This window comes from Beta vulgaris, chromosome 5 (genome assembly GCF_026745355.1).
Source record: "Beta vulgaris subsp. vulgaris cultivar EL10 chromosome 5, EL10.2, whole genome shotgun sequence".
NCBI classification, from domain to species: Eukaryota; Viridiplantae; Streptophyta; class Magnoliopsida; order Caryophyllales; family Amaranthaceae; genus Beta; species Beta vulgaris.
The window spans coordinates 5,866,303-5,938,391 of NC_079206.1; the positions used below are offsets into that span (position 1 = coordinate 5,866,303).

General features: G+C 35.3%; 5 protein-coding genes across 12 annotated transcripts; 2 read left to right on the forward strand and 3 right to left on the reverse strand.

Moving 5' to 3' along the window:
• Positions 1 to 1,122: 1,122 nt before the first annotated feature.
• Positions 1,123 to 6,845, reverse strand: LOC104892401 (hypothetical protein). Its single transcript, XM_010678325.3, has 4 exons — positions 6,359 to 6,845; positions 4,666 to 4,902; positions 4,353 to 4,570; positions 1,123 to 1,754 (listed from the first exon to the last, which is right to left on the reverse strand). The coding sequence occupies exons 1-4, from the start codon at positions 6,617 to 6,619 to the stop codon at positions 1,574 to 1,576; spliced, it is 897 nt and encodes a 298-aa protein (XP_010676627.1). The 5' UTR covers positions 6,620 to 6,845; the 3' UTR covers positions 1,123 to 1,573.
• Positions 6,846 to 16,762: 9,917 nt separating this feature from the next.
• LOC104892405 (probable sodium/metabolite cotransporter BASS6, chloroplastic) lies at positions 16,763 to 22,866 on the forward strand. Of its 2 annotated transcripts, XM_010678330.4 has the most exons (9): positions 16,763 to 17,047; positions 17,160 to 17,198; positions 17,300 to 17,376; positions 18,442 to 18,569; positions 20,141 to 20,334; positions 20,408 to 20,660; positions 20,776 to 21,029; positions 21,122 to 21,204; positions 22,422 to 22,866. In XM_010678330.4, exons 1-9 carry the CDS (start codon positions 16,897 to 16,899, stop codon positions 22,482 to 22,484), a joined length of 1,242 nt encoding a protein of 413 aa, XP_010676632.1. In that variant the 5' UTR covers positions 16,763 to 16,896; the 3' UTR covers positions 22,485 to 22,866. The 2 variants fall into 2 exon arrangements, with proteins under 2 accessions (XP_010676632.1, XP_048501053.1); XM_048645096.2 differs by lacking the exon at positions 18,442 to 18,569 and having other exon boundaries at positions 17,024 to 17,047.
• A 281-nt stretch (positions 22,867 to 23,147) lies between these two features.
• Positions 23,148 to 25,534, reverse strand: LOC104892404 (hypothetical protein). The gene is made up of 5 exons (XM_010678328.4): positions 25,370 to 25,534; positions 24,732 to 24,870; positions 24,513 to 24,641; positions 24,351 to 24,441; positions 23,148 to 23,791 (listed from the first exon to the last, which is right to left on the reverse strand). Exons 1-5 carry the CDS (start codon positions 25,435 to 25,437, stop codon positions 23,619 to 23,621), a joined length of 600 nt encoding a protein of 199 aa, XP_010676630.1. The 5' UTR covers positions 25,438 to 25,534; the 3' UTR covers positions 23,148 to 23,618.
• A 2,354-nt stretch (positions 25,535 to 27,888) lies between these two features.
• On the forward strand, positions 27,889 to 43,706 carry LOC104892403 (hypothetical protein). Of its 7 annotated transcripts, none has more exons than XR_002039876.3 (5): positions 27,892 to 28,371; positions 28,557 to 28,635; positions 36,663 to 36,731; positions 36,861 to 37,015; positions 40,719 to 43,706. XR_002039876.3 is itself a non-coding variant. In XM_010678326.4 (4 exons), exons 1-4 carry the CDS (start codon positions 28,043 to 28,045, stop codon positions 36,963 to 36,965), a joined length of 582 nt encoding a protein of 193 aa, XP_010676628.1. In that variant the 5' UTR covers positions 27,892 to 28,042; the 3' UTR covers positions 36,966 to 37,218. The 7 variants fall into 7 exon arrangements, 2 of the variants coding, with proteins under 2 accessions (XP_057250898.1, XP_010676628.1); XR_007274622.2 differs by lacking the exon at positions 40,719 to 43,706 and adding an exon at positions 40,202 to 40,658; XR_789924.4 differs by lacking the exon at positions 40,719 to 43,706 and adding an exon at positions 39,150 to 39,384.
• Positions 43,707 to 60,401: 16,695 nt separating this feature from the next.
• LOC125497950 (zinc finger A20 and AN1 domain-containing stress-associated protein 6-like) lies at positions 60,402 to 61,524 on the reverse strand. Its single transcript, XM_048645676.2, has one exon. The coding sequence runs from the start codon at positions 61,425 to 61,427 to the stop codon at positions 60,951 to 60,953; it is 477 nt and encodes a 158-aa protein (XP_048501633.1). The 5' UTR covers positions 61,428 to 61,524; the 3' UTR covers positions 60,402 to 60,950.
• Positions 61,525 to 72,089: the final 10,565 nt, after the last annotated feature.

Consider the following 72,089-nt stretch of genomic DNA (forward strand, 5'->3'; position numbering starts at 1 on the left):
AAAAAAAATACTCTCAACATATCAAATAATTATAAATAAACAAATATTTAGATATGAAGAGTAAATTTTATTGGAAAATCGCAAAAAAAAAAAAATTAGGAGTATGGGTAGAAATTAATGAGAGAGAGTTAGGAGGAGAGAGAAAAGAGTAGTCATTAATGGAGAATTGGGAATTTGAAGCAGCCAAAGAAAAACGCACGCCAATCTCATTTAAGTACTAGCTAATTATGCAAAATGAGTCAACGTTATCTGACACTGCTTTTGTCAACATAGTTTTATGAATATGATGATAAAGTTATAACTGCTTACTTTAAATAAATAATTCGAGCTTTAGAAACCTTAGTTTCATTATCTGATGAGCTCGTTTCACTTTGTTTGATACTTGTAGGCTGTAGCCGAATCTCTTCAAAAGCTTTTCTCCACAAACGGACACATAATGGAGCTTACCAGCACATGAACTGCCTTAAATACTTTTTATTAAAACATCTTAACAATAAATTTTGATTATTCAAGAAACATTCCAAAATAAGATTACCATCTTAAACCAATTTCAAGTTTTGATTATCCAAGAACAATCATATAATTTAGAGAGTCAACTTTCTTTGTAAATGTCTTATGATTCTTTATTGATTAATTGAGTTCACTATTGAAAAAAAAGAGCATTCTTAAAATAGTTTGGAGTATTATTCATCTATAACATTTCTTTGGACTTAGTTTCAGTTCAGTTGTGTTAATTTCATTTCAGTTTCTCTCAGCTCAATTTATTTCAGTTCAGTTTCTCTCAGTCCAAAAGAACGAGACCTTAGGCTGCACTGATACTTTAAATCTCTCCATCCACTGGACACTTCAAGATATTCTTGCTATAGGTAAGGCGCTCAACGGCTCAAGTGGTGTTGTTGAATCACTAAGATAGCTCGATCTGGGGCTCAAAAGGCTAATGGCATCACCAAATACATCAGGACTATTCGTACCTTTAATTAGCTTTTAATATTGTTTTGTTTCTGTAAATTTTCTCGATGTTCAAAAAACATCTTTGTGATTTATGATAAAGACTCACCATCCTTCTATATATCAACTTCCACACAATAGTAAGATCTAGACTTAATACCATAAAATGAGCAATTGCAACAAAGATAGACCCCAGATCTTGCACACGTGGGGGTAATTTTATAAATGCAAATTAAGCACTGATAAAGAGTAATTTGATACAGAAGACAAACACATGATCAACCTACTGCAACTGGAGAGGAGACAGATGCTGTTATGTACAAAAGTTTCTTGAGGCGCTGCACAGGAAAGAATGAAACATAATATAATAGACAACTGGTAGTAGCAAGAGCCCTGAAGAATTCCATCTCCTGACTCCTGTAAAAGAATCTTTAACAGACAAGAACAGTTGGTTGACTATGTTGTTAAGAGTTATTTCTCTTGAGAGTCTTCCCCTTGTGAATCTCTTCTTCTCCAAAATCAAATCTCCATTTTTGACTGTACAATACCCATTAACAGTATGGCAATCTAGATCAGTTAGAGTCTGGCGACGGCACCTGTCAAACCAAACCCCTTGGTTGTTAGATCACTGCAGAAGTGGCTCGTCTTCAATTGGCATTGTCTTGAGCCGTTTTTTTGCAAGAATCGTGCAGATTATTGTAGTAGCGACAGTGGCAGCAAAGCCAATGACATTGAAGATGATTTCCTTTGCTGAGAGTGAATGTTTTTCATCTGACGCATCAGCCAATGTTTTAATCAATATACCCCTGCGAAGGATGAAAAAAAGGTGTCTCATTCTGCTGCTTGGTTCAAGATCTGATCATAAATTATCAATTATATACAAGAGGTCATATAATAAATTGATCAAAGGTCCTTGTAATATGTAAACATTGAAGCAGATAAATTCTATGATTACCACCTTGTCAACCTCCTGGTCCTCACTCACTCAAAACTTTTCATCAAAATGCTAATTACCAGACCTATCCTGCTCTTGAGATAGTGGCTCTTTTTGGTAAACAAATATATGCAGCACATTATAATTCTCCCTCACACACATTGGATGCCTAAGTAAGGCCAAGATCTTCAGAAATCGAGATCTATTATTAGATGCGCTGCGGAAAGTTGAGCTATTCTCGAGCATTTATCACATTAAACCACACCTTTCTTTTTTTTATTTTAATTTTTTGGTATATGCATATTGAACCCCTCGCTTCTTCAAGACCTGCTAGATAACCAATCCCCAGTTCCAGCATTGCACAATCTTGCATACTTGTGATATCCATATAATTGCTACACCGACGTACACATTCGACTAAGCCCACACTGAATATATGGTGAATCCATGACAATCCTGTTGTGCCTTCTTGCTGAGAAGAGACCACCAAGCTGGTTCATAAACTCAAATGGGCCAGACAGCTAGCTAACTTGATGATAAATATCATTATCACCTAAGTACTATTTTTCAATCAGTTGATAGAACAGACTGGCATTTGGAATAGACATTACCCTCAGGGATGGTTCCATTCTGAAAAATATGAGAACTAGGATCCAATAATGACTGGTGGTCTGTACCAGTTTTCTGTTTTGCCAACAACACATAGTTGAGCATTTGGACACATCTGACTGTATTCCCTACAATCATTACACAAAAGAGAGTCGGCATGACATATTGTTTATGCACCTAAACACATGATCTCCTGCACCTAGATATTCCAATGTCCTCCAACATACACAACTAATTTATCTCCCTCATATGAAGCTCAAAACTGAAGCCACTCACCTCACACCCTCTTCAAGAAGCCTAACAACCTGATCCCACTAGGTCAATAATTTAATCTCTGGCTCTGAAATAGTTCTCTATCGGGGAAATATTCCACCTTCCCCGAAAAAGGAACCTAATCCCAAAAGTGGCATACATTATAGACAAGTATCGGAAATTTCCCCAGCCACAGTCTTATGATATAAAAATCCATTGCTGTTTATTCATAGCAAAAACAATATTTCATCTTTAAATTTCTATATACTTGAGGCTGTAAAAGATGACAACCATAAGGGTATATATCGGACATAAAACTTACAGACAACACGAATCATTTAACACTGGTAGATAATGTAATTTCCAAGTTTATGTTTCAAATGCTTTGTAAGTCCAAGTATCTAGCACACGAGCTAATATATAATAATGAATCATTTTTCTTGGCATACATCAGCCAAAAACTAGATGTTACTAAGATTATCCATGACTTTAGTTTAAATGAATACTTTGGAAACACATTAGACATTGATCCGCAGAAAACTAACTTTTTCCAATCAAATACATAGAAATTAGAAAAATGGAACAGTAAGTTTTTATTTGAATCAAAGGGACTAAGATTGCTTGTAAATGGCATTATAAAGGCAGACCTTTTACTGAATAGATGTGACCTCAAATCTATATACAGGTGGAAACATCAAGCAGCATATAGCCATATACTGCCTGGTTTTGGCACCGAAAGGACAAATTTCATTGATCAACGATTAGTTTTCCCTTCCATATATATGGGAACAAATTCACTTTAGTCTGTTCTGGTTACGAATAAGGTTACCAATATATCACCTAACCACTGACAGGCGACATCAGAGGAATTACTATCAGATTGTTATTCATTCTATTTATCAATCTTCTTAATTTGCTCCCATGGAACCCCGATTAATATCCAAAGAATGCAGGAAGCTCCGGCCTTCTAACAATAGGCAGATTCTAGCTTTCTCGGGTAAATTTGCAGGATGAGTAATTATGCAATTGGAAGCTCTCATGATTTCAGGATTGTATTCCTGAAATTTAGCACTTTAACCAGTTCTATTATGTCACTCGTCATGATGTGTACATCCCTGTATCTTGAATTAATAACAACCTTGAATATCTTATTATCTGGAAGACGCTGAACAGAAGAAATGTTTCTCACTTATTTATATATATGAGGAGAGGTTAGCAATTTAGCATTCATTGGCTATATTTCAAGTGGTTATCTCCCATGATTACTATATTCACAGGTTATCAAGGTGTTGGGTCTTTTAGCAAGTAAGTCTAAGTGTCATGGACAATCATGACGATCAATTCTTTGATAGAGAAGACGTCAATCAACTGTTGACCTCATATATACCCCTACAGTCCTTTATGTAGCCACACGAAGATGATTTAGGACGAGAACCATGAAGGCCTGCAAACTCTAAAGTTAAGAGTCATGGGGATGGAGCCACAACTAGGCAATGTGATACATAGATATACAGAGAGAACAAAGTACAAAAAAAAGATTTCCAATGAGGAGACATTATCTAAAATGAAAAGGAAGCAGTAATTCTAGGCAAACAAAGAAAGAACTTACGTGTAAATCGCAACCAAAACATCAGGCACCATTCCCAACACAGACCCCAAAATATAAGGCCCATATCTAACATTTGTTGCAACAGCACAGTAATTGTATATGATGTAGGGAAAAGGAGAAACTCTTATCAATGCCACAGCTTGAAACTGATCTAACCATTCTCCCTCCCCGGCTAATCTTATGAGAGAAGCTTTCTTTGGATATCTTTCCAACCAACCCTGTTCAAACAAGAAAGGGCATTCAGTACACTTAATAAGATACAAGTATAAACTCCATAAAATAGAAAGAAAAGCAAGAGTTTAGCCGAACTGACTTGAATTTTGTGGTAAAAGACGGAACCAATAAGGTATGGCAGAGATACACCAATGATCACAGCTGGCATAATCAATAGGAAGCCGAATCCATATCCAAAAGTCATCCCAGCCACCCACATCGAAGGAGATGAGGGTATAAGAATAGTAGGAAACAATGCCACAGTTACAAAGACTAGAAGTGCCAGAACAGGGATACTAAACGAAGATCTCTCCCAATTTATAATAGGAATTATTCCCTGCAAAGAAGATACACACACCTTTGTAAGAGCAAGAGCAACACATACAAGGACTCAAAATATAAAGAAAAAAACTGTACTTTCCACATCAATGCTCAATAATATACTGCTAAGCTAATCGATGTTCTGCCTACCAGGCATGTGCACTTGTGAAATGTCAATACATATTCACAGGATATCTCATCCAAAAAAAAGAGGAGCAGGTAACATAACACAAACCTGCAACGTTCCTTTGCCAGCCGGTATGTATTATGTGTTTTTCCCTCCACCTTAAGCACTAACTATTATGATGCATATGCAGATTCCATCTCAAACACTATAGAGAGTGTATCCTGTATCTTATCAACTACTTACTTAAAGGGCAACCCTCCCCAAATGCAAGCCCGGTCACTTCACTCGCTTCTTCACTCAGCACCCATATTGTTGTTTATGAGCACATTACTTTCAGAATTCCTATTTAAGTATCAAGCCTCATTAGTAATTCATATCCTTCCGACCAAATCCAAGTCTCCTTTCCACTTCTATGTATTATTTCTATCATACCAACCCCCTCTACCCAAAATCCAAGTCATCCACTAGCTTCCTTGTCATTGCGTACCAAAAAGAACAAAAAATGATACACCATGTTTGTAAATAACAACATAGCCTAAGCAATTTCCCTTTCATTCATCCATTTATTTCCCCCCACCACCTCTCCCATACTTTCCGATTAGCAAGTTTCTGTTCATCTAGATCTCCTAAACTCTACATACTGGAATTTCTTCCTTCAAAAACTAAACAAGGAACAAAATTCCAAATAATAAAGTATACCAATATATGCATGTACCATGTAAGAATTTAACCTTCTTAAATACGTTCTAATCTTTCGTTCATGTCCACACTTTCTTGTTCTTTAGTTTACATACCCAAAAAGAAGGAAAATCAATACATCAAGTGTGAAAATAAAAGCATTTTCCACACAATCTCCCTTTCATTCTATCCAATTCTTCTCCACACAGCCTTCTCCATTAGTGTTAAACTCTTAAGGCTAAGTTTGTGCACAACAGTACATTATCTCCTAAACTCCAATGCTATCAGACAGCAGGATACATACTGGGAATGTTCTTCCTTCAACAATAAAACAAAGAACAAAATTCTAAATAATAACAATAATCAACATATGCATGCAACAAAACAAAAACACCAGATAAACATGTTCATGAATAATCCAACAATATAAAAACAAATCCCAAAAATCTTATCTCTAACAAACAGTGACAAATAAAAACTAAATCAGCTAAAGCTACAATTGAGCTTACATACGAAACTCACAAAATTGGCAACAAATAATATCAAATATCAACAACCATAGATTATAAATTCATAATCAACCCCCCTAACTGTAAACAAATTATTAAACATAAAATGCAACCAAAAATATAATAATAACACAAAAAAAAAGGGGAAATAAAACTACCTTATCCATAAAAAAGGGTCCAAGCCATTTGAAGAAAACAAGGGCAAGACCAGCCAAAAAGACGAACAATAAGAACAATTTAATCCATTTACAGATAAAACAACATCGAATTCTGGGAGTAGAAGGTTCCAATTCCATTAATTGTTCATCTTCTTGCCCTAAATTGACATAAAATTCATCTTTATTATCGGAGAATCTCAAAGTGAGCTCCGGCACTGAAACGACGTCGTTATTGTTCTCATCATTGCCGACAAAAGTCATCACCTCTGCCGGCGATCGTCCGGTTAATTCAGTTTCCACCGGAAAAGTTGAGAATTCCGGCGATGAAATTCGGAAACCCTAAAAAAAGAGGAGAGAGAAATTAATTTGGGGAAAAAACAACCGTTGGATGATTGAAGGGAAGGAATAGAGAGAGAGAGTGAACAAAAATGATGAGAGGAGATAATCAAACGGGAAATTTGGAATTTTTAGGAAATTATAATAACATTTTTTTATGTAAAGAGGAGGAAATTATATTTATAATAATAATTTGGGTGATTCGTTAAAGTAACAACTTACTGGCCCTACATCCACCTTTCCCTCTTTTTTTGTTGTTGTTGTTGCAATTCTTGCAAATTGTGTTTAGCTGATTATTGGGAAAAAGTTGCTATTTTTGTTTTATATTTTTGGAGGGAGGGAAAAGGTTATTTCTAATAAGAGTAGTAATTTATATGGTATTTATGAGTCCAGATTTTCTAAAGTTTTATGAGAATACGAATTGGATTAGAAGGAGATTTTTTTTATTATTAGGAAATTAAGTCAACCCAAGGGATAACCCCTACAAGGTTACTAGCATGTAGAAAACACCAATATATTGGCTGGTAAAGCATGCATAACATGCTAAGGAAATACCCCCAACATAATGTTGGTCGTAAGGATCGAATCCCTGTCCTCAGGGGTCAAGGGGGAGCGCTCTACGCACTTGAGCTAACTCATATCCTTAGAAAAAAAGATTATTTGGATGTCAACTCTGTTTAGTTAGAAAAAATAATTATACAAGTTTGACTAAGGTATTTAATTGGATATTTAAATAGGACATTGATTAAAATGGTTATTATAAAAGGTGTTTTGTGAAGTAGTCTTTTTAAAAAAAAAATTAGAATTAGGATAATGAAAGATTTTTCCACCGTGCAAGTTCTACTTGACGATTGTAGTTTTAAGGAAGTTATGAAGGAAATGTTTATTTATATCAATTTATTATGTATTTGTTAGATTAAAAAATCTTGTATACATGTTGTATGACTTTTTATGAATGAATTTAATATACTTATAAAAAAATAGATGATGAATTTAATAACTTGAGATAATGGAGCATATAATAAGCCATATAATTTAAGTATAGTTTGGGCTTCACACAAAAAGAATTACTCTTTTTTTTATATAGTTTGGGCTTCACACAAAAAGAATTACTCTTTTTTTAATAAAGGTCTAATATCAAATCAGCGCATAATTGTTTTTCATTTTTTATAGATAAAAAACTCTTACTGGGCAGCTTGACCTAAAAGCAATTGGCATAATTGTTATACACACAAGTAGAATATTATGTAGTTTGAAATCATTAATATTTGAAAAATGAAAAGTAAGCAAAATTAATTATACACTCTCAGTTTCATAACTTCTTATATTAGCACAAATTTCAAGACAAAGAAGTGAAAGACTGTGAAAGTGGGTACTTATTTTTTAAAACATGAAAGAGAATGTGATTATGAGAAAGTATAGATTTATTTGGATAACATCAATACTATCTCATCATTATAATTAGCGTATATTTCTCACATACTTAGCACAGGGACTATGTAACATATGGATAGGTTTATGTCAGGTTTAAGGTAAAACAAGTTGAATCATCTATCCCCTTAATTTGACGAACCCATTTATTAAACGGGTCAACAACCCTATAACCTAAGTCAAATAAATGACTCGTTTATCAAGCACACACATAGATAAAAGTGATAAACAATATAGATCATCTTGATAACTTTCTCAACCCACATTATATTCAAATATATCATGTTTGGATGCATCAAATTAACAACCAAAAGACATATGTTAAATAAACAAAAAAGATACGCTAAACTTTTACAACACTCACTAATAACATTGATAATGACAATGCAATTAAACGAGTTATTATTTCGGATTCAGGTAATCTCTAACCCTACTTGTTTATTTTTACCCTTAATGAAAAGGAAGAAAGGAAAATAAAAAGTTACTTATTAATAAAAGTATTTTGATTAATTTGTCACTAACTTATATCTTGATTTTTCTCACGTATCAATTCTCTATCTTTATCCTACTGTCTTATTCTCATACCGTAATCTCTATTCCTTTATGCCAAAGTATCCTTGGAACAAGGGTTCCAACTTACACTGAAGGGAGATATTTATATAAACAAACTCAATGTATAAACTAGTATCAACAGAAAATATCAAAATCCCACTCCCTAAAAAAAAATCTACTAGTACTTGTATTATTCAGAAATCAGAATATGCTTCTAGGATGAAAGGGAATTCCAAAAACCGGCACAAAAAACAGGGAAGAGAACGACGTCGCATGCGTGTTGCTGAGTCATACTTAAAATAGCTGTGGAAACAGAACACGTGTAAAGTGGGACCCTGCAGAGTAAGAGACCGTCACTTCATCTGTACGTTTGGAATGGAGTGTACGCGCTCCAAATGAACTGTAATTGAGTTGGGTTAATAGCAACTTCAATGGTTAGCTAAAACAATACTTGGCTAAAGATGCCACATCATTTTCCTTAGCTAATTCTATCTTTAGCCAACTTCCCCTTTAGTGGTTTAGCTAAACTATTTTGTTGCTTAGGTAGGTCCCACAATCACTTTTTCCTTTTTTTTAATATATAAAATATCACTTATTGAGAAGCTATTTGTGGGTGGAACCCAACAATTTGGCTAAGCCAATTAGCTCTATAGAGCTAATTTGCTTAGTAAAGCAAAACTCCAATTTGTACTCCAATGGTTAAGCAACTAGCTAAGTGTTTTTGCAAAATTGCTAGCAAGTCCCTTTTTTGCACCATTGGAGTTGCTCTTACTTACTACTCCCTCCGTCTCATAATATAGTGCTTGTTTCTTTTTTCACGGTCTCCAAAACGTAATTTTGACCTTTAATATCTTTAATTTTTTATTAATAAAAAATATAAAAAGTTGATATTATGAAACTACACATAGAGACGAATCTAACAAGATCCTACATGAATATGTTTTTTTATACTACCTCCGTTCTTTTTTAGTTGCAACGTTTGACAAATTGCACTATTCATGTTCTCTTGTTTGACCACATTTATTGATTTATATGTTAAACAAAATATAGTCATGTGGGGTCTTGTTTGATTCGTTTCGATGTAAGCTTTCATAATATCAAATTTTTATAATTTTTACTTACATACAATTAGAGATAAAACGATTTGAAATTGTACATTGGCAAGCGTGAAAGTCAAAACGTTGCAACTAAATAAAAACAGAGGTAGTATATACAAATGAGAATATTCGATCAAAGATTTTAAAGTTTGACCACCAAAAATGAAATAGGCACTATATTATGGGACGGAGGGAGTACTTGTGTTGACTAATTTCCTCAGCTACTCGCATTATTATCAGTTGTTCATATCATCATTGTTCAATGTATCTTTTGATCTATTTTTTCGGTACATAAGAAAAAGTTAGGGCACCCTTCTCTCAAGGGAGTGATCTAACAAATTAAGAATTACAAAATGATCAAATGTAGGATCAATTTAAATGTCAACGTCCACCACAACAGCTGAAATAAAGTGACTTTTTTAGATAGATAGTCTGTTGTATAGTTGGCTTCCCGGAAGATGTGATATATGGAGCAAATAATCAGTTGACTGAGTATCAATCAAATGTCATTGATGCGAGTGTGAATGTTCCATGGACATGACATGGATATTGACCTTGAAGAATTCGAATCACCACCTGATTGTCTCTTTCAACATAAATGTTATGAATATTGAGATATTGTGCCAAAATAAGACCATTGCGCAAACTTCAGGCCTCAGCATCAAAAGCTGAAGTGTGACCAAAATGATATGCTTAGGCTGCTACTGCTAATACATGTCTGACATAGTAACTTTTGATTATTTAATATCCAATTAAAATAAACGATTTATATCCACATAGTAATAGTAATATCTAGGTTCTATTCTTTGGATTAAACTGAATGTAACTAAAAATTGAGTTTGTCTAAACTGAATTGAAATAAATCGGAACTAAATTGATCTAAAATGTATGAAAAATGTGAGAAAACTAACTGAACTGAATTAAAATATATTGAACTTTCTTAAATGAATGTGCTTGAACTGAATTGAATACTTTGCTAATTCAATCCAAAACAATAGTGCCTTATTACAGTCAAAATAAACAAGTCCATTATATTACTAATAGATTTTTGGCCCACCACCGCCAGGCCCCACATCTATAAAACTATATTGCAATAGTTTGTGATTAAGCTTCTATCAGCTTTGTCATTAGTGATCACAGTGAAGGGATTTTTTTTTTATTAGAGGAGGAATAGAAAATCTAATGTTACAGACGGAGAGGGAAAAAAAAAGGAAAAATTGATAAATACAGTCCCAACTATTAAACATCTTCTCTAATCAGTCCTAACTTTTGATTATTTTAAGTTGGGTCCAACTATTGCATGAATTTGCTAAAAACAGTCCCGATGAACTGATAAATTGTAGTAACAGGTTAAAACCCTTACATGTGACTTGCACATGACTTTTATAACTTTTATTTTTGTTTTCCATTTATTTATTTATTTGTTTTCTTTCCCACCCTCACCTCTCCCCTGCCCTAAACACCCACCACCATGAAAACCCACCCCTACATGTCGTCTGAACACCCATCCCCCCCCCAAAATCCCAAACCCCCACCACCACCGCCAAACCCGTTAACCTATCCCCATCCCCCAAAACGACCACCCTAAAAAACCCATCTCTACCATGGAACACTAACCACCAATCCATGAGAACCATCGCCGCCCCTAAAATATCAAACAACAACCTCTGAAACCCACTTTTTTTTCTTCTTCATATACCAATAGTTAGGCCCATTTATGTCAAATTGATTGAAAAGTTAGGCCCAACTTAAAATAATCAAAAGTTAGGATTGATTAGAGAAGATGTCTAATAGTTGAGACGGTTTTTATCAATTTTTCCAAAAAAAAGAGAAACTAAATTAAACAAACACAAATCAAGGAATAATAAGCATGGAAAAGCCACACCTTGAATATTTTCCACTAAAATTCTATGAAGCTTTAAAGGAATACGGTAGAAAATATGCACATAGTATCATTTGATTTTGAGTTATCATACTATTCTACATATGATACATGATTCATAACATGAGCGTCCAACTTTCTCTATCTTCGCCTGCGGGGTATATTGATGCAAAATATTATATTTACAAATCTTGCTATTAATTAGTTTTCTAATGTGATTAAAATTATTATTGTAATCCTATAAATATTGATTAATATAATACAATAGAATTTGGGAGTTTACATAATCTAACGGAATATATACTACCTTGAATACTAATTATGTCGAATTGGAAATTAAAGCGCCTTGAATTGATTAGCTAATCAATTAGTGGCCTGGTTACCTTCGCGATGTACGAGAAAATATTTGAGTAATCCTTAGGGTTGCCAACCCTTCTAGACACATTAGAATAAAATATTGATATGTATGTAATACATAAGGAGGAAAGTTATATAAAAATAATATTTTAATTTATTTTTAACCAATGAAAATTCAATAATAAGAGGATTGACAACCCTTAATGTCACTCAATCAATCTCCCGATATACGTTAATTAGCTTTAATTTCCAGACTTGTTTATTAAGTTCCCGATGGAGTGAAATTCAATTTTTTTTTTTGTTTTTTTTTGTTTTCCGTTTGTGTACTTTAATTATTAGTGTCCTTTTCAATTTTACTTATAATCCAATTTGATAGCAAAAGATCATTTTCAGTAGACTTTCGGCCGGCAAGATGGGTGATGTTTGACAACAGCCAAGTGCCCAACTATGCAAGTAGCCAAATGCTAACATGCTCAACAATTTTTTTGATTGATATCATGTCTAACGTCTTGGATGTTAGGGTATGTTCGACATCTGTAGTTGTATTGTAACTTTTAATTGTTATAGTAATTGTTAGTTATGTTACTAGCTACTCCCTCCGTTTCATATTAATCTACACACTTTGACATTTTACACTATTCACAAATTACACTTTGACTTTCATTTGCGATTTATACGTGAATAAAAACATAGTCATGTGGGATCTTATTAGATTCGTCTTAGTATGTATTTTATTAATATGTACTTTTTATAATTTTTACAAATACAAAACTAAAGATATATGTCTTCAAAGTTTTACATTGGCATGCGTGAAAAGTGTAAGTGTGTAGATTAAAATGAAACGGAGGGAGTATTAGTGAGCAGTAGGTGATAACTTAGTGAGCAGTAGGTGATAACTTAGTGATATTGGCATCATCTCTGATTTTAGAGGTCAAGGGATCGAGTCTCACCCCTTACAAGGAGGGATCCCAATTTTCCCTTTTCTTTGCAAGAGACTTCATCTTACCTAAAAAAAAATGTTAAAAGCTATTAGTAACCTAGTAGTTGATAATTGGTATCTAGTTTTTAGATGTTAAATAGCGGTATAAAATGTGGATGTTCGGTAAAAAAAAAAAAAACTGTAAATTGTTGTTTACAAATAACTAGTCAAATACTAAAAAAAAAAACTTTAATGTAAATTATACTTCATATACCATTATCCCAAGAGCTACAAATATTAGCTTCTGACAAGCACTACTAAGGGCTTGTTCGGCAAAAGTAGCTACTGGGCGGCAGATGTTAACTATAGAAGTAGCTGTCAGTAGTTGTACTAGTTTTTAGCTGTCAAATATTAGTTGTTAGATTTTAACTGTGAAAATAACTTTTGTTATAAGTAATGTTCGATAAAACTAGTTGTTAGTTTAATTGTCTTGAAAAGGTCAAATATATGGAGAAAATGAGACAAGTAATAGACAAATATAGATTTTGAAATTTAGGTAATAAAATTTCCCATAATAAATTTTTATATATGTATAAGAAAATTATTCTCATATGTGATTTTGTTAGCAAATTTGTCTTGGTGGGTATTGTCAAAATATCAATTTAGGGCCTTACTCCCTTCGTTTTTTCACAAAAATTATTAAAAGAGACGGTCTAGTTTTAATATAAAAAATGGCGAAAATCTGATGGTCAACGCCGGAAAATCAAGGTCAACGCCGGATTCCGACAAGTGGTGGCTTCCAACAAAAAAAAGAACCAAAAAGGTGGCTAATTAACAAAAAAAATTTAAAAGGTGGTTTCTCACAAAAAAGTGATTATAAAATGTGGTTTCTGACAAATTTTCCTAAATTATATTCAATCTTAATAAGGTACTCGAAAAGCTATCTCTACCCAAAATCTAATATTTATAAGTTCTCCAAAACACTAATTCAAATACCAAAAGTTACTCTAAGTACGACTTCACCAAACATAATTTTTCACCATTATTAGTGTTTTGACTTGGTCTAAAAACTAAAACTACAACAAAGGATATTGCAGAACACGCCCTAAAACACTACTTCTACCACTAAAAATAAGCTAATACCTATACAACTATACCACTACCTAACTAAATACTCCTATTTTCCTTAATTATTATTTTGAGCTACCTCAAAAGCTTCCACCGAACAGACCCTTGGTCGTGTCTTATACCTCAATCTTAATAGACAAAAACTCACGTACGACCCAATTTTGCATTGAGGTCACCCGGGCAAGGCCCGCTCTTGACATCAAAACAATTGGCTTAAATGGTATATATACTTTTTAACCCTTTTGAAAGACATAAGAAGAAATTTTGAACACTTGGTAATTATTTGGTAGAGTTTTATTTATATTCCCTTTGGTATGTAATAATTGTAATGTTTTGACTTTTTCGCTATTTATAAGCTAACTTTTATCGTAGTCTTTTTGCTAGTATATATAAAGCAAATGTCATTGTATGATGGATTTTTTTTACAATAAGCACCTTGTAAGATCAATGTTTTTCTAAGTAACCACCTTATATCAATTTTCGTTTAAATAACCAGTTTATATCAGCACAAAAAATTTAAATCGCTACCAGTTAACAGTTTTCGTCTATCAAAATGTTAGTTGGAAAGATATAGGGGAAGAAGGCTTTTCACTTATATTTGGTTTTCGGTACTTTATTCCTTGTATCTGTCAACATTATTGTTGTATGTACTTGTAATTTGGCTTTAGGTTAAGTTGAAGGTTAGGTTGAATGTTAGGAAAACAACGGTAAAAATTTTAAAAATGGTTGTTGTAAATTCTACTAGACCTCTCCAATAAGAATCCTAATCAATTTTATGTGAACTACCGTATTTTGGGGTGAATTTGATAATTATGTTTTCTTTGTTATTCTTTTATAATGCGCACGGTAGAACTTAGAAGAATGACATTTGGAGGGAATTTGATTAGCGAACAGTTTTGTGGGCCCCACTAATATTTTGTTGGATGGAAATTGTTAAGTGGTGGTGATTTTTTTTTGCTTATGTAAGGTGGCTATTTAAATAAAAATTGATATAAAGTGGTTATTTAGATAAACTTGATTTCATAAGGTGATTATTGTCAAAAATATCCTTATATATGTGTACATAACGTTGCTGGATAAAGTTTAGTACACATTTTCAAATTATTTTTTTATATAACATTTACTAATTGAATTCTAAAGATACGATGTGCAAAGTTATGCGTTGGCAATTAAGCGTCTTAGCTTTTGAAGGCGCGCTTAAGATGGGAGCCAAAACAAACCCAACAAGTCATGAGCAACACACTGGGATAGACACATCAATGCGCGAGCCTTACGTCGCCTTTGACAAGGCTCAACAGTAACCACTTTCATCGCGTGTGGTTAAGAAGCGAGAGAAAGAGGACATTTGAGTTCAAAACATACAAAAAAGCTAAGATGTAAAATCGAACAAAAACCCTCAATTAATTACATAAAATTACTTCATTTTAACTCCAAATTAAAATCCCTAATTTTTGAAAAATCCTAATTCCTAGGTTGGCGAAGCATTTGCGAAATTGACGATAGTTGCTAGCCTTACTAATAGAATAATTGTATATTGTTGTGGTTTTTGAGGGGCATATTATTGTGGTTTTTTTACCGTCGCATTTCAAGGTGCAACAATGGGTTTCTCAATTGCTGCGGTTATACACCAAAAACCGAAGTAATAAGTGCTTGTTTTTAGAAAAAATTGAGATTTAAATCTTCAGATTATATTCAACGTTAAAATGCATCAGAACCCATAAACAACTACAAAAAATATCGTACTACACATTGAATTCATTCATTCAGTAGAAAATAAAAAGTTACAAAATAATAAAGATAAATTAAAAAATTAAATAACCTACTAAGGAATGAAAGTGGAACTAGAGAACGAATTGAAACTAATTCACAAGCGATAGGCGACGGGCGACAATGACCCACGAGCGACAGTGTCCTAAGAGCCTCGAGCGAAGTCGGAAGACGAGATGCGGTGCTGTGTTGGGGCCGTTGTGTTTGGCAACCAACGAGGATGAGAGTGTTGGTGCTGATGTTTGGCCACCAAAGATGAGGGAAGGGGAGAGAAGCTATGAGGGGAGAGAGGAGACGAGAGAGGGGAGAGAGAGGCGACAGGGGGGTTTGTTGAGTGAGAAGCGTGAGAGGATTATAAGTGTGGCGTGAAATAATCATAGTTTTTAAATTTTATTTTTGTTCTTCCTTAAGAAACCGCAGCAATAGATAACATTTTTATATGTATTGCTGTGGTTTTCCTAGGAACTTCCAAATTTAATATTAGAGAACATACTAACTTTCGGAATAGAGTGACTAGTTTAATTCATTTAGTGTCCAATTTATTATTTTCAGTGATCAGATCCTTTAATTTATTCTGTGACCAATTCAAATAATATAGTAAGATTGCCTGGTTATTTTTTGAAATTTATTTAAAGGAAACCAAAGGAAGGAGAAAAGAAGGATAACTAGGTTGATCTGTGATGTTTTAGAAATAGCGTTGGGTTAGACGGAGACGAAAGAGACTTATTAGAAGAATTTACAACTGGGTCATAAAATTAGACCGCATATTGTAAGTTGTTTTTTACAGCAGCCAAATTTGCAAGATGCATCAAGGACCTCAAGTCTAATGATAGGGCATTTTATATTTAAGACGAGACCAATATTCAAATCTTTGTAGAAGTAAAAAATTTAATATTATGAGAGTGGGAAGATTGAACTTTGTGTACGACAACGGTTTAGAAAATTCTCCTTACCACATAATCTCCGAAATGGGGTTAAAAGTCAAAATGCAAGATTCAGGCCGAACAAAAAGGAGAGGATCTGTAAAAAGAAACTTCTATTCTACTTTTCGATCGAAAGAAAGAAAAAAATGGGTTCACCTGGTAATCTACAGCTCCTTCATCCTCGACAACTCTCAATTCAACAACGTTGCTCAATCTCATTCTCATTTCGAGCAACACGGACAACACCTTCCAATTTTTTCTCTCTCCTCCCTACAAAATGCAGTGCCTCTGTTTCAGGTTTTGTTCAACTCCATTTCTACATTCTCTCTTCAAATACAAACTTTTCAGCTTCAATTTCTTTATAAAATAAGTATACTATTATAATGTTTCATTACCTTTTATTTCGCAGGTTCATGTTCTCTTACTTTAGGGTTCGATACTACGAAATGTAATCGCATTTTCTCTCTTACTTATTGCTGAAATCATAATCTAATTTTAATTTGATGATTTGGGTATTAATAATGAATTGTATGATGAATTGTTTGTTAGTTGGGAGCTCCCGTAACGTGGTGGTTAAATGTGTACCAGAACAGTCTTCTGAATTAGAATCCATTGTTGTTCCTCAGGTTAGTTTTTTTATTTTAATGTTTTTTTTAGTTTAATGCTACTTTTTTGGGTTTTATTTTTAGTGGGTTGCTTAATTAATTAGTCAACTCATTATTGGTTGAATAGTATAAATTTTACTTCATGATTGTATATACCTTTATTCCTAGAATATTTTACTTGAATTCTGGTATATTTTATGTTTGTGAAAACAATCATATTAAGATTGAAAGGTATTGTCCATCATCGGAGGAATAATGAAATCTGGGTTTGTGTTTTATACGATGAATGGTTAATTATTACTCGTATCGACATATCCTTTTTGTATGTAAGCTAGTGGTTATGTTTGGCAACATTAGTTGAAAAATGAGGTGATACCGATAAGTTAGCTGAAACTGATAAGGTAGCTGATGATATTGATAGGTGTTGAAACTGATAAGGTTGCTGATTGCATTAACTATTTGGTGGAACTAGTTGCTTAAGTTGCTAAAATATTCTAATTAAGCTGTATTTATTTTGATTATTAAAGGTTTTTGATGGAAATTAGCTGTTTTTGCTTTTCATTAATATGATGGCTTGAGTTGTTGAGTATCCTGCTGTACACTTTTTTGCAAGGGGGTATAATAGGGTAATCCGAGAGAATTATTTGGTGGGGCAAATGAGTAGGGTGAAGGGAAAGAATGGGACTTTTTGTTGAATGATTAAAGCAGAAGAAATATGAAAAGAATATGAACTTTGATCAACTTAGAGTGCTCAACGTCGGATAATACCAAGGAGACCTTTACAATATCTTTTCTAGTGAGCATTGAATCTGTTATTTCATACAAATTTCATAAGTACAAAGAGTAAGGCAATTTGGAGCCTAATGTCATATTGGATAATGGATTGCAATAATTTCTCCTATTGCGAATAAGCCTGATAGTCATTATGGCTTCCATGTAATGAATGACTTAGCTAGCGTATACTTAATATAACGATGAGACTCATGGCAAGTTCATTGTCTTTCTCCGGATTTAGGTTGAACATTGTAATTCACTTCGAGAGGGTGATTATATAGCTGATTGCTGTTATTTCTCCTTTGTTTTTAGGAGGCCGAGACCAAAGTGGGAATATCTGAAATCTTGAGTAAAGCAAATTCTTTTTTGCCACATATTGTCCTTGCGAGTACGCTGCTGGCTCTTGCTTATCCTCCTTCTTTCACATGGTTTACCAGCAGGTGGTTATCTGCCCTGTTTCATATTCGTTTGGAGGAGAAATGCACATGCATTGTTTTTAGATCATATATCTAGATTTGTGTTTGAGTAATTTTGTTCTTTTTTGATGGCAATTTTTGCTGTACATCAGACTGATAGGGTGTCTGTCAAGTGACTACTCATGAAGCTAGGTTTGTGCATCTTGTGAGGTTAACAGACTAACTTTCCAGTTTTCCTCTCGAAAACATTTGTTTGATACCCCAGAATGTTCAAGTAGTAGAGAGTTTAGACACCTGTTGGATGAGATCTCACATGTGATTCATGTTCTACCTGCAGTAAAACAAAATGGATTGCTAGAGGAAATTTCTCTTGATAAGAAAAGACGAGCACATGGCAAAATATGTAAACTCATCTTTTGACATGAGAAAAAACCCATATAGGATGCAAAACAAGTGGGCCAAGTTGAGATTTTTCAACCTGTGAATAGACAGATCACCTAGTTTACTTATTGAACTCATTAACCAAGGTAATATTAATTTTTTAACACAAGTAAGAGATGCGCTAAGCCGTGGATTTAGGAAAAGGTAGACGACTTCGAAATAATAGACTGAAAAGCCAAGAGTTTAGAAGACTTGAACTACCAAGGGTTTAAAAGACTTGACTTGTCAAAAGCTAAAAAGACTTGAAACTGAACAAAGATGGTTAGTGTTAAGAATTTGAAGAATGGTAAATTATTGGGTCAGCTGACTAACCTATTTAATTATATTGGGTTTGGTGTCAAATATTCTAATATGTTTACTGACAGATGCCTTGATAGGAGATTTAAGGACAAAAGAGACAAATTTTGCAATTCAAGGAGCCTTGTAGGGCTGGTGTTTATTGGATAACCAGCACTATATGTGAGCCTATGTTGAAGCTGATTGATATGCTATGTCAAATTTGGGGATAGTAAACTTGGTGCAAAAAAGGAGAGGTATCTGTAAGAGGGGGGGAAAAGGCTAAAAGGGTTAAGTTGGCTACATTTTCCAGAAGAAACTCTCTGCATGCCATAAGCTTGCTTTGAAGAGAGGGAAACAAAGAGGCAGTGGGAGTCAGAACCATGCTGCTGCATTTTAGCTACTTTTGGTAGACATTAACGTGCACAGTCTCACGGTGCCAACTAGCAAGCTATAAACTTCTATCTTGAAGAGCTAGAATTAAGAGACGGGTCCCAGGTCTTGATCGAACAGTCAAACCTTCATAAGGAACATGTTGCAATAATGTAATACCCTATGGACATACCCATTTGCCAACTCCAGTTTTTGACTAAGCATAACGATTTAGTTGCTTATGTAGGCATTGTGTTAGTGAAGTGTTTCTATAAGATAGCAGCTCAGGAGCATCATATAGGAGTATAATCTTAGAGCTGTTTTGGCTGTGAGTTTAGTAATTCTCAACAGCTAGAACTGAAGTTGTTCTTGATCTCCTCTGCCTACTGAAACAGCTCAGTCATCAGTTAACTGAGTTCCGTGAACTTAATGTGTAGAAATTTCAGATTATGATTTCACACGCCTTTTACCACCTCATGGTGTTTTTATGTGTTCCCACTTCCCAGGTACTATGCACCAGCACTGGGATTTTTGATGTTTGCAGTTGGACTGAATTCAAGCGAGAAGGATTTTCTTGAAGCGTTCAAAAGACCAACTGCCATCTTTGCTGGCTATATTGGGCAATTTGCTGTCAAGCCTCTGCTTGGACTTATTTTTGGCACTATTGCTGTAACAGTTTTTGGTCTCCCAACTCCTGCTGGTAACTGTCTCCTGTCTTTGCTCAATGTATGCTAACATGTTATAGTAAATAAAAGATTAGCTGGTGCCTACAGGTGCTGGGATCATGTTGACATCTTGCGTCAGTGGCGCCCAACTCTCAAATTATGCGACTTTCTTAACAGACCCTCAAATGGCCCCTTTAAGCATCGTTATGACTTCATTGTCTACAGCCTCGGCAACGTTTGTGACACCCCTTCTATCGCTGCTTCTTATTGGAAAAAGATTACCTGTTGATGTTAAAGGAATGATGACTAGCATAATGCAGATTGTAGTAGTCCCTATTGCCAGTGGCTTGCTTCTTAATAGGTGAAGCATGACTTACTTCTTTGCTGTCGTTTCATATGTTTTCCTCCCCAATTTAAAATGTACTACGAGTCTTGGACTTCTTGGATTATTTCTTGACTCCCCTACATTAGTGCAGGCTGTTTCCCGAGGTCTGCAAGGCAATAAGGCCTTTTCTCCCTCCGCTATCAGTATTTGTAACATCGCTTTGTGTTGGTGCACCTCTCGCCATCAATATAAATGCTGTTATGTCACCTTTTGGATTGATCATCCTTTTACTTGTAATCATGTTTCATCTGTCTGCGTTTATTGCTGGTTACTTGATGTCTGGCTTGGTATTTCATGACGCACCCGACGCAAAAGCTCTCCAAAGAACACTTTCCTATGAGACAGGTGGTGTATTTTCTTCCATTGACTTTTTTTTACCTATTCTTTTTAGTTAAATATGTTGAACAATATTTTAACCTAGACAACTTACCATGCAGGCATGCAAAGCAGTCTTCTCGGTCTGGCACTTGCTAACCGGTTTTTTGAGGATCCTGTTGTGGGAGTTCCTCCTGCTATTTCTGTAAGTCCAAGTTTTTGTCTGTCAAAAGCGACTGGTTGTGGTGTTTTTCTTTTTCTTCTTTAAATACTAGGTGATAAAATAAGTCCTATCACTGCTAAGAATAGACTTAATGCATAATAGATGGCATCCTTGAGTTAACTCTTCTCCCATTCCCCCGCTTTCCTATTCTGTATTTTATGTCCTGTTCTAGTTATCTTCCTTTATTCTCTGAGATTTACAGTGTATTTTGTTTATTTTGGAGTTTGTTTAATTGTTTACAGATTCTTTTAATGTAGTTAATTCTAGCAATGAGAGCTGGGTAATTTTGGGTGGGTTGCTCAAGTATCTTAATTTAATAATAAACGATTCATTCAGCTACAATATTATATATGAAAGTTATATTGCTAAGAACAGATATTTGGGGGGAGGGTACTTTTGCCATTATTTTTATTAGTTAGCTTGAGGAATATGTTGGGTAGTTTGTAGGGGAAAATTCTATATATAGAGCGAATTAAAGAGAGAAAAGCATGTTGAATATTGTGGAGAACATTAGTAGTTTGTAGGTTGGGAGAGTGCCATTGCTGTCGAAAAATGGGCAAGGATGGTATTGGTGTTTGTCACCTTGTTTAGCATTAATTCAGTCAGATCTTTTTTTTTTCTTTTATCCTTGTTCTCCTCTCTCTCAATCTCTATAATCCGCCCTTAATTCTCTGTTTTGGTTACTAGCCAAATGGATCTTAGCACCAATGAACCCATAATCTTTGATAATAAAACAGTTCAAAAACCGTAGTTTAGTTGTACAGCATGGATGACTTGCCATTTGAAAGGTCTTGGGCCTTAGCAGAGCAGCGTGACCAGCATATTTTAGTTTTGTTTGGCCTATTCAATTAAAATATAAAGCACTAGAGTGTGGACACAGTGATCTTTTTTTATATACAATGTGCTTCTTTGATTTACTCAACTGATATACTAGGCTGTCTATACGATCATGACGAGGAGTATAACATGACTTGTTGCATCATAAGTGCAAATTTTGGCTAGCTTATCATTGTGCACTATGCTTTTATCTCTTAATGACAATACCAACTTTCTGGTGTTTAAAACCCCGGAATGTAACCGCAACATATTAGCTAGACTAAAAGAAATAGAGAAGAGAGTAGACTCATCCTAGAGATGACGCATGTGCAAGAGATATTTCAGGTGATCAAACAGTAACTCGTGGTCCTTTTGTCTTGCAGACAGTTATTATGTCTTTGATGGGGTTCTCGCTTGTTATGTTGTGGGCTAAGAAGAAGAAATAAGGATTTCATAAACAAGGAACGTCTGAGTTCTCTGACAGAACTGGAGAATGCATATCAACAGTAGGAATTAACAGGGTTTATAATGAAGATGAGGCCGACGCTGAATTCCATATAAGCTTTGGAAGAACTGGCGCTTTTGCATCAAACATTTGGAATTGATAAATGTGTTGAAGGTGGGACTCTTGCTGGATGGACTGAAAATTGTGGTCTGTAAAGCATGTACATTTCACCCAAGGCCTGAAATTTTTGGTGTATACTGTGTTTGTGCCCGATAAGAATGGAAATTTGTGGCAACTGGCAAGTATTTGCTAGCAGCAAGGCCCTGCGTTCGTCAACAATTGCTTTTATATACCAATTCTTTACCATTCCAGTTCTTTTTGCATTATGTTGTGATATTAGTATATGCTTTATAATCCAATTTGGTCCGTTGAACTGTTATGATGGAAGTTCCTCCAGGACCTTTTTTTTTTGGGAAATTTGCCAACTTTTACCTGTAGTATTTCATAGATCCTTCAATCACTTGTATCATTTTCACAAAATGGCTGTTAATTACTACATTTCTAATACTAATTTAAATTTCTAATAGCTCAGCTAGTAATTTGGCCCCAGATTGTGGTTTTGTCCCCTCAGAAATTCATTGGAAGTAGCCAAGTAGGCAGGAGGTACCAATAGTAATCTTGACGTGCTTGAAAAGGTATTAATTTACAGCTATTTGGAAAGGCTACAGTTACACAACGGGGAGTCGGGGACCTATGGCGTAAATTATATAGTAGACAAAGAAAAAAGACCAACATGTTTTGCTTCCAGTGAAAAGAAGATAACAACGTTACAAGCCACTTCGAAAGTTGGTGAGAGATATCTCGGTGGTTAGACACCATGTCATCCGTAGACCGTAGCTTGATCTCTGCTATCATCAAATACAACCTCTTCTTCTTCTTATTCATGAACGCGCTTTCTCTGCTCCATGTACCCTGTCGTTCCAATTAATCTCTCCTGCTTCTGTCAAACGAGAAGCTCTTCCTTTCTTCTTTAGCAAGTTTTCCCCTAGCATCCTCAATTACCAAAAAGAATACATCCCATCCTCAGCACTGCCAGTAACTACAACCTAATTATCAACCAGAAGTTAAGGTAGGGCTAGGAGTCCTTAACCGAGGCCAACTGTCCAACTCTTTGGAGGTCTTGATCCTTTGGCAGAAGAAAAGATGGAAGGAATCGAGGTATGATAAGACCCGCTACTACACAGAGCAAGGCTAAAGCTGCAACCAGCCAAGCTTTGTGGGGAATGCCCAACATCAGCTCATCACAAACTGTCATAGTTAGAAGCTAGGATGAGTAACACGTGCGAATTTGTATTGGCATAAGTATAGCGGAAGGATTTAAAAAAAAATGTTCGCATGACATGAATAATGAGAATGTCAAACAGGTAAAACAAGAAACATTTTCAATACAAAGGATAAGCATCATATTAGTTATTTTTTTAAGGTGAACAAACTGATTTACACTAATACATCTCATTCTACCTTAGCAATTGAAACCACCAAAGGTTAATGGACACATAACAGAGACAAATTTAGAGTACATTCAGGAGACTGCATAATGAATGCCAGATACTTGCCAAGATGACATGAGCTTAATTCATTTACTTGTATTTAAGGAGGGCTTTAATCCTTAACTTCACTGCATAAACTAAACATAAGCAAAAAGAGTTGAAGATAAGGAGATATGCATGTACAATGTAGAGACAAGGTCAAACAAGCATTTACACCAGCTATACTAAAATGTCTCGACATAACCATCCTCCTTATCACGATTGAATCAATGAGAATGAAGTATAATGTCCAGACCAAAGACAAGAAAGAAGCATACCTATATTGAACAGAATACTCTCCCTTTCTTGGACACCAGGTATTGCCACAAATCCCTCAGGTTCCACAGTAATCGAAACATACAATCCACCCTGTCCATGACCCACAATTAAAAGCCATAAATCATGAGATGATCATGGATAAGCAAGGAGCATAGTCAAACCTGATGGTTGATCTCGTCAAGGTCCTCTGCCTTGAAAATCAGTTTCTCAGTATTGAGCAATTTCCGTAGCTTATTCATTCCAATATCAGAATTTCCTCTCTTCAATTGTAAAGAAAACATCGCGGGTATCTGTAACGCAAACAACATCTTCAATAAGCTTGTGATCAACAATATCTCAAGGAAGATTGCACAAGTTCAAAAGATGCTAAAAGTACATACAGAAGCTGGGTATGATATCTTCACTTCATACCAAGTATAAGGTTTCAGCCCTTGCAGCAAATAATCGCGGGATCCCATCCGCAATGGCAGAGTTTCCCTAAAGAGCTCCTTCCCAACAACCAATACTTTGTGATCAACACTGTATCGTTAATTAATTCATCAGACATAAAATCTCACATAAACCCAAGAATCACAAACATAAATTTATCAAAATAAGCTTCCAATGCATTTTCTGGGACACAATTTCTTACATACACCCAAGTGTAGTTTAGGCACCCTAGATGTTCTAGAAAGTATATTTGGTGACTGTATATATGTTCTTGAAGTTATATGAGAACATGATTACATTTTTGGTGGGGGGCTAAAAGTATTAGGGTGCACACAAATTTCATTGAAGCAACAGTAGATTGAGATAATTTAACATACAAACAAAACATGGATAACATCAATGCAATTGAAAGTTGAAATCTTTAGAAGTAATGAGATGCAATAGTTTGTAAGTTGGTTGAAACAAGAAATTGACTAATTTTGAGTTCTTACTCGATCATAAAAAACATAATAGCAGAAAATATAATGCTATAAATGGCGAAAAAAAAAGGAAGGAAATTGACTTAAATAAAAGAAGATGGAATACGAACTCAAATCCAGAAGTGAGAGTTGAGAAGCAAAGGAGAGAGAAGGCAAGAAAGTTGGCAATGGACAACATTTCAACTGCTCAGAATCGCCTTCTGCAGGAGCCAGGAGGGAAGAGAGAGAGAGAGAGCACCGGGCGAACGACTGACGGGTAAGGGGTTTAGGGCCTTGATAAAAATTGACAAAAAAGGTCTGAATTTTAGGCGAAAATTTTTGAAAGGTTTGAACTATTGATTAGCCTATATAAGTCTCAATTTTAGGGGGTCTTAACTTTTAGCGGGTCTCGTTGACTTAAAACGGACGATTTTTTTAAAAAAACTCACCTAGGCCAACGACTGACGGGTAAGGGGTTTAGGGCCTTGATAAAAATTGACAAAAGAGGTCTGAATTTTAGGCGATAATTTTTGAAAGGTTTGAACTATTGATTAGCCTATATAAGTCTCAATTTTAGGGGGTCTTAACTTTTAGCGGGTCTCGTTGATTTAAAACGGACGATTTTTTTAAAAAAACTCACCTAGTTCCTGCTTCCCTCCTTCAATCAACCCTTCTAGTGTGACCTAAGTTTTACAAATTATGACCTATTAAGCCAGTTTCAAGTCACTAAGGCCCGTTAAAAGTTAATACCCCTAAAGTTGGGACCTGCACAGGTTAATCAATAATTCAGACATTTTAAAAATTATCACCCAAAATTGAGACATGTATCGTCAATTTTTCCTTTTTTTTTATTAGGAAAGATAATTGGTTTAAACACCAACCCCTGCTAGACTACTAATCCGTCGGAGACACCAGGTTAGAGGTTGGGTATAAGTTTAAACAGTTTAAAAGTAAATGCCCCAACATATTATTGGGATGAAAATTCTAATCGTTAGCAATACCCTGGAATTCGTAGTAGTACTCCACTAAGCTACCACATCTTTTTCGGTTTAGGGCCTTAATGCCTATTACTTAATAGGCTTTTTGTATAAGGAAGAGGTGAAGAACTAAAAATTGACTAATAATTATTTTTTTAAAAAAATTTGACTCGTTGCCTATTAGTTTTAATTTTTATTTGGGATGATGAATATGAAAATGCTATACAATGGGAAAAAAAAAGTGCATAGGATTTTGGGCATTGGTTTTTCGAAATCGATATCTTGCTTTTAGAATTCGCGACTAGCATTTAAAAGCTCAGTGGAGAACCACCACCAATTACAGAGCATTGTCTAGGGTTCGAATCTTCATCCCAACAATATGTTGGCCATAAACTGTGTTAGCGTCGTACCCAGTATCTGAGCTAGTGTTCCCCACTAATAGCCTAGCAAGGGTTGGTATTCAACCCAATTATTTTGAGATTTATAGTGATAAAATTTTTCCTTTTTCTAAAAATAACTATTCCTCTATTATCATATTTTTTTCCATAGTAGAATTTCAATCCCTATTCCCGAATTTCCTCACCAAATTGATGAACAATTATCCCAATTCATAACCCTATGCATAATTAAGCCTAATGCTCTAATTATATAAACTCTAATTTGCAAAATTTCCAAAATTATAAACCCTAACCCCACAATTAGGTAATTAAGAGGCATATACTTGTTTCCAAAAGAAAATTTTGAACCCTATAGGTCTTCAATTTGATGCAACGAATTAGGGAGATATATAATTTGAGAGATGAGCCACACAACTGCTTGAGGAAGGAGGATGCGGGGCCTGGTAACAAATTCCGTTAATTGGTAATGTCATTCAAAAACTTGAAGTTAGAGATTACTCACTCTTAGGTCGATGACTTATGATGAGAAACTATAAAAGAATTCACATGAGAAAAACATGATTAAGCTTATCCTATTGACAGAATTATTAGAGCAAGATAATTGTAGTCACTTTGGTGGTTAACTCATTAATCGAAGTGAAGAACTCTTTTAAGTAAATTACTAAGTTATTAACCACTACCATGGTCCTAAATTATTCCAATAATCACATTAGATTATGCTCCAATAATTATTGTGATTGTTTTCCCTTGCAAACCAAGTTCAACTATTCAAGTGTCACAAACTTATGTGAAAGGTAGCTAATGGCCATGTTTGGTAAATGGCTTTTTCATTGGCTTTTGGCTTTTCAATTTGGTCAAATAGCCAAAAAAAGTGTTTGGTTATTGACTTTTTGGTTGACTGAAAAGCTGACTTTTAAGCCAAAATGAAAAGCTGTCTGGAACAGTTTTTTGAATTGACTTTTGGCTTCTTGGCCCACAAACCCTCTAATAAACATCCAACAACCACAATTATTTTTGCCAAATACTTTTGCAAACATCTGACTTAAACAACCAACTTAAAAAACAATACATACATCCAAATGCTTCCAGTCAGTTAAACAAGTCAACTAAATCAGCCAACAGCCAACCGCCAAACAACCCCAATATGTAATTGTATTTCAACTCTTGAAGCATCAAGCACATTTGTAGAGAAGCCAATAAAGTGGCGGATAGAATCGCCAATATCGGCCACTTAGTTACTTCTTCCTTTATTATAGATGATTGTAATACTTCTACTCTTCATCATATTTTGATAAACGTTCAATGAGATATTTCCCTCGTGCGAAAGGCCTCCTAGTTCTATTTTTCCTTGCCTGAAGAAGATTGCACTTGAAAGCTGAAATCAAATGATCCAAGTCTAATAGTCTACCGTCTCAACTCCAAAGCAGCCATGTTATCTAGTAGTATTACTTCGTCGTTGTATCCCTCAAATTTAAGCCCATCTCCCATAATCCGGTTTCTCTCTCCTCCACAATACGCAACACTCCGTTTACCCAGGATTTCTCGCCCCAATTATACCCGAAACACCATCATTTGTTGTATTCGCAAAAACAAAACATGGGTTCCTGCTTTGTTAACCGCTGGTGTTGCTCTGGCTTTGGTGGGTCCCGCCATTGCTGCAAATTCTCCGCCATTGTTGTCTTCAATTGAGCTTCATGAACCTGAAAATGCCCTCTCTCTCCCCACCTGGGCTATCCATGTGTCCAGTGTTGTCGAATGGTGAGCAGGTCTCAACTTTTCTCTCTTAATTGTGTTTTTTAATTATGATTTTAAGTGCTGTAATTGGTTATATTGTAATTTTAGTTGCTTTTTCTTAATGGGTTTTGGTTTAATTTCTCTGGGGTTTTTTTTTTATAAAAAAATGTAATGATATGTTTGTTATTTGGGTTTTGATGTTCTTAAAGGGTGATAGCAATGGCTTTGGTGTGGCAATATGGGGAGAAACCTGGCAAGGAATCTTGGAAAGGTCTTACTTGGGGAATGGTAAGTTTGAGTTTGTGCTTGTAAGTTGTAACTACTGCAATTTTGTGATTTTGGGTATGTTTTGTGATTGACCCAAATCAGTACATACACACGTCCGTATGATAAGAACCATACGCCATGATGAACATGAAAAACTAGATTATGAACACAAAGACCAAAACCAATGAGTCAATGACATGTACCAACAGAGATGTACGTATGTTCATTTGGCTTGGTATCCATGTACATATGTTTATTTGGCTTGTTATCCATGTACATTTGGCTTGTTATGTACATGTGCGCACCATGCTCTATATATTAGTGTGTGCACCATCTAGCCGTTGTGATTGAAGCTTACATAAAAAATTGTGCTTTTAGCTACTGTTTATAATGCTATAATATTGTGATTGATGCTTTCATAAATGGGTTACTAGGGGAACTATGATCTTGGGTATGGGTTTGTCATTGAAGCTTAGATAAACTTCTAGTTTTAAATAAGTGCAATGTATTAGGGTTTGAGGTGATAATGCTATGAGCCTGACTGGCTGGCAAGCTACTAAAAAATCGGTAGGCTCACGAATGGAAGTATATATTTTTTTTTACTATTGTAGTTTTTCTTTAACTTGTCAAGAATTTAGATGATACTTAGGAGGACATCAAAAAAGTATAGAGATAGGAATGTTATAAATTGAGAAAGTAATTTTTAGGTTGCTATGTTGAGCAAGTCAATAAGTTAAACTTGATAATATTGAGTTGAAGGTTCAAAGTTTGGCTAGAGCTCAAAATGTGGATTTGACAAGTCGGGTGAACTACCCGAAGCTTGAGCTCATTGTGAATGCTAGTTAGGGTGTTGTCATTGCATTTGATGATGTTTGCATTTTCTTTTTGTGATCCAACAATGAACAGTGTGGCCTAATTTTCTAATGTGATGATATATGACTGCTTTTGATGTAGTGGTACACTTTTAGTAATAAGCACACATGTTTTGTAGGATGTTATATACTCTCTCTGCTCTTTTTTGATAGTTACACTTGGTATTTTTGCACTATTCACATTCACCACTTTGACCATCATTTGTGCTTTCTACGTAAGGGAAAAAGTCATATAGGATCTTGTTTAATTCGTTTCAATATGTATTTTTGAAATATAAACTTTTGATACTTTTTACATGCATAATTAAAAATGTCAATGCTCAAAGTTTTACATCAGCAAGCGTGAAGATCAAAATGTAACTATTAAATAAGAACAGAGGGAGATATAATCTGGAATATTAAAAAAATATCAAAGTGTCAAAATTAGACATTTGTATGCCTTCATTGTCGAAATCTGTAGGTGCTTGAAATGATGATAGCATCTATGAAATCTCATAATCCACATCACTGTCCATGTGATGCCTTGACCACAAGATGTCATGCACGTGCCTAAACCACCACTAAGATTTGTTTACTCAAGGCGCCAAAAGAAGTAAAGGAGGTTCTAGAAGGGTGAGCTGGCTCATGATGAGGCAATGATTGGAATGACAGCTATTTTGTCTTTACTAATATTCTAGCTATTTTGTCTTTTGCTCAGAATAATACCGTTGTCCAGATATTTTCTAGGGCAGTGCATAGGAGTAAGTCTATAAATAGTAGAAGGTTGTATTTAGGAGATCATCCAGAAAATATTGAGTGAAGTTTGTTCTTGGGAGGAACCCAGCTCCTCGAAAGCTGTGGAAAATTATCTTAATATACTATCTTTCTGTTTCTGTCTCATTTGATTGCTACTGAATTTTCGTGAACCTAGTTGATTCATTACAACTTGGTATCAGAGCATCTAAGATCCTAAGAGGACCATACTCTCAGAAACATGGCACCCACGCAGCAACAACGGTTGGAGCAGTTGGAGCAAGACTTTAATGGCTTGCACGCTGCCTTTACGAAGATGTTGAACAACCAACAAGGGTTGGGAGAGAGGCTCGAAGGGAGGATGAATCGAGCCAGGGAGAACACGGAGCTTCTGCTGGGGCAGCTCCGAGACGAACAGAGGAAGTTCCAAGAAGACATAAAGACGTCCTTGCTGACACTAAAGGCCACCATGCCTGAGGCGTCGGCCACCCCGAGTGGAGAGAGAACGGAATCTATAGCAGGAGAGGGGGCTGGAAATCTTTTCCTTCATAACGGAGACCCACCGGTAACGGTAAAGACCGGAAATTGGAGGTTTAGGAAGCTAGATATGCCACTCTTTGATGGGTCGAACCCGGATGGATGGATACTAAAGGCATAGAGGTACTTTGAGTTTTATCGACTTAAGGAAGACGAAAAACTGGAGGCTGCTGTAGTATCTCTCGAAGCGTGGTACCAGTGGGAGCACCGCCGAAAACCGGTGCAACGTTGGGAGGAGATGAAGACTCTGTTACTCAGGCAATTCAGACCCACTCACAAAGGGTCACTTTATGAACAATGGTTGACCTTGGAGCAGGAAGGGACAGTGATGGATTACAAAAGGAGGTTTATTGAGTATGCAGCACCACTGGATAATCTGCCAGAATCTATAGTAATGGGCCAATTTATAAAAGGGTTGAAGGAGAATATAAAAGCTGAGGTCCATTTATTGGGCCCTATTAGTGTGGACCAGGCCATGGATTTGGCATTAAAAGCTGAAGTCAAAATAAATAGCCAAACCACTATGACCAAGCCCAAAAACCTAACCTTATCCTCATCTTTTATTAACCACGCAAAGAACCCAGCCCAAAACTATACCAAAACTATCCCCACTTACCCAAAAAGTAACCCCACCCCTTACCAGATGACAAACACGAAAACCAACCCCATCACAAACACCTACTCAAACCTGCGAAACCAGCCACCTGTGCGTCGTCTGTCGGAGCAAGAATTACAGGATCGCCGTGAAAATGGGTTGTGCTTCCGTTGTGACGATAAATGGTCGCAAGGACACCGTTGTCAGAAAAAAGAGTTTAGCATCCTTGTTCTTGATGGAGAAGAGGACCCCCCACCAGAAGAAAAGGAGGATGATGAAGCACCAGGCGCTGAAACCGACGCCACCATCGCCACGGTGGAACTATCCCTGAACTCGGTAGTGGGTTTAACAAACCCGAAAACAATGAAACTCATGGGCCTCATCAATGGGTGCGAGGTGGTAGTTATGGTGGACCCGGGGGCCACGCATAACTTTATTTCTCTAAAGACAGTAGAAAAGCTGGAAATTCCATTACAAGGTGACACCAATTTTGGCGTTTCCTTAGGCACCGGTACCATGGTGAAGGGGAAAGGAAATTGCAGGGGAGTAATGGTGGAAATGCAAGGGCTTATAATTCAAGAAGACTTCTTGCCTCTTGAATTAGGAAACTCCGATGTCATCTTAGGAGTTCAGTGGCTGGAAAAGTTGGGGTCAGTGACCACCAACTGGAAATCTCAGGTGATGAAATTCAAAAGTGGGGGAGAAGAGGTGACACTTTAGGGTGATCCCTCCTTGGATAGAACTCGAATCTCACTAAAAGCTATGTTGAGGGCCTTAAGAGTAGAAAGGCAGGGATCTTGGTGGAAATGAACCACAGTGAAGGGAGAGAAATAGGGGACGAGTGGAGTATGGAAATTGTCGTGCCTTGCAATCTACAACCCATCATCAAACAGTATCACCACGTGTTCAATATGCCCAGAGGACTTCCCCCATCAAGGGGAAGAGAGCACAACATTGTGTTGAAAGAAGGGAGCAACCCCGTATCAGTAAGACCCTACCGTTACCCACAAGTACAGAAGAGCGAAATAGAAAAATTGGTAAGTGATATGTTGGCTGCCGGTATCATCCAACCTTCAACCAACCCTTTTTCTAGTCCGGTACATCTTGTTAAAAAAAAAGATGGGTCATGGTGCTTTTGTGTAGATTACCGGGCACTCAACAAAGAAACAGTTCCGGACAAGTATCCCATCCCGGTAATAGATGAGTTGCTAGACGAATTATGGGGGTCGACCATTTTTTCTAAACTGGACTTGAAGTCCGGATATCATCAGATACGAGTAAGAAGGGAAGATGTCCACAAAACGGCTTTTCGTATCACGAAGGTCACTACGAGTTCCTTGTAATGCCGTTCGGTTTAACGAATGCTCCAGCCACATTTCAATCCCTCATGAACGAGGTATTCAGGCCATTTTTAAGAAAATTCGTACTGGTATTCTTCGACAACATATTAGTATATAGTCCTGATGCAGAAACTCACAGCCATCATTTAGAGCAAGTCTTGTGTACCTTGGCAGAAAACAGCTTGTATGCTAATATGAGCAAGTGTGAATTTGGAAAACAACAAATAGCGTATCTGGGACATGTGATTTCAGCCCAAGGGGTAGCTGCGGATCAAGATAAAGTAAAGGCTGTGGTAGCTTGGGCCCTTCCACAGTCCATCAGGGAGCTAAGGGGTTTTTTGGGCCTCATCGGGTACTATCGCAAATTTATAGCGAATTATGCCAAGATTGCTGCACCTCTCACTGATCAGCTTTGAAAGGATAGTTTCGCATGGACTGCAGCACCCACTCAAGCCTTTGAAACCTTGAAGAAAGCCATGGTAGCATCCCCCGTATTGGCCATGCCTGACTTCACACAACAGTTCATCATCGAAGCAGATGCTTCGGGATATGGCTTAGGGGCTGTGCTTATGCAAAACAGCAGGCCCATTGCATATTACAACCATGTGTTGGGCCATCGTGGGCGTCTTAAATCAATTTACGAGAAGAAGCTTATGGCGATTGTATTGGCTGTGCAAAAGTGGAGACACTACCTGTTGGGTAGACGATTTGTGATAAGAACGGACCAGAAAAGCTTGAAATTCATAATGGAGCAGCGGGAGGTAGGGGCCGAATACCAACGCTGGGTAAGTAAATTAATGGGGTTTGAGTTTGAGATCCATTACAAGCCTGGAGAAGCCAACAGCGTGGCGGACGCACTCTCGAGACAAGGCTCTGCCTCCATTGAATTTAAGGCTATATTATCTAGCAGTGGCCCAAACCTAGAGGAAGTGCAGGCCCAATTGCAAGGGGATCCATACATACAACAATTAGTGGCAGATTTAAGGGAGAGAGGGCCACACATGGAGGGATTTACGGTGGAAAATGGGCTGGTCTTATATAAGGGTCGCATAGTGCTACCTCCAAAATCGCCTCTGGTTCACAAGCTTCTAACTTTCTACCATGATAGCCCAAATGGGGGACATTCCGGAGATCTTAAAACCTATTTGCGTATGGCTTCTGAATGGTACTGGGCTGGAATGAGGAGAATGGTAGCCCAATATGTGAAAGAATGTCAAGTGTGTCAGCAGAACAAAGCCTCCACGCAAAGCCCAGCAGGCCTCCTCCAACCATTACCACTGCCCAATCAGGTTTGGGAAGATATTACTATGGATTTTATTGAGGGTCTTCCCCCCTAAAAAGGGGTCGATACTATCCTAGTGGTGGTGGACCGTTTCACCAAATTTGCCCATTTCATAAGCCTCAAACATCCATTTACAGCAGCTACTGTAGCAGGGGTGTTCATTCAAGAAATTGTGAGACTTCACGGATTTCCTGCATCCATCATATCTGATCGAGACAAAATCTTCATGAGTATGTTTTGGAGAGAATTGTTTAAGCTACATGGTACGAGTCTCAAGCGCAGCACGGCATATCATCCACAAACGGATGGACAAACCGAGAATGTAAACAAAGCCCTTGAGACCTATTTAAGGTGCTTCGTGAATGGGCAACCAAGAAGGTGGGCAAGCTGGCTGCCATGGGCAGAATTTTGGTATAACACTTCACCTCATGTGTCCACTCGGATGACACCCTTTAAGGCTCTATATGGGAGGGACCCTCCCCCCCTCATCAGGGCCGGACACAATCAAACCCCTGTGGGTTCCTTGGATAACCTACTGCAGGAACGAGATGTCTTATTGGATGACTTAAGAGTGAATCTGTTGAGGGCTCAACAGAAGATGAAATTTTGGGGCTGACAAAAAGAGAAGAGAATTACAGTTTGAAGTGGGTGACTATGTGTATCTTAAGCTGCAGCCTTATCGACAGAGATCCCTAGCCAGAAGGCCCTATGAAAAGCTCGCTGCATGCTATTATGGTCCCTTCCTGGCTACAGATCGCATAGGGGAAGTGGCATACAAATTGGAATTACCACCAAGCAGCAAAATACATCCCGTGTTTCACATCTCCCAATTGAAACCAGCAAAGGGCAACCACATTCCCCCCACTCAGCTGCCTGAACAATTGAACTCTGACTTGGAACTCATGGTAGAACCAGAAGCACTCTTAGATGCTCGCTATGGAACACCAGGACATGAGAAACCTATGGAAGTCCTCATCAAGTGGAAGCAACTACCAGAAAGTGAAGCTACATGGGAAGATCTGGCATCAATGGATCAAAGGTTCCCTACCTTCCACCTTGAGGACAAGGTGAAACTTTGGGCCGCAGGTAATGTCATGCACGTGCCTAAACCACCACTGAGGTTTGTTTACTCAAGGCGCCAAAAGAAGTAAAGGAGGTTCTAGAAGGGTGAGCTGGCTCATGATGAGGCAATGATTGGAATGACAGCTATTTTGTCTTTACTAATATTCTAGCTATTTTGTCTTTTGCTCAGAATAATACCGTTGTCCAGATATTTTCTAGGGCAGTGCATAGGAGTAAGTCTATAAATAGTAGAAGGTTGTATTTAGGAGATCATCTAGAAAATATTGAGTGATGTTTGTTCTTAGGAGGAACCCAGCTCCTCGAAAGCTGTGGAAAATTATCTTAATATACTATCTTTCTGTTTCTGTCTCATTTGATTGCTACTGAATTTTCGTGAACCTAGTTGATTCATTACACAAGATGTTCCTGATGCGATATTGCTATGTGAAGATTGAACACCCAACACAACCTCCTATACATGGAAACGATAAGGTATAACAGGATAGTGGGTTATATGAGCTTAAAGTCCTGTGAAGGTTCCATTCCTGTGCCTATAACCGTGATCTGTTTGCCAAAACAGAGGTGTCGATCGTGATCAAGCCATTCCAAATTCTTGTCCCCGAGTTTGTCGATTTAGTTAGGTGACATGCTTCTCTCATCTTTGAAAGCAGATGTGCACAAAGATATTAGTTTTAATTCCGAAAGATTCCAAGAGATTGAGCAGTATGAAGATGAGTATAACTAACTGCAATTTAGGAAGGTTTTCCTTTTGAAGGAAATAGGAACCCTACATTGTTAACCATTAACTTAAGACCTTGCAACGTCATCAAGTATCTCTAGCTCTCAGTTTCGGCTGAGGTTTCACCACTGTAATGCTCACACTGCCTTCAGTTTTGGAACTTTCAACGTTTTGATCTTCAAATTCTGGAAGAATTTACAAGTTTGGTCAGATCAGATCCGGGGGTAATGTAATTTTCCAGCTAAGCAAGATTGACAATTTTCTATTGTTTCCTTTATTGTATGTTGTTATCTTGATGGAAATGGTAGTGGGATATATCTCAAGTCCAGATAATATCTCATTGAATGAGGTAGGAAAACAATGATGTACGTCTAATTGTTTGAAAGGCTGGATGTGTCATGAACGTTGTGGTCTTTCCTCTGACTAGTAAGACACTAATACAATCTATGGTATAGTGGTTCATAAATAGCAAATCTTGGGGTCTTTCCTCTGGATGCATAGCTTGTATGCATAATTTTGGACTAATAAAATTTCTATTAATTACCAAAGAAAAAAGGGAAAAAGCAAGCTATTTTAAGGATTGAAGCTACTTTAGAGGTACTGCTTACAAGTCTTACAACTTACAAGAAACTAGTAATGTGCTCTAACCTGTACTCAGTGCATGATACAAAACCCCTGGACTTTATTGACAAATTGGAATTGAATAGTAGATGAATTGTTCAAAATCAAAAGAACCTATACTTGTCTGCTGTAGCTAACGTATGGTACCTGCTCATTTGCTCTTGTAACTTTTGTTTAAACATTAGATGTTACTGAGTATGCCTTGATTTTAACGTAGTGCTTGTAAATCACTGTCTTTATAAAATTTGCAAATCTGATATTTGTTTAGGTACCCTTACTTGGGGGAGCAATGTGTGCTTGTACATGGCATTTCTTTTACAATGCGGAGTCACTTGAGGTATATTATCATTTCGTTTGTGAATCTAGTAATGGGGAATTGGCAACGATTTTGGCTTCATTCTAAAGACTGAACTACGTTAAGTTACTCATGGCATCTTAACTACTTTTTACTTTTGATTATTTGAAGGTACTGGTGGCGCTTCAAGCTGCATTGACTACTTTTGGCAATGCCACTATGTGTATTGCTGCCTTCCGCATATACAAATCACAGAGCCACACGGAGAATGTATGAAGATCTCATTGGAACCATCATTCTAGTGTCCTGCAAGTATTGGATTTGAGGTATTTTTTCTCTCATCAGTTTGTTGTCTTTCTGTAAAATACTCTTTTCTTTGTTTTGATTCTCCTTTCTCCATTGTTCTGTATTTCTTTCTGATTTTAATGGAAAAGCTCTTTTCCTTTATCAATAGTAGCACCTCGTTGTAGAAGTATGAACTTGTAACTTACTATTTTTCTCGTGAATGCAATTGCAGTTTGACATCTTCTATGAACTTTCATATATAATTGGTTTTTTATTACCTTCTTTATAAAAAGATAGATATAAAATATTTATTTAAATATTTGGGTCTCATAGCAAGTTCTCGCACATGTTACAGTTTACAGAATGGCTGGGGCAACTAAATCTCTATGACTTATTCCCGATTTATTAAGAACAGGGGTAGAATACAGATGAGATGATGCCAGAAAATACGTGTGTATCAGATAATTTATAGCTATATTGACCTCTGATACTTATAAGCCATAGCTGTTCTGTTTTTTGCCCCATTTGGAGTTGGCTAAGGCAGTGGACCCTGCCAGCAAAAAGCTCATGCACCTGCTTCTTAACTTCAGGCTATCTGGCAAGAATGAAAGAGTTCATTGTTCCGAGATGGTATCATGTGGAACTTTGGGATGGAACACTGAAGTCTTATGCATTGTATATCGAGTCTGCAAGAGAATTCACGTAACGGTCAGGGGTTGACCAACGAAACCACCTTTGATGTGTGAGTAGAGGATGATAAGTTATGTTAAGCTGAGGGTTAAGGATTCAAAAGGTACCTGAGTGAGCTAGTGGAGGGGATTCTATACTGGTTTTATGAGTGACCCTGTGATTCTTGGCAATATCTGGTTGGTGATTAAGGTAGCTAACTGTCTTTGCTGCTAGCATCGCTAGCAGGTGTTATCGGCAGATTAGAGATGTGTCCTTCCAGGACGTTCTGCATGGGGACATGATGGTCCTATGGGCTGCTTTGCGTACCCATACAGTTATGATGTTGATTTTACCTTGTTCGGTTGAATGAATGTGCTAGAAGTTTTTAGGATGTCATGTGTTAATTGGTGAAAATAGCCAGCACAATCTGTTTTCTTTACGTAAGCGTTATATTCTAAAATTAACATGATTGTAGAGCAAAACTTTGTTGAATTTCTGTACACCTTGCCTTCATTTTTTGCCTTTTATGGACTTATTTTAAGTTAGGACAAATGAGGTTGTTTCTAGTCAAGTTCATGCATGTTTGAATTTGATTTTGAGAATTGAGATCTATGTTTGGACTTTGAGGTGATATGTGCAAGTCCTACTATATAGATTTTGACTAGAGGAATAGTATAGTGCAGATTGCCAAGGTTGTCATAATTTATAAGACTTTGTTTTCCTAATGTATATTTTTTTGGCTGCATATATGGCGGTGAGGCCAGCGTATTCATATCCCTCCTATGCCTCAATGCCTACTTAAATTACCTAAACAACACCTTTCAATAGATTGGACTCAAAATTTTCTTTGGGTGATGGAGGGGTGGAGTATGAAAGAGTGAGGCTATATGGAGAACCCTATGGAGAACCGTCTCGATTTTCGAGAGGGGTTATATGGTAAATCCACTTGGTGTGAGCCTCATTACCAATTCCTCTCTTTGGTTCACCGGGGAACCTGTCTCTAGTTAGCATTTTTGTTCTGAAATGAGTTGTTTCGCTACTATTTGTACCATACATTTGAATTTTGGAGTAGGTTTCCCGGTTTCCATCTGTACCAAATATATAAATTAGTAATGTATGTGGTTTTTTTTTTAAAAAAGAAGTATTATCACATAAAGTATCAATGACAACTACCAATGACTTCCTGTTGATTTTTTAATTGCTTCACTTTGACTTTCATGTTAAACAATGCACAACTTTAATTATTAATATCTTTACAAATTTATTAGTTAATTTTATTTAAATATATACTTTTAAAAAACTCGTTGTTCTGATATAATATATAATGAGACAAATCCAATAATATATATTTAAAATATATAGTGTAAAAGATTATGGCCACAACGGGGCATTGTCATTGCGAATAGTATAAAAGTTAAAGTGGAACCACTAAACAAATCAAAATATATCATAAACTAGCTCCAATTTGAACTTATGTGTTGGTTTTATTTCCTATGCTTTGGACAGGAAGAAGAGTGAGAGTTCTAATTAGATGTGGCAAACAACTGAACAAGTACTACATATGAATTGGATTCAGTTTGGATAATATTTCTCTGATGAGTGTTTTGGATTAGCGCGGTCTTATTTATGTCTATTGTCAATTAACTTGTTATGATACAAGAAATATAACTATATCTATTTACTGCATGGATTATTCACTTCTAATAGATCATTAAAAAAATAAGGAATTGTTAATATCGAAGTGGATTCTACCTTGCATTATATTCTATTATTAGTGCATTAAATTCCACTAGATCGACCAAGTTTTATCCCTTTAAAGAGTCCTCTTAAACTCCTTTTTGATGTTTTACCGCTTATTCGGCTCTTTACCTTTAGGGCTTGTTCTTCCCACAACTTATTTTCGGTTCAGTTCAGCTCTGTACAATACTTTTACTCTCACATATCTTTATTCATTTCAGTTCAATTCAGTTCAGTTTAGTTTAGTTCAGTTCAGCTGTTTTATATCAATGAGAACAAGTCCTTAATGCTAAATTCAATTATAAAAAATATTAGTCACAAAAATATTTAGATTTCATTGGAGTGGGGTCATATAATTTTGGGTAAAATTGTATATTTTGGCTGAGTAATTCAGATTTCATCATCAAGAATATGTCAGTTTTGCAAGGCCTCTTTTCTATTTTGTAGTGGAGACCACTTCTATACAACACTAAACAAATAGAGTAATACCTAGACAGCACTATCTGCAAGTTGCAAAAATGTTTGGCTGACAACGTTTATTTAAGTGTACCAAGATTACTTCTTACTCATTATTTGGCTAAAATTACGAAGTGTGGGAAAATGGTTTTGATCATACTTGCATTAACATAAAGTATAATTTTGCAAAAGGAGTCGTGGTTAATGATTATTTTGCCGCGTCTGTAGACTAACTGTTCTTTTTACAAGTATCAATCTTTGTGTAGTTCAGTGTATTTCTTACGTCAGTTGTGTTTTTAGAATTGTTACTACTTACTACTATCATTGCTTTGACTCATAATTTTTTTGTCTCTTAATTTAATCAGACTTGTAAGATCCTTGTGTTTTTGCTTAGTTACATGGACTAATTCACCTCAAGTATTCGTGTCAGATCATTGACACTCGTACGTGGATACGAACACTTGGACACTTCATTTTTAATAAAATAGCCGAGTCAAATACTTGGATATATAAGTCTAGGTAACATAGTGTTTTTGTTTAAATTATGGGGAAAACTTGGATAAGAAATTTGAAAACTATTTCCCAGTAAAAATTATGGGATGTGTGGAAGAGCTTTTGGTCATGATTGCATTTTGACAAGATGCTCCCCTTACTATACCATCAAAAGGTGGGCAAAGAAAGGTGAACATTCACTCGATTGCGAAGTTTCTACTGTGTACTATCATTGTGAATGAAGTAGATATCTAAACTTTAGACTATTTTCAGATGTCAAATAGGAGAGGGGCGAGTCCCACTTTAAATAAAGTTTTTTACACGTCTTTATATCTTCGTAATTTAAAATTTAGATATCTTGTCATCGTTTTGAAATGGAAAATTTCATAGTTTGATGAAGGTGACAAAGAATGGCGTTACTTTGTTTCCCTAGACATTCGGGTATCCATGTCCAGCTTGGGGATGTGTCTAGTCGGACTCGACTTTTTTGTGAAAACTTTCAATGATGTTGGCTCAAAATGAAGTGTCTAAGTGTTGTACCCATGTTCGAGTGTCGAGGATCCAACATGGATACTTGAAGTGACATGAAGAATCCAATTAACACAGGGAAGTACTGCCTCAATTCGGATTTAGTTTGTTCACTCAATTTACATGCTGGTGAAAATTTATTTTTACTTTATACATTAAGTACTGACGTGGGGTAGGAGAATCAAACAATAGAAAGTTTTTGTTGTCAAAATTGTTGTTAATTCATTCCAATACATTCGGGTATACAATATGCTTTTTTTGCTCAAAACTAATTTTACATTAATTGGAAACTACTAAACTTTTTATTACTGCAAGCATGATTTGCGAATTTTTCTGTAGCAAATAAATATTGGTGTAAGATGGATATTCAACAAAAGATAAGATTATATAACACTTAGTACCACTACTATTGCTACGTAATTATAGTAGTAGTAGTAAGATATTGACTCATTTATTACTAGTACTATCTTTACCTACAATCCCTTTAATACATATGATAATGATAAGTAGAATGGACTTGCAACTACAAATGGATCACATAATAACAACACCATATCTACTACCGACAACAACTAGTATTATTTTGTAACGTTTTTCGTAAATAAGCAGGCATTATTGAAGAGAACATATCAAACAAAGTTTGACTCACTTGGTAAGTTTCTCACCCCATTGTCCTCATATTCTAGAGATTCGGAGTTCGAGTTTTGCCAAGTGAGAGTAGAGGCTCAGTTCTTACCTTTCCCTTTACTCCCAAGCGCATGAACATATTTAAGTTGAAGTTTGGTGAAAGTCCTAATAATAATAAAACAGGTTCGTGGAATTTACAAGGATTCACCGGATTTATTAAATTAAACATTTAAGGTAGGTCTTGACCTGCATCACATAGGTGGTTCCAAGCCTACTCTAAGCTCTCATGAGTTCGGTCTTGGGACTTTTTTTCATTTTATACCGCGACAACCATTGCCGTGGAGTTAAATGGGGATAAAAACAAGTAAAAAAAAACTGGATTATGTAGTGGAACTCCCTGTGTCCTACATATTTATTGAAGGCAGTGTACAATAATTAACCTCTTTCAGTCTTTTATATATGAAGCCTTATTTTACCAATTACTAAACTGCAAAGTGAAGAGGATCCTTTTTGTCCCTTCCTTTATTTACTTTCACTTTTGGTGCTTTAAAATCTGAAAGACTGTTTATTTTGTTCTTCATCTATACACTGATAACTGCAAGTACATTCAGTCTTGTAAGAGCTGAATTTTAGGAGATGTGTGAAACTTGTTTCTTGTGACTTCACTACCACTACTATAGTTAACTAAAGGTGCCTCCTTTTGAGGCAAAATTTGTAGCTAAAAAACTTCATCTACATTATGCTGTGGCCTGTGGGGTTGCTTGTTTTTTTCACTTCCTTTTGTCATTTTCTCCTACTTTTTTCTACATATGCTCTTTTCAGATATTGGGATGATTTTTTTATAAAAGAGAATAATCCTTTTTTGTTTTGATGATTCAAATAAAAATTGACATTTTACTTTGGGATCTAGTCTGAAAAGCAAAATAAATCAAATTAGAATCAGGTAATTTTGTAAACTTTAATTGAAAAGATATAGAATTTTAATTGCATTTGCATGCTATCGTGCACATTCTTCCTGAAGTGCACCTTTGATTGCTATGAATTAATGGAGTACGGAAATGGCTGGGGTTTAGGAACGAAAACGTCCTTGTAAAGGGGAACCACTTATCTTAGAAGTTTACGTGCTTCATAGGGTATAAATTCCAATTGGTCTTTTCAGTTAAACAGTTTTAATTAGCATGCTACAATCAAAAGGAAGTTAAGAAGAAAATAAAATAAAGCTCCTATATATTACATTTTTCTCCACTAATACAACTTTAAAGATTATACACCTATTCATAAAGTTCACTTAGGAAATCAAGATCTTAATTAGAGCAAAGATGACAAAAAGTGCTGAATGAAATTTTTTCCTGATTATTCCTTAATCTACCCCTAATCTACCCTTTGAAAACACATACTAAAATTGATACTTCAGAACTATTGAATAGAAAATACTAGCAAATCATATATGTCTATATTATGTAGCTCATAAAAATTAGACTAAGATGAGCTTCAGTGATCAATATGGTGTTCTAATTCCAGCTGAGAAGAGTTGATTTTCTTCTGAAACTCCGAAAACAAAGCTTTGTTTTCTTGTCTAAGTAACATAGCCTTTTGCCTTAGTTTTTCATTCTCTTCTAAAATACTTCTGTTCTGTATGTACAACTTGAGATTCTTTAGCTCCATATCCTCCTTATTCGTTCCTTCATATCTTTTCCTGTACCACGAAAGCACACGTTAAATCATCGTAAAATTCTACAAATACGTATAGAACAGGGGTGACATACAAAATTATGTTTATGGAAATGCTATTAGAGTATAAATTATAGAGTTACAACATGTAAGAAAAAAAAAGGCTAATGGTATTATTGCACAGAGGTTGTGGGATCGAGTCTTCGTTCGTGGAGTCATGAGCGGATTAGGTTGGGTAGTTTGTTATTTACGTGACTTAAAAGAGGGCGTTGTATGATAAATGAGTGTATGTTACATTACTAAATATGGAAAAAAAAAGAGACGTAGTAGATGTATTTTGATAACACTTTACCTTACTATAAGAAAACGAACTCGAATTTTCGATCTCTTTGAAGATCGTTGGCGTCCATCGGAATAAGTGGGGGGAGATTGTAGCCAATCTTTTGCAGTACACATAGTTTTATTGTTAACTAAGGTTTGATAGAAAGGAATGAAGCAAGTAGAGCAAGGCAATGAAGGTATAAATGAGTTAAATTTGGAGGTGAATAGAAAGTGGTGAGGGGGGAAAGTTGGAGAAGGTAAAATCCTTTATATAGAATGAGATTATGGATTATGAAAGTATTATTATGTAGCTAAATGGTGAAATGGTGGGCTATAGGTTGGAGAGAGAGATAGAATACGAGTACATCTTTTTTTTTCTTCTTCTTGAATGGTAATGATGGCAGGTAGACTCATGATTACAAAGTTTGGCAAACCCATCTTTGGCTTTGCCACCAAAAGAGTTAAAAGCCTAAGAAGATGGAAAACCTCCTTATTGCTCCATAGTATCACGTTCTTTGCCATGTCCTTGGATCTTATTTCTCAAATTGGCCACGGATCGAGCTGAGCTGAACTGATCTTAAAATTTTGGTCTAGGCCGAAAATGAGCCTGTAGGATGGGCCAGCTCATTCGGCTATGTGCTTTTTATTTTGTTTTTATTTTTTTTTACATCGAAAGAACTTAAAAGGATTAAATAACAAGAAAATGAAGAATATCCTTTCAATAGGCATTTGACATGTCGTGTGCGTATCTAATTTGATGTCATGAGACTTTCTTTACTTGACACCAGACTAGGTTCAAATGGAGTACCAAATCACACATACAAGTAAGATTGCTTTTTCGAGGTTGAGGTGGTGAAGTAGCGGCATCGCTCTTCATCTCATTTCTGAGGTCTAGGGATCAAATTTTATAGGACTCATTTAAATATTTTTCTTATTCCCCTTCGGTGAGTCTCCTTCATCTTAGTGAATTTTTTTTTTAAAAAAAGAATGGTGGATAAAGATGAACATGCTATGCCAAACAAAAAAAAAAAGTTGTCCCGAAACTAGCCTTGGGGTTAGGTTGCTTTAATAAGAAATAATATGTTGTATACATTTTTTTTCCGGATTCAGCTATCATATTATTAATTTGAATATTACTCCATCTGAATATGGCAATGCTCTCTGATTGAGAGAGTAAGCCTTGGTTTTATTGACTTGGATTTTGATTGAGATATTAAGAGTAGATTAATATGAAAATGATCTCATATGGAAATGTATTCGAGTCGATGCTAGAGAAGTAAGTTTCTAATTTTTCCGAATTGAAATTTTTAGGATTAAACCTGATCTGACTCGTTTTTAATTTGATCGACCTTTATTAGAAATCATCACATTCGAAATAATGAAATGAGATTTTGAGAACTGTCATATTACATTTTTGTAATAAATTTTAATTGAAATACTAACACACTCATTAATTATATTGCATTATGAAAAGTGACCTTAAAATGCTAATTTTTGAACAGTGCTTTTCACCTCTATTAGATTTTCAATTTGGTTATTTGAACGCTACTTAAAAAATTGTTGTTGAACGATGTTTAGGTTTGTTCGTAGACACTTTGCGTTAGTTATACATTGTTACACTACATTATTGGTATAATAGTCTTACAATCCTTAAAAACTGGGTGTGTTTGTTTTTCTTATCTTGCCAAATGTGAAAAACAAAATTACTTTTTAAAAAAATGGTTTTGTTGCACCATATTATATTTCTAAAGTGAAATACTTAGGGAAGGATTAGGTGAGTTGGTCATGTCTAGTTTTTTCTTCTGTTTGATATGAACAATTTGTCAGTGATGTTTTTTTTGTCTTTTGAGGGGATTTATCATTGATGTTGAATATTCAAGGTTTAAATTTAGGATCTCTTTACATTTCAAAGTCACCATTTAGGTTGTTTATTAGTAACGGTTTAGAAGTAGATCCCCACAATGATTCTGCTATATTCACCAATTTTATATTTGGATTCGGGTCTCTTTTTCAAGTGTTCAAACAAAACGAAATTTCGCCTTTCGGGTGGGCATTAGTGGTCCTTGGGAAAAGAATTCTCCAGAGAAACAGATACTGTTGTTATTTCAATTTGGGTCCATGTACGTTACTTAGGCAAATAATTAATACTCCTTCCGTCTTAAAATGTAGTATCCGTTCTATTTTAGGACAAGAATTAAGGAAACAATTATTATGGTGTATTTGCATAGGGAGTTGTTTTTCTTGATTACTAGTCTTCTATGCACACGATGCGTGCGTCAATTGTTTGAGTCTATTCTTAATAAATTTCATCAAAATATAATTATAGAAATGTGATTTATAATTATTGTTATACAAACTACTGTAATTTATAAAGTTTTAGAAATCAAGATAAATATTTAGATGTAAGGTTTTGTAGTCAAATTAAATTTGTAATTTTTTTTAATTTAGTAACCATTTTTCTCATTATGTCAAGTTACGTTGTTAATGCTTATTTAGTTCACTATTGGAATTTTTGACCCATCTTTAAATTAGAAAATGATATAATTGTACAAGATCTGAATATCCAATTATATATATATATCTAGCTAAGGATAAAAAAGACATTTCATTGGGGACATCATAACTCCCCTTGGTTTACTCCCTCTGTATTTTTTTTATCTTTCTCACTTAGAATCTTGACAATATTCACAAGTAGAGAGAATCTTTTAGATTTTTCTCGATATATAAGAAAAAATATAGTCATGTGGGGTCTTGTTTGATTCGTCTCAATGAGTACTTTATTAATATTCAATTATTATAATTTTTACTAATATGTAATGAAAGATATTTAACGTAGAATAAGTGCATTGGCAAACGTGCAAATTCAAAGTAGGAAAGATAAAAAAATACAGAGGAAGTATATAATAGAGATCGTAAAAAATGGAAACATTAAATAATGAGTGGAAATGTGAAAAGAGGAGGGAGAGTAAAAAGTTTTTTTAATACCCAGCCAATGAGATTGAGAGAGTATTACGAGGGAGTATTAAATATGGGTGTCAAAATGTATGTGGAATGGAGAGCCAAAAGTGGTGTTCTAAAATGCAAACAATAGAAATGGTAAGAACCTTTTGATACACTCAAAATGAAATATGAGAATTATATTTTGGGTGGAGGGAGTATCTCCCTTTCACAATACATGTACCCTTTGTATAAGGCACAAAAACCAAGGGTGAGGACTGAGGCGAGAGGGTTATAATTGCATTTCAAACCCGTGTGATTATGTTTTAAAGAGGGGAATGTATAGCGAAACATCCAAAAGAGAAAATGGTGCATGTTTTGCGATACATCTAAAAAAGAAAAATGGTGCATATATTATGAAATGAAGGTAATATGTGATATCCACGTAAGAAAAGAGAGAAATTTTTGCCAAAAGAATAAGGGTTGTTTTAACTTATGTGAAAGTATTGGGTCAGACCCTCTGACCTAATACTTTCCGTCGGACGGGCTGAGCAAGATAATGCCCTCGACCTCCTTCCATGATTTGGCACTATACATAGAGCTTATTATAGACAGAAGTCCTATTACATGAGAACCCAAAAACAAAAAACACCCAAACTCATTCCCCCTCAACTACTGAAAACATTCTTTGTTTTTTCTCTCGCTCTCCTCACCGTTGTTCTCTCTCTCATCTGAGCCAGTGTCGCTGCGTCGCCTCCCTTCAGTTCTCCGGCGTTGTGTCGCCACCGGTAGGTCTATCACAACTTGTTGTCATTGGGCTAATGTCTATCACTGAATGAAATTGGTGTGTTTTTTTTGCAATTTTTGGAAGGAGGAGAGCGAAAGATAGAGAATGAGTAATCAGAATAAGACGACTTGAAAGATATTGGAACACACTATTCATGAGATTTAAAATCATAATGCTAGTGGTCTTAGCTTTGAGGAGCTTTACAGGTTTGTTGATTTTTTGATGTTTTCAGTTGATTATTGTATTCTTTCAGTTGGTGTGTAAATTCTTTCAGCTTGTGTTAGTTGTTTTTCTTTCATTTGGTCTTTTGTGTTCTTTGAGTTGGTGTGTAAATTCTTTCAGCTTGTGTTGTTTTTCTTTCATTTGGTCTTCTGTGTTCTTTCAGTTGGTGTGTAAATTCTTTCACCTTGTGTTGTTTTTCTTTTATTTGGTCTTCTGAACAAAAATTGAAACCAGAGTAGGTGCAAATGGAGTACCAAAATATACATACAAGCAAGATTGCTTTTTTGAGGTTGGAGTAGTGGCGTCGCTTCCCACCTCATATCCCTAATATCTTCAACTATCAGTATTGTTGTTTTAGAACAAGTTGGAGTAGCGACCAATTCATGTCGGAGATATATAACTACTCACATATTAAGTTGCATTTTTGTGATAAATTTTAAATGAAATATTAACGCACTTATTAATTATATTGCATCATGAAAAGCGACCTTAAAATGCCTTTTTTTTATTATTAGGAAAGATAATAGGTGCAAAGACCAACTCCTGCTAGGATACTAGTTTGTTGGATACACCAGCTCAGAAATTGGGCATAAAACTAGACTGCTAATTTTTGAGCAGTGTTTTTCACCTCTATTAGATTTTCAATTTCTTAAAAAATTGTTGTTAAACGCTGTTTAGGTTTGTTCGTAGACACTTTGTGTTAGTTACATTGTTACACTACATTATTGGTATAATAGTCTTACAAATCGTAAAAAACTGGGTGTTTGTTTTTCTTTTCTTACCAAATGTGAAAAACAAAAGGCAAAAGCTAACGAACGCTCCGGAGTGCTAGATAAGAAATATAATGTTCTACTTAATTACACATATTTATATAAAATAATATAATAAAAAAAATGGTTTTGTTGCACCCTATTATTTAAAGTGAAATACTTAGGGAAGGATTAGGTGAGTTTGTCATGTCTACTTTTTTTCCTGTTTGATATAAACAATTTGTCAGTGATGTTTTTTTTGTTTTTTGAGGGGATTTGTCATTGATGTTGAATATTCAAGGTTAAATTTAGGATATCTTACATTTTAAAGTCACCGTTTAGGTTGTTTATTAGTAACAGTTTAGAAGTAGATCCCCACAATGATTCTGCTATATTCACCAGTTTTTTATTTGGATTCGGTTCTCTTTTTCAAGTGTTCAAACAAAACGAATTTTCGCCTTTCGGGTGGGCATTAGTGGTCCTTGGGAAAAGAATTTTCCTGAGAAATAGATACAGTACTTATTTTATCCGTGGACGTTACTTATGATAAAAATTAATACTCCATTCGTTTTAAAATATAGTATCCATGTTAGTTTGGGACAAGAATTAAGGAAATAATCATTGTGGTATACTTTCATAGGGACTTAAGGAGTTGTTTTTCTTGATTATCATAAAAAATGAAAACATTAAATGAGTGAGCATGTGAAAAGAGGATGTAGAGAGTAGGTCTTTTTTGGAAAAAACTTGGTTAACCCATCGGGTAGACTACCCACCCCATAATATAAGGTTGTGGTAATTATGATTGTGGAATCCAACTAGACTTAAATACTAATATTTTAATTATCTATTAGTAGTGGGTAGTCTACCCGGTGGGTAGATGTAGCAATGTCCGTCTTTTTTATACTCAACCAATGAGATTGAGAGAGTATTAAATGCGGATGTCAAAATCCATGTGAAAAGAAGGATAAAGAGTAAAAAGTGGTGTTTTAAAAATGCAAATAATAGAAATGCAAAGAACCTTTTGAGACACCCAAAATGAAATATGAGAACTATATTTTGGGTAGAGGAAATACCTCCCTTTACTACATGTACCATTTGTATATGGCACAAAAACCAAGGGTTAGGAGAGAGGATTGTGATTGCATTTCAAACCCGAGTGATCATATTTTAAAGAAGGGAATATATTGTGAAACATCCAAAAGAGGAAATGGTGCATGTATTGTGAAACATACAAAAGAGAAAAATGGTGCATATATTGTGAAATGGATGTAACCAAGCTTGTTTGGTGGAGGTGGTGGGGAACTCACCTTGTGACTTCAAGGTTACGAGTTCGAACCCCACTACCTGGGGTTCCTACTTAAGTTTGGGAGTTGAGCTGATTATTTTGGGCAGAAATTTTTGGCCCGCGGTCGGGGCCGACCCGATATATTTTTTTTGCTTTGGGCGGGCTTTGGGCAAGCCAAAAATGACTTTTTAGTCTATTTTTTGACCCGGTTTGATTTTAGCCCGAAAAACCCGCTTATTTTTGCCATAAATAGCGGGTTTTTGGCACAAAATTTTGGCCCGCCCGACCAATGGGCAAATTTTTTTACGCGCGGCCGGCTCGAATCCGGCCCGGCCCATGATCACCTCTATTTGAGATTAGGAATTCCCTTATTCCCCCTACTCTCAAGATTCGACCTGTGTAGCTGAGCTAACTGACATGTATGAGATGTTGTTGATCCAGTAGGATCCTTCTTACCAGCGGGTTCCCAGTGAAGGCCCCAACAAAAAATAATTGTGAAATGGAGGCTGTAAGTGATTTCTACGTGAGAGAGAAGAGATAAATTTTTGCCAAAAGAATAAGGATTGTTTTAATCTATACCATAAAAGTATAGCTATATAGATTTAGAACATCAAAATTCCTATATAAGATATAATCTCATCTTCAATATTACACATTAGTACTAATTTAGACCCTGTAGAAAGGGATCTTCTCATCTTCAATATCTGTTCTTTGTTTAATCAGCTCTTGATCGTATTTTTCTAAATTAATTAATTATTAATCCATCTTTCATAATTATGTTTGAACACAAACAACTAAGAGTCAAAAACTTTCTATTGGGGGGTCGGTATTATTACCCTCTCTTTTTAACCGCGTCTTTCTCTGATTGCACGTGTACATAGCCCTACATGCTTCGGCTAATTTGCTTTATTTTCTTGATATGTACGTAAGATATAGGGTGCGTTCTGTTCAACTTAAAAAATTAAGTTTCAGGTCCAATAAGTTCAGATAAGTTCAGATAAGTTCAGATAAGTTGCAATAAGGTCTAATAAGTGCAATAAGTTCCAATAAGGTCTAATAAGTTCCAATAAGTTCCAATCAGGTGCAATAAGTTCCAATCAGGTCTAATAAGGTCCAATAAGTTCCAATCAGGTCTAATAAGGTCCAATAAGGTCCAAATAGTCAATGTTTAATAAACATTTGTATTATTGTCCACTATTTTGTTATTCATAATTTCATATCACTATTAGCGGATTATGTTATTATTAGAATTTCAATTAAAGTACCACAATGATCATATAGTATTATACTTGTATTAGTGTCTATTATTTTATTATTTATTTGTATTATGTCTATTATTTAATTATTTATTTGTATTATGTCTATTATTTATTATTATTGTTATTATGTCTATTATTAATTTATTTGTATTATGTCTATTATTTATTATTCATATTACTATTAGCTGATTATGTTATTATTAGAATTTTTTATTAAAGTACCACAATGTAATGTATTATACTTGTATTATTGTCTATTATTTGATTATTCATATTGCTATTGAATAATATTATAATCATGGTCAAATAATTAAGGTTAACAATAATAATAATAAAATTATTTTTTTGATTTTCTACTAGTGTTTTATAAAATTAAAACAACACTATTAGATATATTAGTGATGAAAGTTATGTATAGGCAAATATATAAATAGTAATTTTTTTGTTAAATTAATTATCATAAGAGATAATTAATAATCATTATTTTTTAAAGGACGAATTATAATAATAATTATTCCATAAAAAATTTTGAGGGGTAGTATTTACATTAGTGGTAATATTTATGTTATTCATGGTCAATGTTTTTGTCTAATAAGGTCAAATAAATTTCAATCAGGTCCAGTAAGGTCTAATAAGTTTCAATCAGGTCCAATAAGGTCTATAAGTTTCAATCAGGGTCAATAAGTTTCAATAAGGTCTAATAAAGTTAATCAGGTTCAATCAGGTCTAATAAGTTCCAATCAGGTTCAATCAGGTCCAATAAGTTGAATCAGGTCCAATCAGGTCCAATAAGTTCCAATAAGTTCAGTTCAGGTTCAATAAGTTCAGTTCAGATAAGTTCCAATAAGTTCAGGTCCAATAAGTTGAATAGAACGCACCCATATAGACATAAAGATAGTACTCCATTCATTATTCATTGATATTTCTAATTGAAATTTTGGAACTATTTAAAATTACATAATATCAGTTAAAAAATCTAATATATAAGAAAAATATAGTTATATGGGGCGTTATTTGATTGATCTCGATGAGTACATTAATAATATCAAATTTTATAATTTTTTTACTAACACGTACTTACATATATTAATAATCAAATATGTATATTGACAAATGTGTAAATCAAACAAGGACCATCAATAAAGAATAGAGGAGTTAGGAGTACAATATTATAGGCTGATATGTTTGAATCTGTTGCATGCACATGCTAGTATGCTACTGTCCTCCTTATCATATGGATGATGCATATACGAGCATCAGTGCTAAATAGCCTAACTTAATCCATTAATTTGCTTTAAAAAGGTCTAGCAGATTTTAAAACACATTATGAGATTTAAGGCTTTTTAATTGTTAAACTAGCTTTTACGCTCAGACAATTTTTCGGGTAATTATATATATCATTTATCAATGTTTTACTTTGAACAATAACATCAATTATGACTTGATTTACTGGTTAAGACATTACTATATATGCTTGTGATCACGAGATCAAATCTTATATAATACATTTTCTATTTTTTTAGTGCATGTGGATTACAAATACTCTCTTGTATTTTTTTATCTTTCCTATTCTCATTGTGCGTATTTTTTTCGGGTGAACGTGGAGCATAGATAGAAGAAATAACAATAATAATCAGTTACAAACCATAGTAGCATAGGTCATACAATAACTAGGGGGAGTGGGAAACATCCTAGTTAAATTGCATTCTACATCCAAAAGTCTAGCGGCTTTAGGCATCGCATCCGCACACTTGTTCCTGCTTCTCGTGCGGAACTAAATCTTCAAGATCGGCCTCAAGGTCCACCACTTTCTACACAAGAAAACAATATTGGAGTACTCGTCAATCATTGTGCGCATTTGCTTATACACTTCTTTGACCTTAAATATTTTTCATTACATATTAGTAAAAATTATAACAATTGAATATTAATAAACTACTCATTGAGACAAATCAAACAAGACTCCAGATGACTGTTTTTTTATATCTATTGAAAAGTATTTAGAAGATTCCATCTAATTATGAATAGTGTCAAGATTTCAACTGTATTCTCATTAAGAAGGTGTTGCTCCCTCTTACCCCTCTGCCGTCTGCCACCTATTTTTGGTATACTTCCTATAGTATTGAAAAATGGTTATCTTTGTAACAGAAATTGATTAACAATATGTTGATTATATTGCATTGGTGTTTTCAAGTGTGAATATAATCATTTTCAAATTTACAATTTATAAAATGGGAATAACGTCAGATAACCAACTTAATTAAAAGTTTAAATTGATTGTTTGAGTTCCAATAATAGTTTTATATAATATCACTCCCTCTTATGCCGCTAAATATTCCACTTAGAAAGGAGGGATGAATGAGACTTGAAACATTATGTCATGCTAGATCCAATACCATGTTACAAGACCAACTTAACCAAAAGTTTATGCTGATAATTAAGAATGCAAGATTAGTTTTATACTCTATCAAATACAAAAGAAAAAATTGGATACTATGAAGGTAGTTATGCATGTATGTATACTATGTACCAAGTAGTACTTGGTCTAGTGGTAAATAGAGCACTCTTCCAATCTCAAGGTTGGGGGTTCAATCCCCACTAGAGGCACTTTGAGGTTAGGGATTCCCCTTACTCTCAAGTGTCTAGCCCATTAAGACCCGAACGGGGTTCGGACCACTTTTTCTTACCAAAAAAAATTATATGAAAAAAAAATGTATGTATACTATGTAATCTACTCTAAGATGTCTTGCCTCTCCCTTCTCCCTTATCCCCTATCCCCACATATGAGGCACTTTGTATCCTGGATAAAATCAGCTAGTGAATACAATCGCATTAACTTCAAGTTGTATGTAATGTTGCTTTGGCATCCCAAAGTCATCCATAAAACATAATTAAGTTTCATAAACCGGTGAACTTAATAAAATAAAACTAAAAAGGTTGGGTTCAAGCTATTATCATTTGGGAATGGACAAAATAATGGTCTAATATAATTCTAATAAGGGATCAAATATTTGATAATCTTTTTTTGTTATTATTAAGAAAGATAATTGGTCCGAAGACCAAGTCCTGCTAGGTTACTAACATGCAGGATACACCAGCTAAGAGTTTGGGTATAAAGCTAAAAAGCCCAAAAGTAAATGCTCCAACATATTGTTGGCATGAGGATTCGAACCCTGGATAGTGTCTTGGAATTTGAGGTGGTATCCCACTGAGCTACTACCTCTCCCTCCAGTATTTGATAATATTTTAATTCTAATATTCACTTTTTTCCAAAATTAGTTGTCACAACTCACAATACCATGAATAAGGGTTGTTCTCTTCAACATAAAACAACTAAACTGATCTAAAGTGAATTGAACTGAATTTATTGCAACTGAACTGAAATTAATTAAATTGTAACTAATAGAAATGATAGTGGGAGTTGAACTGAACTGAATTGATTGCAACTGAACTGCATGAACTAAACTGAACTGAAAATAAGTTGGAGCGAACAAGCTTAAATTTGCATGTAGGTCGTATATTATAAGTGTAAAGTATAGGCCATTTTCCTAAACCCAAGCCGGCAACCCAAGTTAAAGCTTTTTGAGGGGCCCTAATATAATAAAAATGTGTAAGATGATAATATATATAGAGTAGAATCTAATAATATTAACTTTGAAATTTAATATGTAGAAGGGTTTGATGCCTACACCCACCACTTTAAGGTTCACTTATTTCTTCGTTTACTATTTTGATATCCATTCCAAGAAAAACAATCAAAATCAAATACGACTAATTTAAAAAAAAAATGAATGATGGTTGATATTTAATAGTAGAAATAGTCAACAAGCAAATGAACCCTAGCTATATATGCACTTCTATTTATTCTACCCTGTCATAAATGGATCTTTATTTAATGAATAATGTACCCAAATATTGACGTATATATTATATAGTGCAACTTCACATGGGAGTTTAATCATGATAAATTGGCAAAAACCATGAATTTGTCAAATGTATGCATCTACTCTTTTGGGTGTAATTGCACTTGTAATTGATTGCTCTTTTTTGTGTTGTTCAAATAGTAGAAATTCGTATCACCTTCATCATGTGGGTGTCAAATTTTTCATCAATAACAAAATGGTTGATGATTTCTTCTTCTTCTGAGTTATGATTTGTAATCATGTATTCATAATTCATCATGGCAATTCTTGAACTTGTGTGTGAATAAATAGGCCACAAGAAAAAAGATAAAATTTTCAACCTGTACATCATGACTTTTGATTTTTGAGGGTAAACTTGAGCTGTTTTGCCTTATTTTATGCTTGTGTATGGACTAGTGAAATAATTTTATGTTTGTCGTTAGATGATATGTGGTACAATTGCATGTTATGATATGCAAGAACTTGGTTTCTTAGTTAAAGCATGTGATTGTACTAACTTTATTGATAGATATAGATGTTATTATCATATTGAAATTACAACTTGAGTCGAGGATTGACAACCTGTTTGGTTTATCTCTATTATATAAGTCAAGGGAGGAGGTGTGGTGTCCACTTTTGAAGTGACTAAAATACCCTTAATGATCTAATTAATGGAATAAAAAAATTACAAAAGCAAATCATTTAAAAATTCTCATTCCAACTTGCCATTTAAAATAAGTTTAAAATGGTATATGCATCAAATACTTCAATCAAAAATTAAATGGACAAAATATTTATACCTTATAAAAAAAGATGGCATACATAACGTGCACATGAAAAGTCTGAACATTCACTACCTTTAATACTCTTTAATTTATTTAAACCAACTCATTATTTTGTTCTTTCTGCTCAATATTCATTCACAAAAAAATTAATGGTAACAATCACTCACAACCTTTTTATTTTTTTACATTAGCGAATTAATATATCTAAATTCATCTAACTGTTGAATTTTTCACATTTAAGTTTAATCATAAATAAAGTACGAATGGAGTATCTAATAGAATAATAAATTTTGAAATTAACGCACGCATCGCGTGCATATGAAGGCTAGTTTTTAATAAAGGAAAGGAAGAAAAGCTAAAAAAAAGGAAGACATAGGTAAAAAAAAAAAATTAATTAACTTTTCATGTTTCATTTTAATTTTCTGTTTCCTTCTACTCCCAAATTCCCCTACTTTTAGGAGGAAAGGAAAGTGAGTTTTTATTAAAGAGTCTCCATTTCCTTTCACTTACATTCTTTTTAAATTAAATATTGGTAACTAACAAATTTCCTTACACTTCCTTTTTTTTCTTCTTCCAAATCTTTTCTACCAAACAACATGTGATCTTCATTACTTGCTTCTAATAGAAATCTCACACAATTCTTTAAGGAGGAACCTACATTGAAATAAGAGGTGATCAGACGATCCCACATTTAAAAAAGATTTTTTATTTATTCTTTTTTTTTAAGGGATTTTTTTATATCTTCTATTGCATCCTTTAGATTTGAAAAACAAATTGGTGATGATTATCGATTCGACAATTCCAAATCAACGGTTGCAAAAACCTAAAGCTAAAACCCTAGCTAAACAAACTATTGGTTTGCCATTACTCTGCTTATACTATTAATCCGTTTTGACTAGAAAAGCGCAACTCTTGTATACTTCAGTATATCTTGTATATTTTCAGTTTCTAGGTTGTACCGTTAACCTTTTTAAAATTCTATACGACACTCTTAAACTTACGTTTTTTAATGCGCAATACCCTTACCGTTATTTACATGTCGTCAATTACGTTTACTTTTTTATTTTAGAGGAGCTAATTTGACTTAAACATATTTCAACCCTTGGAGAAAATATTTACAAATTAGATTAGTCTACTAGATTATAAAAAAGAGTAGACAATATTAATGATGTATAGTTAGCGGTAGGGACATTGTGTAGTAAAAAATGTAAGTTTGAGGTACCACGTGAAATTTTTGAAAATGGTGGGGTATCACGTAGCTCAAGAAAGACAAGGGTATAATTTAGAAAAATCAAAACTTGTTCCTTCATTTTCAGAAATCGCCTTTCTTAGAAGAAAAGGTGGTAGCTCAATGGAGTATTACCCTGAATTCCAGAGCATTGCCTAGGATTCGAATCCTCATCCCAACAATATGTTGGGGCATTTACTTTTGGGTTGTTTAGCATTGTACCCAACCTCTTAACTGGTGTGCCCGAGATACTAGTAGTCTAGCATGAATTGGTTTTCGGACCAATTATCTTTCCTAATAAAAACAAATGAACTTTTTTACTCTTTTCTCCTCTGGTCCTCCGCAATACTTTGTGTTACATCTATCCACCATATCCTTCCCTTATCGCAAATCACAACTAGGGGTGAAAGTTCGGTGTTTGAATCCAATCCGATCAGAATAAAATTTGGATTTCAATAATTTTTCAATCCGAATCCAAACCAATTAGGGTTTGAATCCGATCCAATCCAATCCAAATTTTCATACACTAGATTGGATCCGATCCGAAAATTTGATTGTTTAAAACTCTAGTTTCTCGATGAAATGAATTAAGCACAACAACAACCTAGGAAAATTAGGAAATGAGGAATTAAGTTCAGGTGGTGTTTTAGGGGAAGGGGTGAAGTGTTATGTGTATTGATGGAGTAGTTTTTTTATAATAAAAAAATCAGTTAAGCACTTGCCCAATCCAGATACATAATACAAGACATATTACTATTTGGTTATATTGGATTTTTGGATCCAATTACGTACCCTCAATCCAATCCTATCCGAAAATCCAATTTTTCAAAAAATCTCAATCCAAATCCAATCCGAACACAGCTCGAATCCGATCCGAATAGTAATTCAGATTGGATTGGATTGGATTTTGGATTTTGGATTTTATCCGAATAACTTTCACCTCTAATCACAACCACCACTCCCCTTGATTCTAGTTTTAACTTCTTGTTAATTAATACTATATTCGATGTCCTTTCTAACTTCTTCATGCAACTTTTCACCACCTTGATTCTAGTTTTAACTTGTTTGTGCTACAATGGCACTAGGTATCGATCTCATTGTGTTGTGGCCATTGGTTTGGGAATAAGGCGTTCGATTTTCGACAAAATCAGAACATGCATCTAGCTTTGATCTCAAATATGCACCATGCCAATTGCCAAACAAGAAAATCAGTAGTCATAACTCATAATGTCATACAAGGTCCTACTGTATATATATGTGTAGGGCTCAAACTCAACATGAGATCAATTACCTTAAATGGTATTGACAGCAATGCTAGTAGGCCTTGGTGACCAACTGACCATATATAATTCACATGCAAGTATGCAACACAATAAGTTATTAGCCCAGAAAATGTAGTCCAATAATGTTACCAATCTGAAGTCAGCATTATAGCATCCATATATATATGGCTATGTCTTCGCTCCAAATTAATAGCATGATCAGTATTAATAGAAATGCAACTGTGACACAAAACATGGTAGGAAAACACAGAATTGGTATTGTAGAGGCGTGACTAAGATATCAGAAGCACCCCTCTAATTGATGTAGTGTTCTACTCAAGTTCTATTGACTTTCACTAGTGGAAAAATGAAGAAGGGCTGCGCTAAAAAAGGCATGTAGGGCTGCGCTTTTTGACAGCAGCCCTTTCAGTAGCAGCCCTTCACTTTTTAAGTAGGGCTGCGCTAGAAAAGCGCAGCCCTTAAGCTAGAAGGGCTGCGCTAGTTAGGAAAAAGCGCAGCCCTTCTAGCCCAGAAGGGCTGCGCTAGTTAGGAAAAAGCGCGGCCCTTCTGAGCTAGAAGGGCTGCGCTTTTTCCTAACTAGCGCAGCCCTTCCTACCAAAAAAAATTAAAAAAAAAAAAAATTTTTTTTTTGACATTTTTTTACTCATAATCTCACATTTTCTGAAATTAAATAGAAGAGAAGAGAAACGAAACGAAAATACTAAACCCAAAACAATAAAAAGAATGAAACGAAAATGAAAAAAAGGAACAAAAACTAATATACAAAGAGAAGTATACAAAGTATACAAGAAGTATACAAGAACATTAATCAAAATAAACAAAGAGAAGTATACAAGAATAACATTAATCAAAATAAAAAAAAAGAAGTATACAAGAACATTAATCAAAACAAAGAGAAGTATACAAGAACATTATTCAAAATATATAAACAAAGAGAAGTATACAAGAACATTATAGATCTGAAAATACAAGAACTACAACCTAATAATGTTTAAATACATAAAACAAAACCCAAATACATAATTTAAGGGAAAAAAAAATTCGGAAAAACTTAAAATGGCTATTTGGAGGCTTAAACGAACTCGGATGGCTTAAAAAGCCTAAACATCACAGCATAGCGGTGAGTTTGACTCGTTGGCCCGTTCCGCTTCCGAAAAGGTATCACAATAGGCAATCGGACTCCGTCGCCATGTTTAGTGCAAATCATTTCAAGGTTTTTGTCGCAAATATTTATGGGAGTTTTTGAGAGAGAAGAGAGGATGAGAGAGAAGGAGGAAAGGAATAATGAGGGACGTGAGAGAGGAGAGAGAATGAGGGATAATATATTTGGCGAATCCCCGCTCAATATTTCAAAGCCCGCGATTCCGAAATTTCAAATTTTTTCAGGAAGGGCTGCGCTTTTTTAAAAAAGCGCAGCCCTACTAAGCAGAAGGGCTGCGCTTTTAAAAAAGCGCAGCCCTTCACTTAGTAGGGCTGCGCTTTTTTTAAAAGCGCAGCCCTTCTTACCTACAGAAGGGCTGCGCTTTATTAAAAAAGCGCATCCCTTCACTAGTAGGGCTGCGCTTTTACGAAAAGCGCAGCCCTTCCTACGCAACCCTTTATGTTTTTTCCCCTAGTGTTTATTTGAAAATCTAATTTCACATAAATTATTATAGAAGTTCAAATAAGTTATATTAACACAAGTATAAATATATGTCAAAAGCCCATTTATGAATTTTGACACACGAAGCTAACTTTCTTTTGGAAAGCCCCCAAACATACACAATAATAAGAAAGGAAACATATCTTATAAAAAAAACCAAAAAAACAAAGAAAAAAAAAACAAGAAACTATAAGCAGATCATGAACAACCCCAGCATAACATAAACTCTATGCACCTTATATATCTCTATTATATAAGTCAAGGGAAGAGATGTGGTGTCCTCTTTTGAAATGACTAGAATAACCTCTAATAATTTAAAATAATGTTTTCTTTTTATAAAAAAAATGAGAATCAATGCAACTTGCCATATAGAATAAGTCAAAAATAGAATGTGCAATCACCATTAATAATTTGACAAAATAGATCGATTGCCACAATCAAATGCCAAAATTAGTTTGAATATTCAATCAAAAAAAGTTAGCTATATATCCTAACAACATAATAGTATTTCGTATTTACAAAGTTCAAACAATATTGATTATTAACATTTACAATCGCTACAGAACTATACTAAAGCCACAGTATTGAACAGTTAAAATCGGTCACCTTCAATTATAAAAAATAATATCTATAAAGAATCTCAATAATTGACATCACTACCAAACTAATTTTAGATTGAAAAAACATGTTAATTCATATATATAGCTCATAAGGTTGTTAGCGCACGCATCGCGTGCACATATGACTAGTACTCTAGTAGTACATATATCAAGGCATATGTAGAGTTAAGTTTTTTTGGATTGGTTAGATGAATTGCCCTACATGATCAGAATCTCACACATGTCAACTCAACCCGAGTTAGAGGGCTAGACACTCTAAGAATTCGGGGGAAAGTAAAGAAAATCTTACCCTGAACGTGCCCCTAGTGGGAATTAAACTTCCAACCTCAAGGTTAATTGGAACTTGGAAGGCGTTATCATAATCATTAGGCCAAGCTTAGCTTGGTGTATGTAGAGCTAAGTACATATATGCACTTTATAAGATATACCAATTTTCTTTTGGTAATATATAAAAAAATGTTATTACGTACAATACTATCAGTTAATCTCAGAATAAGAAGTATATTTTTTGAATAACTTTTAGTGATTTTTATCAATAAATAATTAAAAATATTAATAGTAAACAGATAGAGTATTAATAGTAAAAATTAAGTACTCTTTAGCCATTGATAAGTATACGAAGCATGAATTAATATTGCTAATTTCCATAGATAACAAAAGAACTCAAAGAAAAATCACATCTTATATATTAAAAAAAATAATAAAAAGAAACTAAAAATTACACAAAAAAAAAGAAAGAATTTGTAAATTTTCAGTCGATCTCTAAAACAAAAGCATCAGATCTTGTTCAACTTGTCAGGTACAATACGAGGGTTATTCTTAGCAATTGCAAGTCTTCCAAGAAGCTTATAATTATAGTTGCACAGATGATCTTCAGGATACCTATGAGACTGACAGAAATTTCTCCGACATTTACAGTTAAATGACACCAATCCAAGCTTCTTCCTACAGAACCAACACTTTGGTATTGCACTCTCCTTCTTTTCAGCCTCAATGTAATCCATAATATATATCTCTTTTTCTCTCCCTAATGACATTAAGTTCATCTCCTCTTCCAACTCATCTATATCAGAATCAGCTGATGGTGATGATGCTAATTCTGCCTCATCCTCCTTCACGACGTTCATGTTCACGACGTGGTCTTTGTAACACTTTGAACATAAATTCATCGTCGCTGCTGTTCCAAAGAACCCGCATCCATTGCCGCACAGGATTGCCTCGTTTGCTTCCACGGAACCTGTTTGGGTGTTCATCTTCGACTTCGTACGTCAAAACTTTGGCTGTATAGGGTATATTACTTAGGATTTACGACGGTTGTTTTCTAGCAGACACTTAATAATATGATTTGGTTAGGACTTAGGATGGAGTAAAGTGAAAAACTATTAGTGGGGTTTGCCTATTTATATACGATCATGAGGTAATCTAATCCGAATTAAACACATAAACGTATTAGGAGTCGGATTATGAAATTGGCTTCAGCTTAACGTGTATTCAGTAATGCTATAATGCTCTTATTAGGAGTCTAGTTGGGTTCTGATTTCTCTTGCTGATCTTGTTTTAGTAGTCATTAGGATAATTTCAGGCTTTCCTAGTTAATTGTTAGTCACGTAGCCCATATTTCCCATAATTTACAAAATAAATACAACCAAGATGCTTGTTTTTGATTTGTTGAAATAAAATAATCAATTAAAAGGAAAACTTTGTATCTTAAGCAAATCACTTCTATATAAGTGTATATTTACGATAAATAGTTATTCGTGTCTCGCAAACTCACATCATACATTAGATCTGTCTTTTAAATTGGTTGATTCAACATGAAAAAAGTTTACAATTTCATTTTTCGAGTCATAAAAACGCATTGCATTTTCGTTCCCACCTATACAATGATTGAAATTAACTACAATATATGTTTTTTTCTCAAATTTCTCCTTTAGATAGGTAATACTTTGTTTTCTATCTTAACTTGTAAAAGTCTAAGCATAAATAAATTAAGGCTTGGTGTGGCCATCAGAGATTATTATTATGCAACAAAGTTGATTGGTGTTTTATTATCACTATTATGATAAAAGAAAAACTTGATAGATAATATAACTTGTGACGTGGGATACATTAGTATATTACTCATCTACTTGATAGTCGATTATGTAGGCGTCGAATTCATGTGTCAACTTAAGAAGAAGAATTATTTTTACTTATAATCAAAAATCGATATGGGATTGTAAATTAGTTGGTTAGTGTATTTGTATTTCAAAAAGAGGGTGTAAGTTCGAGTCTTAACACACACAATTTTGTTGTCTAATTTGTATCAATTGCGTATTTGCTTAGAAGGGAGAACATGTGGTAGTATGACAATTGTTTGTCTTGAGTTTTAGATTTCTATATAGATTGAAGGAGAGAGAAACTGAAAAACCTGCTTGGAAATCTGAATTTATTAAAAGAAATAGATTTGGGTTTCAGGCATTTGGGCCTAGATTGATTGGTTTAGATAAGGCAATATTGAAGGGCTGGAATGCTTGGGGTTAAAATCGTTATGTTGACTATTCTGTTGGACTAGTAGGGCCGAATTAAATGAAGTATTTTTCTTGGGCTTTGGTATTGCCTAATTATTGGCCTGTTTTATGAAACACTAACCCACATTTATTAGACGCAGTTGGGATTTGGGAAGACAATATACTTCCTCCGATCTAGATACAAGCAACATCTTCTGTTTACATGATAGCCAAAGTATTTACTTTTTTTTAAAATATCCTTAACTAGTATTTGGGCCAGAGCGTTGCCCCGAGTTGATATTGTTTTCGAAATTGAAAATATTATTTTTTTCGTTTTCATTAAAATATATTAAGAAAAACTCAACATTTAAAAGGTACAAAGATAATAATATGGACATTTAAAACTTCATAACTAACTTAGAAATGCATAAATAATTAGGTGAAACATAGTTAACGTTCACAAACTAATGTTCTTAAGTTTAGAATACATAATAATAAGAGTTTTGCATAATTTAAGAAGTAATACTCAGTGGCGGAGCCACGTGGTAACAAGGGGTAGCACGTGCTACCCCTGTTTTTTTTAAAAAAAAATTCGAAAAATTTCCAAAAAATAAGGAAAAACCTAAACATTCTCATGCGCCGTTTCATTTCACATTTCACTCTCTAAAACTCAACTCACTCTGTCTAAATTCCGACTCGTCGCCGGTCGCCTCCTCTCTCTCGAGTCTCGACTTTTGTTGCAGTTGGTCGTCGGTCCGTTCAACACTATAAGTGTGGTCGTCGCCGATTGCCCTTGTCGGTGTAGTACTTCAGTCTGCAGTGGCCCGGTGGCTTCTCATAGTCGTCGGTGCGGTACTTGGGACCTTCAGTGAGTAACAAAAACCTTTAATTCCATCCTAATATGAGAAAATCGAACTTAAATTTTTCAGCTTTGAGAAAATCAAAATTAAATCTAAGTGTGGATGAGTTCTTTGATTGGTGGGTACCGTGGGTTTCTGTTGAACCCAGTAAACTTAACTTACCAAATTAAGTGGTAAGTACAAAACTTTACATCTTTAGAGTCAAAATGAAAACTATGAATTGGTGGGTGAGTGGTGATAGTGGGTATCGTGGGTTTGGAGTATTTGTTGTAATTTGTGACTCATTTGTGTAAGAAATTTTCATTGTTACATTATTAATCTGAATTTTAATTGTTACTTTTGTTAGTCTGAATTTTGATTGATTGTTATGAAATTTGAATTTTGATTGATTTTTCTGAAATGTGAATTTTGATTGTTAGTTGGGCTGGATTTTCTTTATTGTTAGTTGTGAATTTGGGAATGCTTGATTTTTTAATACGTGGAATTTGTGGAAATTGGGAATAATATGGAATTGAATTTATTAGTGAATTGTTAGTTTATTATTGTAATTGTGAGAACGGATTATTACTTTATTAGTGAATGAGAATTCTATATTTCAAATAATGAAGAGAAAACATGAGAGGGATATCTCAAGCTTTTTTTTTTCCAAAGTAACTCTAATGAAAATCAAGTCGATTCAAGTCCACTTCTTCCTCCAACTCAACTAAACCAACAATATTCATCTCCACCAAGTACTAATTAACACTCCATCTCAAAATGAAGACTTGGATCTCCCTAAAGATGATAAAGATTATATTAGGAGATTCTAGTAAAGTAAAACTACGCTACCCCTTCTCTAAAATCCTGGATCCGCCCCTGGTAATACTGCTACGCCATTCCATCACCCTTGTCGTTACCTAAAACAGATTAGCAAAACGTCATGAGCCGAAGCCCAGTAACATACTACTCTAACATCGTAAATTCATTTCAATTCATTTTAGTTGCAAAACAGAGAGGAGAGAGAATAAAGTAAAAACATTTTATGTAAACATAAATTCATTATTATCCTCATCTCATAATCATCATCATAATTATCTTATTGGTAACTTGACGAGTATAACATATAGGGACGTCTCCCATCATCATCATCATAATCATAGGGCAATAGCCACCAGGGACATCGTCCCTAACCAGAAGGTGGCATAAAGTCATGCATAGTGTGGTGCCACCAGGGATAATTGCCCCTAACCAAAAGGTGGTGTTTCCGCCATAGAACAGAACGATACGTGCATGACCAACATAACATCATACTGCCAAGAGCCATCTTTCACTTTTGTTTATCATGTTCCATTTCTTTTTATTTATACATTATACTTCACAATCATCATGGGAATCATATTCTTTAATCTTCCGCAAATCATCATAAATTACGTAACGTCATGAAATATCATGTTTATAAAAAGATTTCATATCCCGCAATCCATAAAAGCATACATTTAAAATAAACATATATAAAGATTACAATAAAACATATATTTAGAAAGAGAATGCGGGTGTTAGCAGTAGACTTTACCAGAAATCCTGCTTAGTAACTTTGATAGTCGGAGGAGGCTTGTAATATCCCTTTTTCCCTTAATCTAACCAATAATTGAATAATATCAATAATTATCTTAACCCTTAGACTTATCTCCTATATTTTTTTATAATGTCTTTACCTACATTACTTGTTAAGAAAATACATGAAGTCATATTATTATCATAACCTCCCTCATTTAAAATAGTGAAAGTATTGGGTCAGACCGTCTGACCAAATACTTACTGTCAGACGGGCTGACCCAAATGAAAAATCTCTCCTCTTTTCTCTTTCACGTCGTCTTCTTTCTCCAACCTTTTAGTTCTTTCCTCTATTTCTCTCTCCTACAGTACTCTCATCTCCTTACGTCGTGATTATGATTTACCCAATCAAGCAAAAACCGCAAAAAGATAATCTGCAATCTGGAGAGACGATGGTGAGCTTTCTGTTCACTAAAAATCTTTCCAATAGTGGAGGAATGTGACTTCCCCTCCAAATCTTCCTACCCAAACATATACAAGAGTTCCCAATAAATCCTTGCACATATACATACCTTCTGATGATAGATTGTAACTGTGCTCTTGTGATATTATCTTCAGATGGAAACCCGATATCATCCTAATCTTCTGGTATGTGGTTTTTGCTAGCTACAGTAAGAACTTATTGGTATTACCCACTCGATAGATCTTCATGAAATTCTTAATCTCAGTCTCCATTCTTTTCCTATTTTTCATTTTCAGTTGGTTATTTTTTTGTTTCAATTAGTTATTATTTTGTGTCAGTTAGTTATTGTTCTGTTTCAATTGGACTTTGTTTTGTTTCAGTTGGTTATTGTTTTTGTTTCAGTTGGACTTTGTTTTGTTTCAGTTGGACTTTGTTTTGTTTCAGTTGGACTTTGTTTCGTAATATGTATACCAACTGAAACAAATAATGGACCAACTGAAACAAAGAATGGACCAACTGAAACAAAACAAAGTCCAAGTGAAAGAAATAATGGACCAACTGAAACAAAGAATGGACCAACTGAAACAAAATAAAGTCCAACTGAAAGAAATAATGGGCCAACTGAAAGAAATAATAGACTAACTGAAAAAAAATAAAGACTACCTGAAAAAAAATGAAGACTACCTGAAAAAAAAATGACCTAAGTTACTTTCATTTAGACCTAAGTTACTTTCAGTTAGAGGTAACTTACTTTCATTTAGACTAACTGAAAAACAATGAAGACTACCTGAAAAAAAAATGAAGACTACCTGAAAAAAAATGAAGACTACCTGAAACTCAAGTGAAGTGGTCCGACGGGCTGATTGTGTCGGACGAGTCCGACACAATACGAACTCTTTAAAATAATCTTTTTATTTTCATACATCTAACTCACATTAGAACTTATTGTGAATATTAGTAAAGTATGCTTACACATGATTTAGTGGATATGTATAAGTTACGAGTTTGCATATGTATATACATTAAATTAAATTTTCCAATAATTAATTTATCTTGTTCACATTTTATGATTATCATTAGAGTTAAAGAATTAGAATAGTAATAGATAGGTTGTTCACTTTTAACAAGTTGTACATGAGTTTCTGATATAAGAGTTAAATATTTATCTTATCTAGATTACTTCTTACTCCCTCCGTTTCAAAATATAAGTCGTTTAAGGTTTTTGCACATATATTAAGAATTTTCGTTAATTTTAGTTAGATTTGCATGGGTAATAAGAATTGACATTAAATATTGTATTGATAATACAAAATAACCTATAAGCTTATCTTGATAATATAAAGTTGCATTTAATCTTAGATTGGTATTGTAAAATGTCTTATATTTTGAAACAATTCTTTTAGCTAAAATGCCTTATAATTTGAAACAGAGGGAGTAGTATATTTGTCATATTTTAGGCCCAAATATCAATGATCAGGTTCATATATTAATTGAGCCCACAAATTATCATTAAACTATAAAGCAAATATTCTAGTTCCATAGATACAACAATAAAGACATAAATGGAAGGAAACAGAACATGGTTCCATATACATTGCGGCAAGAACAGAGGAAGTGCGGCGGGAGGCACGTAACCGGATAAGGAGGCTACAGCGACGAGATTGAAGGTGTCAGGGTCGTTCGTCGAAGGTGTTTCATTCAGGTAGAGGTTCGTGCAGGTGGTCGAGGAGAGACAAGGATGCTGCGAATGGGTGTGCGAGCGAGGATGGGTCGTTGGTGGTGGCGTGGTGCCACAGAATGTTCAGTGGCTGGGCTGGCGGTGGAAGGCGGGGGAGTTGTTGCGGCGAGGCTTCAACGTGGAGGTTGGCAAGTTTGAAATCCGGCTGGATTGCTGTGTAAGTTCTATTGACTATCAATCTAGAAATAATAGCAAACAATAAAAGAATATCAAATAAGAAAGCAGGAAAGAACACACCAGAACTTTTACGTGGAAACCCAAGAACTGGGAGAAAAACCACGAATATGCACTAGGAATCGATGAATATTCAAGAAAGATTACAAAAAAGCACTCAAGAACTCTCTCTATAGCTTTTTCTCTCTCTAATATGTGAATAATGATGAATAATACAATAAAAGGCGTATTAGGGCACCTATTTATACCCCCTCGAGAAAACCGCGTTTTCAGATCGAAAACGGCCCAAAACAGACCCCGCCCGATCGGGCGCTTAACGCTCGAAGAATTTTGCTCCCGGGCCCGATCGGACAACAAACGCCCGTGTCGTAATTCGGCCTGCCGCCCGATCGGGCGAGATGGCCCGATGCCATCGGGCGAGCCACAAACACACGCTGCCATGTAAATCGCTGCGGGCCCGATCGGGATCCCTCGCCCAACCCGATCGGGCGAGACTTAAAACAGCCATAACTTCTTCGTTTCTTATCGGAATTGGAATTGGGCATATGACCTATCGTTGGAAAGCTCTCGGAACAAGCTATCACCTCCACTTTGAATCACCTCAAAATCATTTATAGATTGAAAGATATGTCCATTCAAAGTTCGCCTTATGCCCAATGACGTTTTCCTTCTACGCAACCTCATCTCCACACCCATACACCTCCATGAGCTCCATATACTACCATATACCCAACAATCTCCCACTTGGAGATAGGTGTAAGTGAAGAAAACTTCATACCTTCATCATCCTCTCATTCATCATCCTACACACAACTCCCACTGCAAAAGCAATCTCTAGTCGTGTCCAAACCATGACATACATCAAGCATCCCATGACAACATCTCCTACACCAAGGAAACTACATTGAAGTTTGCACCAACTCCAATTCAAAGACATCAAATCTACACCGACTTTGATTCTTAATGACTAAACTCCAAATCATTGCACCATCACTCCATGAACCTACACACCCTCCTACCCCGGAGGTCGGATCACCTTAGAGACAAGCACAACCAAATGAAGATCCCTTCCTCTAACTAAAGAAGATAATCACTTCCTCTCCAACCAAAGAAGCACATTGAAGTCTCATCAAACTTCAATAAAACCAATTACCACCTAAGCCAAAGAAGTTTCTCATTGTTCTGAAAACAAACTCACATTGCTCCCACTCGAACAATACACCCTTTGTTCCACTTAGGATTTCCGGCACAACATGCTTGTGTGCCGTCCTTCACCTTGTCGCTTACCGGTCAATTTGCCACCGGGATACCGCTTCACCACGGTTCTCATCCCTTAGCCCCTATCGATAGTTTTCCGACCAAACGACACTTACATGAAGTTCTCATCCCAATCTCGGACCCTTTATGTGCTCCCCATGGTGTAAAGTGTTCCACTCCTTGTCCCACGAGCTATGATCATTGCTCCCTTGACAATCTTCCAAGAACCACCATCAAACACAACCTTGTAACCCGATGTAGCAAGTTGGGCTACCGATATCAAGCTTTTCTTCAACCTTGGGATAAACTTGACATTCTTCAACTCCAACGAGCCACCATGAGTGAGTTTCACACTCACATCACCTTTCCCCATGACTTCCACTGCCTTGCCATCCGCAAGGTAGACCTTTTCAAGTTTTCCGGATTTGAAATTCCGAAACAACTCCTTGCATGGTGAGGAATGATGAGAAGAACCCGAATCCAAGACCCATGATTCCGAGCACCCAACCAACTCTTCCTGATCATCCATGCTTACCATCAAAGCATCAGAATCGTACTCAGAAATCAAGTTAGTTGATGCTTCTTCTTCATCATCACTTTCTTGAACCTTCTTCTTCCCTTTCCCATTCATTTCTTAGGACAATCTCTCTTTAAATGTCCTTCATTACCACACCCCCAGCAAGTAACACTAGCTCTGCCTTTGACTTACTCCTCCCCCTTTGACTCCGATTTTCCCTGAAAGTTCCTCCCTTTTCCCCTCCTCACCTTCTGCACTGTATGCTCCAGATGATTCTCCACTCTCCTTCCTTCGAATGCTCTCACTCAAAATCAGATCACGGACAACATCATAAACCAATTTCTCTTTACCAGAGGAATTACTAACAGCAGTTACAAAGTTTCCCAAGCAGTAGGTAAAGAGGAAACAAAATTAGGGCTTTCACTTCATCCTCAAAGACAATATTAACCGAAGATAACTGACTTATATATGAATTAAATTCATTAATATGTTCAGCAGCAGAACTACCATTATTCATCTCTAAATCAAACAAACGAGCATCAGATATACCTTATTCATTGCCGAGGGCTTCTCATACATATCTGACAGTGCTTTGATCAATCCAGCCGTTGTTTTGATATCCTTGACATTGAACGCCACAGTCCGAGCCAATGTCAAACGCACCACCGCTAGTGCCTGCCTATCCAGTACCTTCCACTTAGCCTCCTCAATCTCAGCAGGCTTTTCAGACAAAGGTTGATACAGATTTTTCTGATATAAGATGTCCTCTATTTGCATCTTCCAATATCCAAAATCTGTCCCATCAAACTTCTCAATTCTAATATTTGAATCCTCCATTGTTAATTATTCTAGATCTATACAATAATCAAACCTAGCTCTTGATACCACTTGTAAGTTCTATTGACTATCAATTTAGAAATAATAGCAAACAATAATAGAATATCAAATAAGAAAGCAGGAAAGAACACACCAGAACTTTTACGTGGAAACCCAAGAACTGGGAGAAAAACCACGAATATGCACTAGGAATCGATGAATATTCAAGAAAGATTACAAAAAAGCACTCAAGAACTCTCTCTATAGCTTTTTCTCTCTCTAATATGTGAATAATGATGAATAATACAATAAAAGGCGTATTATGGCACCTATTTATACCTCCCTCGAGAAAACCGCGTTTTCGGATCGAAAACGGCCCAAAACAGACCCCGCCCGATCAGGTCGGGCGAGACCCGCCCGATCGGGCGCTTAACGCTCGAAGAATTTTGCTCTCGGGCCAGATCGGGAAACAAACGCCCGTGTCGTAATTCGGCCTGCCGCCCGATCGAGCGAGATGGCCCGATGCCATCGGGCGAGCCACAAACACACGCTGCCATATAAATCGCTGCGGGCCCGATCGGGATCCCTCCCCCAACCCGATCGGGCGAGACTTAAAACAGCCATAACTTCTTCGTTTCTTATCGGAATTGGAATTGGGCATATGACCTATCGTTGGAAAGCTCTCGGAACAAGCTATCACCTCCACTTTGAATCACCTCATAATCATTCATAGATTGAAAGATATGTCCATTCAAAGTTCGCCTTATGCCCAATATGACGTTTTCCCTTTACGCAACCTCATCTCCACACCCATACACCTCCATGAGCTCCATATACTACCATATACTCAACATGCTGGAGGTTGGCGCATTGGCGTCGTGGTGGTGCTGGGCGGTTTGCCCAAAACAGAAAAGGAAGAAGATCAAAATGGAGGAGAGAGAAAATTTGTTCGTAAATTGTTCTGATTGTTGCTTGTGGTTAGATGGAATTGTCAATAGGTATTTATAGAAATTATTGGAAGCTATGCTCTTACTATTGATCAGTTTATCATTTGAAAAATATGAACTTGGGTCAAGATACATTAATAGAGGAAGATTGAGAATTCAAAATTTGGAGCTTCTTTTAGATTTTGTGAGATATTGTATAGCAAGCTTTATTGACTATATAAATATAGCTACTAACATGAGTATCAAAATGTAGTGGTGAAATATTTGATTTCATGTGTGAACATTAAAATGTGTCGAAGAAGAAGAAAATTAGAGGAAGGAAGAAGATGGGCTAGAGTTCTAGACTTGTAGGTGCATTTCTTGAAAATTTTGGTTGTTTTTGGTTTCTCATTTTTACTTAAGTTTAGACTTGTTCTATTGTTTCATGGTTAGGTTAGATAAAAGGAACTTGAAACAAGCCTTTTTATACTTTCTAATATCTGTAATTCTTGTTTTTGTTAGTTTCGAAAGATTTAATTTATGATTAATCCGACAATTAGTATTACTTAGATACGGGATATTACATATATGGAGATAAAAAATCCCCCGACAGGATAAGTGACAATTCTGAATCTCAGGCCAACCATAGAACCCTGTACAACGCCAATCTTCTTCTCCCAACCCCTCATGCACAACAACTTCAATATGATGAACAAACATCGATAAAAGATCCACCACCACATCCCTCCTCCATAACATAGCCAACCCACCTGAACGGTACTAGTAGAATCAACAACAACACTATGAAAATCTCTCAGACGATCTCGAATCTTCCCAAACTCCATACTACTCAACTTCGTCTCTGAAAGAAATTCTACAATTAAAGCGCAAAATACTCATTGAACTCGCGAGTCAGCTCACCAGCAGACCTCGCCTCACGCCATCCAGCTTCGTCGGAACTCGTAACAAACATCTTAGGCACCTCAGAGACAATCCCCACCTCCTCACTAGCTTCCCTTTCCCTCCTGTTCCCCCCTCTTTAGTTTCATGAAAGTAACCCCCCCCCCCTCCCCCCTCCCCCTCCCCCTCTCCATAAAATCAATCCCCACACCCCTCGCAATCTTCTTCCACTTTTTCTTGTT

Excerpts from the sequence above, each read along its gene's own strand:
- LOC104892403 (XM_010678326.4), top strand. The coding sequence starts at position 28,043 with ATGTTATCTAGTAGTATTACTTCGTCGTTGTATCCCTCAAATTTAAGC. Across the intron at positions 28,372-28,556 it reads GTGTCCAGTGTTGTCGAATG|GGTGATAGCAATGGCTTTGG; the intron begins GTGAGCAGGTCT and ends ATGTTCTTAAAG. Across the intron at positions 36,732-36,860 it reads ACAATGCGGAGTCACTTGAG|GTACTGGTGGCGCTTCAAGC; the intron begins GTATATTATCAT and ends GATTATTTGAAG.
- LOC104892404 (XM_010678328.4), bottom strand. The coding sequence starts at position 25,437 with ATGTTGTCCATTGCCAACTTTCTTGCCTTCTCTCTCCTTTGCTTCTCA. Across the intron at positions 24,642-24,731 it reads AGATATCATACCCAGCTTCT|ATACCCGCGATGTTTTCTTT; the intron begins GTATGTACTTTT and ends TTTGCGTTACAG. Across the intron at positions 23,792-24,350 it reads GAGTATTCTGTTCAATATAG|TTTGTGATGAGCTGATGTTG; the intron begins GTATGCTTCTTT and ends TAACTATGACAG.
- LOC125497950 (XM_048645676.2), bottom strand. The coding sequence starts at position 61,427 with ATGAACACCCAAACAGGTTCCGTGGAAGCAAACGAGGCAATCCTGTGC.
- LOC104892401 (XM_010678325.3), bottom strand. The coding sequence starts at position 6,619 with ATGACTTTTGTCGGCAATGATGAGAACAATAACGACGTCGTTTCAGTG. Across the intron at positions 4,903-6,358 it reads GACCCTTTTTTATGGATAAG|GGAATAATTCCTATTATAAA; the intron begins GTAGTTTTATTT and ends TCTTCTTTGCAG. Across the intron at positions 4,571-4,665 it reads TCTTTTACCACAAAATTCAA|GGTTGGTTGGAAAGATATCC; the intron begins GTCAGTTCGGCT and ends TTGTTTGAACAG.
- LOC104892405 (XM_010678330.4), top strand. The coding sequence starts at position 16,897 with ATGGGTTCACCTGGTAATCTACAGCTCCTTCATCCTCGACAACTCTCA. Across the intron at positions 17,199-17,299 it reads AGGGTTCGATACTACGAAAT|TTGGGAGCTCCCGTAACGTG; the intron begins GTAATCGCATTT and ends ATTGTTTGTTAG. Across the intron at positions 20,661-20,775 it reads AGTGGCTTGCTTCTTAATAG|GCTGTTTCCCGAGGTCTGCA; the intron begins GTGAAGCATGAC and ends ACATTAGTGCAG.